This window comes from Pinus tabuliformis, chromosome 3_2 (assembly GCF_031772625.1).
Source record: "Pinus tabuliformis cultivar Carrire ecotype Pingquan chromosome 3_2, CPIR1, whole genome shotgun sequence".
In the NCBI taxonomy this organism is placed as follows: Eukaryota; Viridiplantae; Streptophyta; class Pinopsida; order Pinales; family Pinaceae; genus Pinus; species Pinus tabuliformis.
This window is the reverse complement of record NC_142302.1, coordinates 1,159,704,129-1,159,776,217: the sequence shown is the minus strand read 5'-3', so window position 1 is coordinate 1,159,776,217 and position 72,089 is coordinate 1,159,704,129.

Below are 72,089 nucleotides of genomic sequence, written 5' to 3'. Positions count from 1 at the left end.
ATAAATCCTACTCAGCTAACAGGAAATTTGTAAAGTTTTGTATAAATACTTCATCATTTGAAGTATCAATAGTGGATTTCTGAATATTTCTGTAGTTGACTGATCTATTACCTGAGGGTTATTCTACCAATTTCCAGTTGACAAACAGAACAAGTTATAAAGAGACGTTTTTACAAGACTCACGTGTTGAGCTATCCCAGTGAAGTACAAATTTCAATTGTTCATGTTTCTTTCTAAGTATTTCATAAACTTTCACATATTCTAAATTTCAATATTATAACAGGAGTTTTACTATAGAATTTACTTAAACATTACACTCTGCTTTTAACTGTTATACATTTCTATGTTTTCTTCTGATATCTTGTTTAGAGGATTCTTAATTTCCATCTGATCCCTATTGATCTTTTTCATCCTTCTTCAATATCTGGTTTGAGGAATTCTTAATTTCTCCTTGATCCCGATTAAAACATCATTTCACCATTCATCCTATGAGATCTGATATAGCTCACCTATCTTTCCCTGTAATATTTCCTTTATAGTTTTTTGATTGTTCTGTTTTCAAAGTCATATTGACTACATAGCCCAATGGAAATGGAAAAGCACCTATTCATCTAGATCATGAATTTCACCAACCAATCAAAACCAATCCAATTAAGAAGACATAACTAGTCTAAAATCCATTAAATAAACAAAGTTAAATCATATAGAGAGAGCCCTCTTTGAGTTTAGGAAGACTAGATCCTAAGCTCCAAAGTAGGTTTGTCGTTACCTCTAATATTTACTTTTAGTGCATTAGATAACCCTTGGAAATTTTGGAGTGATAACATAGTGGAAACCATACTGGGGAACTCAGTACCTAGTTAAAATCAATCTTAACGGGAAACAATTTTCCTCATTTTTCAATTTTGGAGTGATAACATAGTGGCAACCATACTGGGGAACTCAGTACCTAGTTAAAATCAATCTTAACAGGAAACAATTTTCCTCATTTTTCACATTAAGGTTTTAAAGGGTTGTTTGAAATTAGCATTATAAGTTAAAATTATGGCTTCTAAAAGAACATATTATACCAGGGCTCAACTTGATCCATAGCCTGCTACAATTGTTGATGATCCTGACAGAATTTTAAGAAAACCTAAAAATATAGAAAGTCAAGGAAGGGTTAATCAGTTAAAAAAATCAAATTCACTTCCTAAAGAGTTATCAGGCTTAGAGGATATTCAATTTGACTTATCATTTGAGCATTCTTCGTTTCGTACCAAATCTGAAAATTCAGTCTATGATACTGTAATAGATCCCAATTTTATTCAATTTATTGAATAAAAAAAGGATACTATACATCTTGATTTAGATCAACATGTTCTAGATACTTTTGAAAAACTTTACGAGTTAACCTCCACTTTGATAAAGCATATAGACGAAGCCTATTTTCAACAGTCAGTTGAATTAGCTGCCTTAACTGCTGCTACCCCTGAACACTCTATAATATCTTTAGAAACTGTAAATACAGCCTCATTCAGTACCATCTCACCTATAATATCCACTGTAGTTCATTCCATAAATCCATTCATACCTAACTTCATCTCCAACCCAATTTCTCAAGTTCATCTTCAAGAAACACTACTTCACCTCCCAGTCAAGCTAAAATTGTAGCCATGGCAGACATATATGCACCTTTAGCCTTACAAGCTCCTTTACATGATATGTCATAGGATTACCAAAGTAAATTTTGCAGTTTGATGGTACTGGTCAGTATACTACTCAACAACATGTAAATATGTTAGATTTTAAGCTTCTGTGGTAGTTTTTTGCAGTGGCATGATCAGATTATTTTAAGCTTCCGTGGTAGTTTTTTGCAGTGGCATGATCAGATTATTTTGAGTTACATGAAGTTGATGAGTCTGATGTACAAATGAGATTATTTGCACAAACACTAGTATGAGATGTTAAAAAGTGGTTTAAATCTTTACCTCCTAACCATATTACTGATCTAGCTGCTTTCCACCAATTGTTCATAAATAGGTGGGAAAGAAAGAAAAACCCTCTCCAGATATTATCTGAATATGAGAACATAAGGAGATCTCCTAGTGAATCTGTCCAGGATTATTGTACTAGGTTTAACAACATTTACAATGCAATTCCAATGAATATCAAACCCCCACCATACCTTCCCCTGATTAAATTTCTAGGTGGTTTTGATGTTGACATGTCCTATCAATTAAGAGAAAGAAACCCTACAACTTTAGAACAAATGCGGAGTGATGCAGTTAGTGTAGAAGCTAACTTATTGGCTAAAAGGGTTAGGATGAGGAATGAGAGGAGAGTTAGCATCAAAGAATAACCATCCACTTCAGATGTTAAGATAGATAGTTTACCTAAAAGTGTAGAAAGGCTAATGGATAGGTTAGAGAATATGGAAAGAAATACTCAGTTCAAAAATCAACAAGGACCCCAAATTAGGAACCCCAACTGTAGAAAAAATCCTAATAATGAAAAATCAAGAGAAGTTGTACCCGATCAACAGGTTAGACCATCTTTCTAGGAAAATTATGCTGAAAGTTCACAACAACATGAAGAAGACCAGGACACCCAAATAAACTTGATGGGAGTAAACAATGAGGATTCCATTTTTCTTACTCAGGAAGAAAAAGAATTGTACATGTTACAACAATTACAATTAGAGTCTGGGAAGTCTTTTGACTACAAACAAGGCTATCAATCTACTATCTATGAAGTTCATAAACAATATAGACTTAGAAGCAAAAAGAACACAGAAGTTCCTCCTAAGAAATCAGTGCAAACCCAAACTAAGAAAGTAGTGGAAGCTCCTGCGATCAAGATCCTACAAATTCTACCTAGAGGAGCTTAGGAGGCTTCCTACCTAAAGATTCTAGACATAACATCAACTACAACTCAAACTTAAAATGCAACTCAAACTGTTCCAAACAAGAAAATTGAAAACAAAACAAGTGGCATACAGATTGAATTACCTAGTGCTGACAGAGAAGTTAAGAATACAAAAACCAAAATTGCTAAGAATGAAATCATTCAATTAGGCCAAACTCAAATACCATTCAATATCAAAATTGAGTTAGCCAAATTGAAAATACCAGTTGCTTTAACAAAGCTGGTAAAAAATGAATCATACAAAGCACAAATCACTGAAACACTAAACATAGGTGAAGGTGAAGATGCTGTAAACCTTAATGATGATCAAATTGAGTTGTTATTTGGTCTAGAAGTAAATGGAAAACATCAACAAGGGGGTATCCCTCCATTCTATATTAGATTAAATGTTCATGATAAAATATTACATAATGCTATGTTAGATTCAGGAGCATCTCATAACCTAATGCTTAAAGCAGTCATGGAAATATTAAACTTAGACATCACCAGACCCTACAAGAACCTATCCTTTGATTCTAGTAAAGTCAAATGCCTTGGCCTGATTAAATATCTGTGTGTAAATCTAGTCCAGTGCCCAACAAAGAGTATGGTTATGGATATAGTAGTTGTTGATATCCCACCCAAGTATGGTATGTTATTATCTTGCTCATGGGGAGTAAAATTACAAGCGTCATTGCAATTAGACATGTCATATGCTACCATTTCTGTATTTGGTCAACAAAGAAAGCTTTACAGGGAGACCTTGATGAAATACATGGTAAGTAGTTCAGAAAGACCATAGAATTACCCTATTTATTCCATGCATTCTGATCTGGACTCATTTATCTTAATTCAGACAATGGCAAAGATAAAATCACAGATGTAGAAGGAAAAGACAAAGAAATTGATAGTAAAAACATAACACATGAATATCTGTGATTTAGATTTCGATGGCTTTGTAAATAGATTAGGAGCAGGAGCTAGAATATGGATCTACAATTTAAAAAATGATCATTCAGAAGGACATGCTTTTAGATTAAATTTCAAATGCACTAAAAACATGGCAGAGTATGAAGAATTAGTGCTAGGCCTTCAAATTTTAAGAAAACTAGGAGCTAAAAGAGTTTCTATCATGGGAGACTTGGAACTCATTATAAAACAAGTCAAGGGTGAGTAAATTACTAGTGACCCTAGATTTAGCTGTTACAGAGAAACCATCCTAGACTTGATAAATTATTTCCTTGAAAGTGACTTTGTTGTCATTCCAAGAAAGAAAAACATGCAAGCTCATAGCTTAGCCACTTTTGCCAACACATGCAGGTTACCCTTCCAACCAAATCATCAGTTGAGGTAAGATATAGACCAACCATACTTGATAATTTAAAGTATTGGCAAATTTTTTCACATGATAATCAAATTCACGATTTTATGATTTTTGAAGGAGAATTTCGAAATGGTAATATAGACGCTAACTGTACATTGGATTATACCATAAACAATGAAATAGATGTAAATAATGTAAATAAGCTAGAAACAACTAAATTCACCAAACTAGAAATAGAACAACTGGAGAGTTGAAATTGAGGAATTAATCAGTGATGAATCTGAAGTTTTAAACCTCAAAGAAAACTTTTTTCCTAAGGGATTAGCCCCACTAGAAGAACTCTTTGGCTCTAATGATGTCGCTAGAAAACCTAAAATGGAGGCTCTAAGGTTAGATATAGAGGAATGCAACATAGGAACAAAATAACATCCTAAGCTTATCAAGATATCCAAGACACTACCCGCAACTGAAAAGCTGAAGTACATTAGCTTGTTTAAAGAATTCCATGATGTCTTTTCTTGGAGTTATGAAGACCTCAAGTCTTATGATACCAACATTATCCAGCATAAGATACCAATTAAAGAAGATTAGAAACCCTTTAAACAAAATCTAAGGAGGATTAACCCTGTTCTTATGCCATTAATATAGAAAGAAGTTAAGAGGATGTATGATGCGTAGATCATAGAACCCATAAGATATTTTGATTGGTTCTCTAATTTAGTCCGCACTAGAAAGAAAATAGGAGAAATCATACTCTATGTTGATTTCAGAAACTTGAACAAAGTATCACTGAAGGATAACTATCCCATCCCTAAAATGGATCACATTCTCCAGAAGTTAATAGGTTCATCCATAATTTCATTACTTGATGAGTTTTCTAAATACAATCAGATCCTAGTCCAACCTGAAGATCAAGCAAAGATTGTGTTCACCACTCCCCGGGGAACTTTCATGTATTTGGAAATGCCCTTTGGATTAATGAATGCTGGAGAAACATTCCAAAGAGCCATGGAAATAGCCTTTGCAAAGTAAATCCATGAATTTTTAGTCATCTACCTAGATGATATCATAGTGTTTTCCAAGTCAGATAATGAACATCTAGATCATCTAAGAAGAGTATTCATAAAATGCAGAAAGTTTGGGATATCCTTAAATCCTAAAAAATCACTTTTTGGATTAGAAGAAGGAAAACTCTTGGGACACATAATCTCAAAAGAGGGCGTTAGAATTGATCCATCTAGAACAGAAGCAATCCTAAATATCAATCATCCTAGGAACATTAAATAATTACAAGCATTCTTAGGAAAAATAATTTTTCTTAGAAGATTCAATTCTAACTTAGCAGAACTAGTTAGAGATTTGAATAACATGTTAAAAAAGGGTTCAACACTTAAATGGACAGTAGAGGCTAAGTAGTCTTTTGAAGCAACCAAGGAAACCCTTACTAAAACACCTGTCCTTATAAGTCCTAATTTTAACAGAGATTTCATAATTTTTTTCATTTGCTTCAGAGCACACTATTGTAGCAATCTTGTTGAAAAAGAATGATGATGGTTATGAACAACCCATCGCTTTCTTCAGTAAAACTTTGAGATATGCTACACTAAAGTATAATATAATGGAAAGACAAGTTCTTGCTTTAGTGAAAGCCATAAAAGATTTCAGAGTATATATCTTATACTCTCACATAATAGCATATGTTACAAATGCAATGGTAAAGGACATTCTAACTCAAAATGGGCCTGATGGAAAAAGAGGCAATTAGATTGCCACCATACTAGAATATGGCATTGAGATCAAGCCTACAAAATTGATTAAAGGCCAAGGTTTAGCCAAACTCATGGCTAAATCGAAGTGTCGAGCCTTAGATATAAATTTTATTTCTGCCATAGATGATCAGGAAGAGATGGCGACTCCACAATTCAGTGAAGCCTTTATAGATTCACCCTGGTATGCAGACATTATATTCATTTTACTCAACCTACAAGCTCCTCCTGGTTTATCTAGAACTAAAATTAGATTCTTAAAAATGAAAGCAACAAAATAATGTATCTTAGACAGTGTTTTATTTTGGAACGATCATGGTGGCATCCTGTTAAATTGTTTGTTAATGTAGGAATTTCATGTAGGAGATTGTGGGGGATACCTATACTGGAAAACAACTACTGATAAGATTTTGAGGGAAGGTTTTTACTGGCCCACCCTTTTTTTGGATGTTAGAAGATATGTGACCTCCTATCACAAATGCCAAATATTTGAAGGAAAGAAGAAACTCTTACCATTACCCCTCAAACTTATCTCAGTAGAAATGCCTTTTCAACAATGGGGTTTAGACCTTATTAGGGAAATTAACCCACCATCCTCTGCCCAACATAAATGGATTTTGACAACCACTGACTACTTCACCAAGTGGATAGAAGTCATCCCTTCTAGACAAGCCACAGATTCTGTCATTATTTCATTTCTTGAGAACAACATCCTTTCTAGATTTGGGTGCCCACAAAAGCTCATCAATGATAATGCTGCTGCCTTCAAATCTAAGAAAATGGTAGATTTTTGTAACCGATACCATATCACCCTAGGACATTCCACTACCTATTACCCTCAAGGTAATGGACTTGCAGAATCTTCAAATAAAAGCCTAGTCAACATCATCAAGAAGCTGTTAGAAGATAACAAGAAAACCTGGAATAAAAGGTTGGTGAATGCCCTATGGGTAGACAGACTTACTACTAAGAAATCTATTGGTACATTTCCTTATCAATTGGTATATGGGATGGATGTTGTTTTTCCATCCTCATTAGGAGTGCTAGTAATGAAAATTATTCAAGAGCTGCAAGTAGAACCAAATGACATCCAAAGGAGGATAAACCAAACAATTCATTTGCAGCAAATAAGGGAAGAAGTTTATACCAAATCCCAAGTAATTCAAGTCAAAATCAAGAAGATTTTTGATAACAAAACTAAAGCGAAGGATTTCTTGATAGGTGATCAAGTACTAAAATGGGATTCTAGAAGGGAAGACAAAGGAAAACATGGGAAATTTAACTTTCTCTGGAAAGGCCCATATATTATTTATGGTTACAAAGGAAACAATGCATTTTTCTTAAAAGAATTAGATGGGACAGACTTACAAAGTGGACTAGTCAATGGTCGGATGCTGAAGAACTATTTTTCACCGAAATAATTAGTAATTGATTTTTTCTATTCACTATAAATACCATAGCAAAGTTTGGATTGGAGTGGATGATATTCTTGTAAAGTTCAAGCCTGAAAATGAAATCTTCAACTTTAAAAGATATAACATCATATGTTTGAATAAAGGAGATCACAAAAATTAGTTCTGGGTAAAGTAAAGTCAAGGTTCCAAGGCCACTGATAAAAAATTTCTTGACATCTCACATGAAGATGTCATCCCCAAGTGGAGCCACTATTAGGTTCCTATAATAATATGAGTCATAATTTTGAATTGACTATGCTAAGTCTTGTAATATTATACATACCTTTGCTTTGTTTGCAAATGTTTTCCATATTAAAAAATGAAAAGAGGGTATCTCCTAAAAGAATAACCAAAGGACCAAAATAAAGAAAGGTAAAAAAAGATATAAAATATGAACCCCATAAAAAGAAACAAAAAGAAATTCTGAAAGTGTTGCACGTTCAAATGCCACTACTCTTTGTTTATTGTTCCTCAGCAAATAAAATTGTGTGCAACTTGTTCAAAATGCCACAATTCGTGATGATCATATAGTTTAATCTTGATTATTCATGCTTTTGAATTTCATGTCATGATAGTTAGTGAATAAAGATCTGACCAAACCATTTAATCTTGGCAGATAATTAGTTAGGTAGAGAATTAAAATGAGCTCATAAGTTTAATCTGAGCCATTGGAAGACATAAGGTTAGAAATAAGTTAGTTTTCTTATCAAAATAAAATAAAGGGGTTAGCAAGCTCAAATACACTCAATAAAGGAAAGAACAATGGTAGGATAAATTGGAGGGTAGGTAGGATACTTTCCAAAAATTATAAGCATTGGTATGTTTATCAAAAAATATCATTTTAACCTTTGCCATGTGAAAATTCCCTTCCTTTGTTTAAAATTCCTTTCCTATGTGAGAACTATTTCCCCTTGCTAAAATCCATTCCCCTTTGAAAAAATCCCTTTCCCCTTATCCTAACCCAATTCCCCACTTTAAAAACCCATGTCCATCCTTAAAAGTCCCTTTCCCTTTACTATCTCTATGTGATTCAAATAAAACATGAAAAACCCACTTTTGCACGGTTAGAAGAAATATATCGGGCCCTAATACCCTTTTTCCCTCCACTTAATACATTTATTCACGATTATAGTGTTAAACCCCCATTGTATCAGTACCGGCACCACACCTTTGAAAACCCTCGTACACCGCCAGATCGATAATCACATCTAATGGTCCTCATGCATTATCACATCCTCCCTACGACTGGAGTTTAATGCTGAATAAGGTTGCGAAATTGGTGGTTTCACCCATCCCCTCTCTTGCCACGCGGCGCCACCAAGTCTTATTGCATTCCCCAGTCCCCAAACCACCATACCACCCTTCACCATGTGATAAACCACCACACCACATCATTAACCATCATGCTATGTTCAATCCCACCACTTCCCAAAGGATGTAAAATAACAAAAACCCCAAGAATTTGTTATTTCGCCATTGCTGTTGAAATTACGAGAAAAGACCAAAAGCCATCACCAACCCAAAATAGAGTTCCTGCTATTGCTTGGACCCCTCTGCAATCAATATTTATTGTTTTCCAAGTAATTCTAGTACTTTTCTTTGTCAATTGAATACAGAAATTGATAAACTGACCAAAGTAATGGCTTCTCAGATTTTTCTAATTGTAAACCCTCTTCAACCCCCTGTAGCAGATGTCGAACACCTACCCTTGGCTGATAAAGATTTCAAAATCATGGACAGTGTGACAAAGTCCAACCTCTTGGAGCTCCACTTCTAGAGCCATGACAAATTTATTGACCAAGCAGATGATATTCATCTCTTGGAGTCTAACTTGCCCAAGTATGCCTTTCCACAGACCTACCAATGCCCTAAACTCATCAAACTGTGCCAAATCAATTATTTGCTAAATGAAAGAGCCATAGTCACCCATGCCCAATAAATCCTATTCACTATCAATGCTCAATCCATTAATCAAATGTTACAGATTAAATCACAACTAGAGGGAGTACCTCCTTCCCTTGAAACCCTTATTGAGCTTTACCTAAAGCTATATTTTCCTAAAAGGTCTCAAATCTTTCAGACCTTCCTCCCTGAAACAACTCAAATTCCCAATAAATGTTGGAAATAATACTGAGAGGGGGGGGGGGGGGGGGGGGGGGTGAATCAGTATTATCACATTAATAAAACCTTTTCATTTCCATAATCAGATTCATACATGCTACTTCCACAACTTCTTATGATTAAGTTAATTGATCTTCAATGAGTGCATTAGAACATTATCAACCATATTATCAGTTAACAGATGCAGTAACATAGAGTAGATCATCACACATAAGGCACACACATGAACACCATGATATAAGGTGGAAACCCAATGCGGGAGAAAACCACCTGCTGCAAGTCATCTCAATCTTCTTCTTAATAAGAAAATCCTTTTACAATATTTTGTACTGGTGCAGTCTTATACCAGTATGGGAGCTACAACCCCCTTTGCTCTTGTACTAGCCAATCCATTTACTAGTACGCAGGCTACTACCTGCTGCAATGCTCCAAAGATTTCCTTTAGCTCTTGTACTAGCTTAGATACTAGTACGTAGGTGCTGACCTACAATCTTCTCTCCTCCAGGATACACTGAAGCACAACACATAATCTGAAAGGCCACATTTCATCCAATTTTCATACTGGGCCCAACAACATTGAAGCTCATAATCAAACAACCTTCTGAATTACCCAAGCACTAGAACAATACATATACAAGAGAGTCATCAATTAGATCTAGTCCATCAGATCACATAAAATGAGTCAATAAGAACCTGATCCATTCATCCATCAATGTATAAACATTTAATCAATCACTGTTGTTATCAGAACTTAATATCAGAAACCAGACATCACTTCAAAACCCAGAACACAACAATTAACAGGGGCAGCTAAATAGGTTTCATGAGAAGTACGCAGCTTCACCCATATAACACCTGCGTATAAGTACGCACTGTTTCCAACTGCATTCCTGCGTACCCACGCACTGTGCCTCACAGACTTCCTGCGTACCTGTGCTCTGTGTCCAATGAACTGCCTGTGCCCCTCCGCATCTTCAGCGCTTCTAGGCCTGCGTATCTATGCACCTGCAGCGCTTCTGCGCCTGCGTATCTCCGCACTTTTCTTTCACTGTACTTGCGTACCTGCGGGTATAGATAAATTCAAGACTTCAAGAATAACCCAGACTATCAGTTCTACAGATCTGATCATGTGCCGAAGGGATCTCAACCCATTAGTAGATCCGACTTGTAACCCTCGTGTTTCTCCTTGATTTAGATTCAGCTATCTCTCACAAACCCATCACTAGAATTTCAGATCTAGCTTCTCTTGAGATCTCCTTCTTTCACAAGTGTCTAGCCAAATGATCTCCTTTGCTTTATATAGGCAAGCTCTTCCTAAAATCATGGATCAATAGGGGCTCAATAATAATAATATAAAACAATACCATGGGTCAAAACCATAGAATCAAGAACGGCGGGCTAAATACCACGGGCCAAACATAAGAAACCCCACGTGAGCGCGCTTCTCTGCCTTGAAGTGAGTGAACTGGGAGTACGCACCTCATGAACGGGATAACTGTGGGTATGTACGCACTTTATGTAAGACAGGCCTGCGTGTACGCACCTTCTGTACGGTGTACCTGCGTACCCCTTATTTTCTTCAATATTTGAGAGTTGATCATCAATTTCTGCTACTGACCTGAAGTACTGTGATCTATCACCTGTATGGGTTGCCATCAAGGACAATACTTTAGCCATAATGCCAACAATCTCCCCCTTTGGACTTGATGGCAAAGCTTACTTGTGAACTGTCATCTGATCCCTTTGAACTGCCCTACATCCATCTCTTCTGTGGATTCATCTGAATGTATACAAGTGAGATGATCTTCTATGAGAGGGTTGCCATCAAGTACAACACATGCATCATAATGCCAACAATCTCCCCCTTTGGACTTGATGGCAACAACACCAAATCACTCTCCCCCTTTGACATCAAGGGCAAAGGGTTATGCCCCCCCTAAGAACATGCTCCCCTTGACTATAAACCAGATCTGCTGAAGTCTCTGAATGAGCTCCCCCTTTAAATATGCCATGGTGCACCAATCTGATAATGCTCTTTCTGAGAACAAGCTGAAATATCTGCTCTGCTATATAGTGCTGTTCATGCTCAAGCTCCCCTTGACTGTAAGCAAGATCTGCAAAAAGATGTTCTACAAGAAGAACATGACTCTATATATCATAAAAGACTTTCCTATCACCAAAGACTCATACATACATCTATCTCCCATCAAAAATGATGATATACCAAAAGTTTACATATGATAACATAAAAGAATAACATCATTCATCCCAGGCATAGTGGGCAAACCAACATAGGCCGTTACATGACCTGAAGAGATGACTATAATAGATAGAGGCATAATATTACATCATGAGTCGTGATATGAAATTCATAACAGAGACCAATCACCTAAGATAAACATCAGCAGCAACACTGTATGATCTGCTCCATAGTACCTGTCAACAACAACTAGATCAGCAACTTGCATTAGTGCATGAATCATCAAGGTATGTCCGCATCAACAGAATTTCACATTCTATGTGAGAAACACCATAGCCATCATGATCATCATTTGGGAATATCTGCATCAATCAACATATGTATGAAACAACCTATCATCATATAGGTAAGAGCTCATCATCATCATGTCTTCAACAATGCAACTTTGAATAATCATCCCTGTATCCAGCCAACAATCCTCATCCATTTGTGCGAAGAATGAAAGGAATCATGCATCATAACTGTAATATATGATCTTTGTGCATATGTCAACAGCAGCATATGAGTGACTCATCATCAGGAAGATGTGAATTTAAGCTAAGTACTTCTCCTTATCCTCATGAAAGTTACCATGTAAGCACCATTAGAGAATCAACCACAAATATGATCCAAGAACTATGTGAACAACTCATAGCAAGATGAATCATAAGCATCGTCACCAAGGACCATAATGCCAACAATGTATTAAGAACATATGCTCCCCCTAAACTGGTGCCATCTGTCAGATCTTATCAACAAGAAAAGTCAGCCAATAAATGCCTTAAGACAGATACGTAGTTTTTCTTTCTCTGACCTGCATGGCTACGCACTTCACCTTCTGCTCCCCTGCGTATACCCGCAGACAGCCTTCTGCTGCACCGCGTACCCACGCACCATTTCTTCAATCACACTGCGTACTGTTACTGTAGGCATGCACCCACAGATACTATCGCGCCGCGTACTGCTACTGTAGCCACGCACCCACAGATGCTATCGCGCCGCGTACCTACGCACCTGCGGCTTCCGAAGCGCCGCGTACTTTCCCTGTACCTACGCACCTGAACCTCTATCGCGTTGCGTACCCACACACTGCTCCTTCTTCTGCTCTGCATACCCACGCACTTGCATCGTTAATCACCTGCGTACCTCTGATTAGGGCCGAATTAAATAGTCCTCCTCTGTGCCACTGACAGTCAAATTCTCAGATCTGATCTTGTGAGAGATCATAGCTTCACTTCCAACTTCACTTTCCCTACTGCCTTTCTTCAAACAATCATATACGCGATTGTGCAGTATCCAACTCGCGTATATACGCGACTTCCCTTTATGGAGTTTGCATATGAGATTCAGGGCACTGAAGTTTTGTACTTTCAGCTCCCTCTGATTCTGGTATGTCTGTATGTTGTGCTGTGCCGCCACTTTTTGATTGAACTTCCTTTTTCTTCCATATCTTCAAGCGTGATGATGTTTTCTCCTTTTGGTGTGATGTCCGTACTTTGTTCCTGCATTCCTTTGCTATATGTCCAAGCTTGTTACATGCATAACATCTTACATGTTTCATATTCCTTTTGTAGCAATCAGCAGCTTTGTGACCATACATATTGCAAGCAAAGCAATATCCATTAAAGTACCTTGAATGTGATGATCTTTCTGCATAATGGTCTTGAACCCTTCTTCTTCTACATCTGGCTGCAACATGTCCAAGATTATGACATACATAACATTCAACATTATTCATAGGAGGAGTAAAGGATTTTCTTTGAGGAATCTCTTTCCTTGGTTGATGATGAGATTGATCTTTCATTTCTTCGTTGATCACTTTAGATTTCTCTTTAGAGTTCCTTGCCTCACCTTGTGAACTAGATTCACCTTCAACAGATTCATGGAAACCAAGACCAGTCTTTATAGCAGGAGACCTTTGACTACTAAGAATATCATCCAAGACTTTAGAACTATCTTGAAATCATAAAAGCTTATCCTTTTCTTCTAATTTACCTTTCAAGATATTCACCTCAACCTGAAGCTGTTCTTCCTTTTCAAGAGATTGCTTTTTCAAATCTTCTTCAGCTTTCCTTCCTTCTTCCATTTGTTCCCTTAGTTTGAGAACCTCCTTTTCTTGTTCTTCATTCAGATCCTGCTGTATTTGACGAACTCTGAAGGCACATTCCAGCTGGGATTTTAAGCTGATGACTTCGTTGTCTTGTTTTTCAATTGCTTGGTGTAGATCTTCATTTTGCTTCTTTGATTCTTCAAGTTCTTCCTTTAGTGAGAGGATTGTGGCTTCAAGACTTTCATAATAACTGGATCGATCTCTGAGCTCCTTGATTGTTGTGTTCTTTTCAATGACTTCATTTCTTAGAGAGGTTGCTTCATCCTGCAACTTTTGATACTTTTCCTTGCATAACTTTTGATGAGCTTTTTGTCTAGTAACAGCTTCTTTGAGGGAACCACTCTTTATGTTCAGAAGTTTTTCTTGTTCACTAATTTTGTTTGTCAGCCTGTTAAATTCTGCCTCTATTTGATATCTTTCTTGCTCACCCATAAGAGCAAATTCAGTAGTTTCGCTATCACTTTCATCTCTTCCAAAAGGAAAGATAGCTGGAACATCAGAGGATAATATATTCATACCTGATAATGATTATGAATCTGATTCTGAATCTGAAGAGCTTCTTATACCTAATCCCCAATCGATTCTCCCATTGTCATAGTTCTTCTGAGATGACTTCTTCTTCTTAGGTGCTTTCTTCTTAAGCTTCTTTCCCATTGTTCCACGGATCTCCTTCAAGCGATCAAGCTTCTACCAAAGGACCTGCTCTGATACCAATTGTTGGAAATAATACTGAGAGGGGGGGGGGGGTGAATCAGTATTATCACATTAATAAAACCTTTTCATTTCCATAATCAGATTCATACATGCTACTTCCACAACTTCTTATGATTAAGTTAATTGATCTTCAATGAGTGCATTAGAACATTATCAACCATATTATCAGTTAACAGATGCAGTAACATAGAGTAGATCATCACACATAAGGCACACACATGAACACCATGATATAAGGTGGAAACCCAATGCGGGAGAAAACCACCTGCTGCAAGTCATCTCAATCTTCTTCTTAATAAGAAAATCCTTTTACAATATTTTGTACTGGTGTAGTCTTATACCAGTACGGGAGCTACAACCCCCTTTGCTCTTGTACTAGCCGATCCATTTACTAGTACGCAGGCTACTACCTGCTGCAATGCTCCAAAGATTTCCTTTAGCTCTTGTACTAGCTTAGATACTAGTACGTAGGTGCTGACCTACAATCTTCTCTCCTCCAGGATACACTGAAGCACAACACATAATCTGAAAGGCCACATTTCATCCAATTTTCATACTGGGCCCAACAACATTGAAGCTCATAATCAAACAACCTTCTGAATTACCCAAGCACTAGATCAATACATATACAAGAGAGTCATCAATCAGATCTAGTCCATCAGATCACATAAAATGAGTCAATAAGAACCTGATCCATTCATCCATCAATGTATAAACATTTAATCAATCACTGCTGTTATCAGAACTTAATATCAGAAACCAGACATCACTTCAAAACCCAGAACACAACAATTAACAGGGGCAGCTAAATAGGTTTCATGAGAAGTACGCAGCTTCACCCATATAACACCTGCGTATAAGTACACACTGTTTCCAACTGCATTCCTGCGTACCCACGCACTGTGCCTCACAGACTTCCTGCGTACCTGCGCTCTGTGTCCAATGAATTGCCTGCGCCCCTCCGCATCTTCAGCACTTCTGGGCCTGCGTATCTACGCACCTGCAGCGATTCTGCGCCTGCGTATCTCCGCACTTTTCTTTCACTGTACTTGCGTACCTGCGGGTATAGATAAATTCAAGACTTCAAGAATAACCCAGACTATCAGTTCTACAGATCTGATCATGCGCCGAAGGGATCTCAACCCATTAGTAGATCCGACTTGTAACCCTCATGTTTCTCCTTGATTTAGATTCAGCTATCTCTCACAAACCCATCACTAGAATTTCAGATCTAGCTTCTCTTGAGATCTCCTTCTTTCACAAGTGTCTAGCCAAATGATCTCCTTTGCTTTATATAGGCAAGCTCTTCCTAAAATCATGGATCAATAGGGACTCAATAATAATAATATAAAACAATACCACGGGCCAAAACCATAGAATCAAGAACGACGGGCTAAATACCACGGGCCAAACATAAGAAACCCCACGTGAGCACACTTCTCTGCCTTGAAGTGAGTGAACTGGGAGTACGCACCTCATGAACGGGATAACTGCGGGTATGTACGCACTTTATGTAAGACAGGCCTGCGTGTACGCACCTTCTGTACGGTGTACCTGCATACCCCTTATTTTCTTCAATATTTGAGAGCTGATCATCAATTTCTGCTACTGACCTGAAGTACTGTGATCTATCACCTGTATGGGTTGCCATCAAGGACAATACTTTAGCCATAATGCCAACAATCTACCCCTTTGGACTTGATGGAAAAGCTTACTTGTGAACTGTCATCTGATCCCTTTGAACTACGCTACATCCATCTCTTCTGTGGATTCATCTGAATGTATACAAGTGAGATGATCTTCTATGAGAGGGTTGCCATCAATTACAACACATGCATCATAATGCCAACAATAAAAACCCACCATACTCTGCTACCATGTTCCCAAAACAAACCAAGCAAATTGTAACCATGTTATCTTGTATTTTAGGATATTTTACTGATGAGTATGTAGATGAATCCATCCTGGGTTTCCTCTCTATCTTTTGCCCAGGCCAACCTTCAACTATAACTTTCAACTTTGCCCAATTCCTAGCGGATGCAATCCATGATCAACTAGTCAAGCTACCTGAAGAAGGAGTATTCAAATACTCCTCAGTTTTGTTCCATATGTTTTTGTATTTCCAATTAGAAAAGTTTGCAGTCAGCCTCCAAAAAATGTACATAGAAGGTAATCCCCAATCTATTGTCTTTTGGACATCCTTGATGAGAAAGCATCCTATATAATCTAGCTATAAAGACTTCATTGACTCATTTGTTTATCCAATTTTCAATATTCTAAGTAGTAGCATTCAACCTAGAATCAGTGAAGAGATTAAGAAGGTGTTATAGTTGTCTGATCAAAGTAAAACAGGAGACCGGTATTTATACTAAGATCATGCAAAGATCAGAGTGTATGGAAGCCAGTTAGTTCCATATAAGCTTCCCAAAAACCTCCCAATGAGGTTATTTTCTTTGGAATACATCACACAAATCTCGAATTCTGATGAAACCCATTTCCTCTAAGCTAAAAGGAAGACCCAGTTCAAGATTAAGAACCAAATGGGTCCTTTTATATGTAATAATAGAAATGTTGGAAAGGAGGCATATAGATATTTACAAGAGTTCAAGTTCAATAGTAGTTTCAAATGGAATTATGATCCTTTAGGTGTCATATGTAAATTAAGAGTCAAATTCAAATTGACCCCCTTCATCCGTGAGTCAAAACTGGAAATTGAAAAGTATTCCAACCAGTCAGAGTGGTTGGAAAACAATCTTCAGGAGATGGATAAGCAGGTTGATACTAGTTCCATCCTGCATACTCTAGACCCACAGGACAAAAATTCAAAAAGGGCTAGAGAAGAAGGATCCTACTCAGCTGAAACTACTTTTGATACTAAATTTAAGCTTGTGAGCAGAAAGAAAGCCAAGCTAAATCCAGTAGTAGAGCATGAAAATATAGTTGAAGCAGAAACAAAGATTATCATCTTGGGTGATGAACCCTCAACACATGTAGAAGAAACACCTCTGCCCTCATCTTCTAGTGCATAGATCATTCAAAATTAGAATAAAACATAAATTTCATCATCTAGAAAAGCATTGGACAAAGAGAAAGATATCATGGAAAGGTACAAAGAGATTAAAATAAAAAATGAAGCATTAAAAGTTGCCATATGTACACAATATTGGAAACAAACGCCCAATGATCAGAGTAGGTTGCTTTCAGCTTTTGACCTCAAAACAAGGAAAATGCAGATGACTTTCCTACAGCAAGAGGTAAAGACCCCAAGAACTTTAGAAGATTGTAAGAAAACAACCTTTGAAATTCATGCTGAGGATGTGCATCCAATTGACCAGATTGAATTTCATAAATAGGCAGGAGAAATGATATATTCAACCATGACACAAAATGCTCTAAGTGTCTAGAAATTGAAGAATTATCTTGAAAATGTACAGTCACAGTTAAAGATGGAAAGGGCCTCATCATAAGCAAAGGAAAATAGGATTAAGTGGCTAGAAGAGTTGGTAATTGAAATTGGCTATAATCCAACTGATATCAAGGAAACATAAGAACTCATTAAAAAGAAAAATGTAGACATAGTTGCACTCAAGAAACAACTAAAGCTACTAACTACTGAACATCCACACACTAAGGAGGTGTTGGAGACACTTAATCAAAAGGATGATATGATGAACTTAATCATCCAGTTGACAACTCAACCAAGAAAAATGGAGACAGAAATGGATAAACTGGTAAAGGAGAAACAAGCTAGCAGAGAAGCAATTCCCATTACTTCTATTCCACTAGGAGCTACAGCAGCAACAACATCAACATCAGTTCCAGCAGCTACATCATCTACATCAACAAAACCAATAACCCATCCCACTGATGAGGCCAACAAATTGATTCAAACTATGGAAGATATGTCCATTCAAACAACACATATTAATAAGCACAAGGAGCAAGTGAAGAGCTTAGAATATGAAAAGAAATTAGTAGAAGTAATGCATCAAGCCAAGAAACAAAAAGCCAATAGATTGAATGACAGGATCCACCAGCTATAAAAAGAATTGTCACTAAAGGAGCCTTTGGCCCAAGCAAAGCAACATTTATAAGACAATATCATTAACTCAGTTAATGATATTTGGCCATCTATACAAGTAATGTTTGAACATAATGATTAGTGAAGTAAGCCAGTGAGGCAATTCAAAAGGTAAAAGCAGATCTTTGGGAGAATCCAGAGGAAGCCTCTAAAATAATAAAATTTCTAAATTCTAAAAACATGTATGAATTAGAGGAGCTTAGGATAACTAACAGAACAGAGACTATTCTAGAAGTGAAGAAAGTTATTTCCAAGAGAAATCTGATTATACAACTTGAGGAGAAATGTCAAAACATGAAACTTGCAGTAAACCGGTTTTTTGAGAAGTTTGAAGTATTGAGATAGAAGGGTTTGCCTAGTCCTTTGGTAATCAATGAAAAACTAATGAAAGATGAGGACTATGATAAGAAGATGAGAGAAGCAGTGAAAGAAACTTCCAACAGCTCATCCATGAAAGGTGTGCCTATAGGAAAAGTGCTCTTCCAGAATTTGGAAAACCTCTTTTACCTCCAGCATGAGGTAAATCACCTTTTTGTGAACAAGCCTACATTTCCCAAATGTATAGAAGCAAATGAGATTTACTGGAGGATGATGAAAATAAAACTCCTAGATGAAGAAACATGGGAAAAATTGTCTGACTTACTATAAAGGATAAAAAAAAAAAGAATTAGGTGAAAGACAACTCAAGTGAAAGGAACAAATAGTGTGAAAAAGTAGACAACGTGAAAGAGAATCAAATGAAAGAAGCAGTCTAGTAACAACAAGAAAATTAAAAGGGACAGATTTCAATCAATTAAACAGGTGTCACTATATTTTTTCATAAATATATTTATTTTCCTTAAATAAATCCTAATCTGTTGACAAGATATTTTGTAAAGTTTTGTATAAATACTTCATCATTTGAAGTATCAGGGGTGGATTTCTGAATATTTCTGTAGCTGACTGATCTATGACTTGAGGGTTATTGTACCAATTTCCAATTGACAGACAGGACAAGTTATAAAGAGACTTTTTTACAGGATTCATTTGTTGAGCTATCTCAGTGAAGTACAAATTTTAATTGTTCATGTTTCTTTCTAAGTATTTCATAAACTTTCATGTATTCTAAATTTCAATGTTATAACTGGTGTTTTACTACAGAATGTCCTTAAACATTACACTCTTCTTTTAAATGTTATACATTTCTATGTTTTCTTTCGATATATGGTTTAGAGGATTCTTAATTGCTCTCTGATCCTGATTGATCCTTTTCATCCTTCTTCAGTATCTGGTTTGAGGAGTTCTTAATTGCTCCTTGATCTCGATTAAAACATCATTTCACCATTCAGCCTATGAGATCTGATATAGCTCATCTATCTTGCCCTATAATACTTCCTTTATAGTTTGTTGATTTTTCTGTTTTCAAAGTCATATTGAATCCATAGCCCAATGGAAATGGAAAATCACCTATTCATCTAGATCATGAATTCCACCAACCAATCAAAACCAATCCAATTAAGCAGATAAAACTAGTCTAAAATCCATTAAATAAACAAAGTTAAATCATATAGAGAGAGCCCTCTCTAAGTTTAGGAAGGCTAGATCCTAAGCTCCAAAGTAGGTTTGTAGTTACCTATGATATTTACATTTAGCGCATTAGACAACCCTTGGAAATTTTGGAGTGATAACATAGTGGTGACCATACTGGGGAACTTAGTCCCTAGTTAAAATCAATCTTAAAGGGAAACAATTTTCCTCATTTTTCACATTAAGGTTTTAAAGGGTTGCTTGAAATCAGCATTATAAGTCAAAATTCTGGCTTCTAAAAGAACATATTATACCAGAGCTCATCCTAATCCATAGCCTACTACAATTGTTGATGATCTTGACAGAATTTTAAGAAAACCTAAAAATCTAGAACTCAAGGAAGGGTTAATCAGTTAAACAAATCAAATTCACTTCCTAAAGAGTTATCAAGCTTAGAGGATATTCAATTTGACTTATCATTTGAGCATTCTTTGTTTCGTACCAAATCTGAAAATTCAGTCTATGATACTGTAATAGATCCCAATTTTATTCAATTTATTGAATAAAAAAATGATACTATACATCCTGATTTAGATCAACATGTTCTAGATACTTTTGACAAACTTAACGAGTTAACCTCCACTTTGATAAGGCACATATACAAATCCTATTTTCAACAGTCAAATGAATTAGCTGCCCTAACTGCTGCTACCCCTGAACACTCTACAGTATCTTCAGAACCGTAGATACAGCCTCATTCAGTACCATCTCACCTATAATATCCACCACAGTTCATTCCACAAAGCCATTCATACCTAAACATCCTCTCCAACCTAATTCCTCAATTTCATCTTCAAGAAACACTACTTCACCTTCCAGTGAAGCTAAAATTGTAGCCATGGCAAACAGATATGCACCTTTGGCCTTACAAGTTCCTTTACATGGTATGCCATAGGATTACCAAAGTAAAATTTTGCTGTTTGATGGTACTGGTCAGTATACTACTCAACAACATGTAAATAAAATGACAGATTATTTTGAGTTACATGAAGTTGATGAGTCTGATGTACAAATGAGATTATTTTCACAAACACTAGCAGGAGATGTTAAAAGGTGGTTTAAATATTTACCTCCTAACCATATTACTCATCTAGCTACTTTCCACCAATTGTTCATAAATAAGTGGGAAAGAAAGAAAAACCCTCTCCAGATATTCTCTGAATATGAGAACATAAGGAGATCTCCTAGTGAATCTATCCAGGATTACTGTACTATGTTTAACAACATTTAAAATTAAATTCTAGTGAATATCAGACCCCCACTAGACCTTGCCCTGATTAAATTTCCAGATGGTTTTGATGCTAACATGTCCTATCAATTAAGAGAAAGAAACCCTACAACTTTAGAACAAATGCAGAGTGATGCAGTTAGTGTAGAAGCTAACTTATTAGCTAAAAGAGTCAGGATGAGGAATGAGAGGAGAGTTAGCATCAAAGAATAACCATCCACTTTAGATGTTAAGATAGATAGTTTAGCTAAAAGTATAAAAAGGCTAATTGATAGGTTAGAGAATATGGAAAGAAAGCAGCAGTGGGAAAATCAGCAAGGACCCCGAATTAGGAACCCCAAATTTAGAAAAAATCCTAATAATGGAAAATCAAAAGAATTTGTACCAAATCAACAGGTTAGACCACCTTTCTAGGAAAATTATGGTGAAAGTTCACAACAACATGAAGAAGACCAGAACACCCAGATAAACTTGATGGGAGTAAAAAATGAGGATTCCATTTTTATTACTCAGGAAGAGCAGGAATTGTACATGTTACAACAATTACAATTAGAGTCTGGGGAGTCCTTTGACTACAAACAAGGCTATGAATCTTCTATCTACGAAGTTCATAAACAATATAGCCTTAGAAGCAAAAAGAACACAGAAGTTCCTCCTAAGAAATTAGTCCAAACCCAAACTAAGAAAGCATTGGAAGCTCTTGTGACCAAGATCCTACAAATTCTAGCTAGAGGAGCTCAAGGGCTTCCAACCCAAAGACTGTGGACATAACATAAACTACAACTCAAACTTAAAATGCAACTCAAATTGTTCTAAGCAAGAAAATTGAAAACAAAACAGTTGGCATACAAATTGAATTACCTAGTGTTGACAAAGAAGGCAAGAATACAAAAACCACAATTGCTAAGAACGAAATCATTCAATTCGGAAAAACTCAAATACCATTCAATATCAAAATTGAGTTAGCCAAATTGAAAATACTAGTTCCTTTAACAGAGTTGGTAAAAAACGAATCATACAAAGCAAAAATCACTGAAACATTAAACATAGGTGAAGGTGAAGATGCTATAAACCTTAATGATGATCAACGTGAGTTGTTATTTGGTCCAGAAGTAAATGGAAAACATCAACAAGTTGGGGGTATCCCTCCATTCTATATTAGCTTAAATGTTCATGATAAAATCTTACATAATTCTATGTTAGATTCAGGAGCATCTCATAACCTAATACCTAAAGCAGTAATGGAAAGATTAAAATTAGACATCACCAAACCCTATAAGGACCTATTTTCCTTTGAGACTAGTCAAGTCAAATGTATTGGCCTGATTAAAGATCTGTGTGTAAATCTAGTCCAGTGCCCAGCAAAGAGTATTGTTATGAATATAGTAGTTGCTGATATCCCACCCAAGTATGGTATGTTGTTATCTCACTAATGGGGAGCAAAATTACAAGGGTCATTGCAATTAGACATGTCATATGCTAACATTTCTGTATTTTCTCAGTAAAGAAAGCTTTATAGGGAGACCTTGATGAAATACATGGTAAGTAGTTTAGAAAGACCACAGAATTACCCTATTTATTCCATGCATTCTAATCTTGACTCATTTATCTGATATAATTAAGACAATGGAAAAGATAAAATCACAGATGTAGAAGGAAAACACAAAGAAATTGATAGTGAAAACATATGACATGAATCTCTGTGGCATTTATATTTTGATGGCTTTGTAAATAGATTAGGAGCAGGACCTGGAGTATGGATCTACAATTTAAAAAATGATCATTTAGAAGGACATGCTTTCAGATTAAATTTCAAATTCACTAACAACATGGCAGAGTACGAAGCATTAGTGTTAGGCCTTCAAATTGTAACAAAACTGGGAGCTAAAAGAGTTTCTATCATGGAAGACTCAGATGTCATTATAAAACAAGTCAAGGGTGAGGACATTACTAGTAACCCTAGGCTTAGCTATTACAGAGAAACCATCCTAGACTTGATAAATTATTTCCTTGAAACTGACTTTGTTGTCATTCCAAGAATGCAAAACATGCAAGCTCATAGCTTAGCCACTTTTTCCAGCACATGCAAGTTACACTTCTAGCCAAATCACGAGTACACAGCTGAGGTAAGACATAGACCAACCATACCTGATAATTTAAAGTATTGGCAAATTTTTTCACATGACAATCAAATTCGTGATTTTATGATTTCTGAAGGAGAATTTCAAAATGGTAATATAGACACTGACTGTACATTAGATTATACCATAAACAATGAAATAGATGTAAATAATGTAAATAAGCTAGAACCAACTAAATTCACCAAACTAGAAATAGAACAACTGGAGACAGTTGAAATTGAGGAATTAATCAGTGATGAATCAGAAGTTTTGAACCTCAAATACAACTTTTTTGCCTAATAGATTAGCCCCACTAGAAGACCTCTTTGGCTCCAATGATTTCGATTGAAAACCTAAAATGAAGCCTCTAAGGTCAAATATAGAAGAATGCAGCATAGGAACAAAAGAAAATCCTAAGCTTATCAAGATATCCAAGACACTACCCCCAGCTGAAAATTTGAAGTACATTAGCTTATTTAAAGAATTCCAAGATGGCTTTTCTCGAAGTTATGAAGACCTCAAGTCTTATGATACCAACATTATCTAGCATAAGATACCAATTAAATAAGATCAGAAACCCTTTAAAAAAAAATCTAAGGAGAATTACCCCTGTTCTTATGCCATTAATAGAGAATGAAGTTAAAAGGATGTATGATGCTCAAATCATAGCACCCATTAGATATTTTGATTGGGTTTCTAATTTAGTCCCCACTAGAAAGAAAATAGGAGAAATCAGAGTCTGCGTTGATTTCTGAAACTTGAACAAAGTATCACTGAAGGATAACTATCCCATCCCTAAAATGGATCACATTCTCTAGAGGGTAGTAGGGTTATCCATAATTTCATTACTTGACGGGTTTTCTAGATACAATCAAATCCCAGTCCAACCTGAAGATCAACCAAAGACTATGTTCACCACTCCCTGGGGAACTTTCATGTATTTGAAAATGCCCTTTGGATTAATGAATGCTAGAGCAACATTCCAAAGAGCCATGGACATAGCCTTTGCAAAGGAAATCCATGAATTTTTAGTCATTTACCTAGATGATATCACAGTGTTTTCCAATTCATATAATGAACATCTAGATCATCTGAGAAGAGTATTCATAAAATGCAAAAAGTTTGGCATATCCTTAAATCCTAAAAAATCACTTTTTGGATTAGAAGAAGGAAAACTCTTGGGACACATAATATCAAAAGAGGGCATTAGAATTGATCCAGCTAGAATAGAAGCAATCCTAAATATCAGTCATCCTAGGAACATTAAAGAATTACAGGAATTCTTAGGAAAAATATTTTTTCATAGAAGATTCATTTCTAACTTAGCAGAACTAAATAGAGATTTGAATAACATGTTAAAAAAGGGTTCAACACTTAAATGGATAGTAGAGGTTAAGCAGTATTTTGAAGCAATCAAGCAAGCCCTTACTAAAACACCTGTCCTTATAAGTCCTAATTTTAAAGGAGATTTCATAATTTTTTCATTTTCTTCAAAGCACACTATTGCAGCAGTCTTCTTGCAAAAGAATGATGAGGGTTATGAACAAGCCATCGCTTTCTTTAGTAGAACTTTGAGAGATGCTACACTAAAGTATAATATAATGGAAAAGCAAGCTCTTTCTTTAGTGAAAGCCATAAAATATTTTAGAGTATATATATTATACTCTCACATAATAGCATATGTTCCAAATGCAGTGGTAAAGGACATTCTAAATCAAAATGGGCTTGATGGAAAAAGAAGCAAATGTATTGCCACCATACTAGAATATGACATTAAGATCAAGCCTACAAAATTGATTAAAGGCCAAGGTTTAGCCAAACTCATGGCTGAATCAAACTGTCGAGCCATAGGTATAAATTTCATTGTTGCCATAGATGATCAGGAAGAGATGGTGACTCCACAAATGAATGAAGCTTTTATAGGTTCACCCTGGTATGCAAACATTATATTCATTTTACTCAACCTACAATCTCCTATTTGTTTATCTAGAACTAAAAGTAGATTCCTAAAAATGAAAACAAAAAAATGTTGTATCTTAGACAATGTTTTATTTTGGAAAGATCATGGTGGCATCCTGTTAAATTGTTTGTTAAAAGATGAAGCTGGCAAAGTCATGCAATAATTTCATGCAGGAGATTGTGGGGGACACCTATACTGGAAAACAATTGCTGATAAGATTTTGAGGGCAAGCTTTTACTGGCCCACCCTTTTTCCGAATGTCATAAGATATGGGACCTCCTGTCACAAATGCCAATTATTTGAAGGAAAGAAGAAACTCTTACGATTACCCCTCAAACCTGTCTTAGTAGAAATGCCTTTTCAACAATGGGGTTAAGAATTTATTGGGGAAATTCACCCACCCTCCTCTGCCCAACATAAATGGATTTTGAAAGCGACTGACTACTTCACCAAGTGGATAAAATCCATCCCTTCTAGACAAGCCACATATTGTGTCATTATTTCATTTCCTAAGAACAACATCCTTTCTAGATTTGGGTGCCCACAAAAGCGCATCACTGATGATGTTGTTACCTTCAAACCTAAGAAAATGGTAGACTTTTGTAACTGATACCATATCACCCTAGGACATTCAATTACGTATTACCCTAAAGGTAATGGACTTGCAGAATCTTCAAATAAAAGCCTAGTCAACATCATCAAGAAGTTGTTAGAAGATAACAAGAAAACCATGAATAAAAGGTTGGTGAATGCCCTATGGACAGAAATACTTACTACTAAGAAATATATTGGTACATCTCCTTATCAATTGGTATATGGGATGGATTCTATTTTTCCATCCTCATTAGGAGTGCCAATAATCAAAATTAGTTAAGAGCTGCAATTAGAACCAAATGACATCCAAAGGAGGATACGCCAAACAATTCATTTGTAGCAAACCAGGGAAGAAGTTTATATCAAAACCCAAGTAATTCAAGACAAAATCAAGAAGATTTTTGATAAGAAAACTAAAGTAGAGGATTTCTTCATAGGTGATCAAGTACTAAAATAGGATTCCAGAAGGGAAGACAAAGGAAAACATGGGAAATTTGACCTTCTCTGGAAATGACCATATATTATTTATGGTTATAGAGGTAAAAATGCATTTTTCTTCAAAGAATTAGATGGGACAGACTTACAAAGTGGACTAGTCAGTGGTCGGATGCTGAAGCACTATTTTTCACTAGAATAATCAGTAATTCATTTGTTCTATTCACTGTAAATACCATAACAAATTTTGGATTCAAGTGGATGATATTCTTGTAAAGTTCAAGCCTGAAAAGTAAATATTAAGCTTTAAAAGATATAACATCATATGTTTTAATAAAGGATATCACAGAAATTAGTTTCGGGTAAAGCACAGTCAAGGTTCCAGGGCCACTAATTAGAAAGTTCTTGACATCTCACATGAAGATGCCATCCCCAAGTGGAGCCACTGTTAGGTTCCTATAATAATACGAGTCATAATTTTGAATTGACTATGCTAAGTCTTGTAATATTGTACATACCTTTTCTTTGTTTGCAAATGTTTTCCATATTAAAAAATGAAAAGAGGGTATCTCCTAAAAGAATAACTAAAGGACCAAAAGAAAGAAAGATAAAAAAAGATATAAAATATGAACCCCATAAAAAGAAACAAAAAGAAATTATGAAAGTGTTGCACGTTCAAATGCCACTAATCTTTGTTTACTGTTCCTCGGCAAATAAAATTGTGTGCAGCTTGTTCAAAATGCCACAATTCATGATGATCATACAGTTTAATCTCGATTATTCATGCTTTTGAATTTCATGTCATGATAGTTAGTGAATAAAGATATGACCGAACCATTTAATCTTGGCAGATCATAGTTAGGCAGAGAATTAAAATGAGCTCATAATTTTAATCTGATCCATTGGAATACATAAGGTTAGAAATAAGTTAGTTTGCTTATCAAAAGAAAATAAAGGGGTTAGAAAGCTCAAATTCCCCCAATAAAGCAAAGAAAAATGTTAGGATAAATTGAAGGATAGGTAGGATACTTTCCAAAAATTATAAGCATCAGCATGTTCATCAAAAAATATCATTTTAACCCTTGCCATGTGAAAATTCCCTTCCTTTGTTTAAAATCCCTTTCCTATGTAAGAACTATTTCCCCTTGCTAAAATACATTCCCCTTTGAAAAAACCCTTTCCCCTTATCCTAACCCAATTCGCCCCTTTAAAAACCCATGTCCATCCTTAAAAGTCCCCTTCCCTTTACTATCTCCGTGTGATTCAACTAAAACATGCAAAACCCACTTTTGCAGTCCCAACCCCACACCTTTGAAAACCCCTGTACAACACCTGATCGATAATCACATCTAACGATCCTCATGCATTATCGCATCCTCCCTATGACTGAAGTTTAAAGCTGGATAAGGTTGTGAAATGGGTGGTTTCATCCATCCCCTCTCCTGCCACGTGGTGCCACCAGGTCTTATCGCATTCCCTAGTCCGCAAACCACCATACCGACCTTCGTTATGTGATAAACCACCACCCCATGTGATAAACCACCACACCACGTCATTAATTGCCACACTATGTTAAATCCCGCCATTTACCAAAGGATGTAAAATAACAAAAATCCTGAGAATTCGTTATTTCGCCATTGCTTTTGAAATTGTGTGAAAATACCAAAAGCCATCACCAACCTGAAATAGAGTCCCTACTACTGCCTAGACCCCTCTACAGCTAAAATTAACTATTTTCCATTTAATTCTAGTACTCTTCTCCATCAATTGAATACAGAAATTGATAAATTGACCAAAGTAATGGCTTCTCAGAGCATTCTAATTGTAAACCCTCTTCAACCCCCAGTAGCAGATGTCAAACACCTACCCTTGGCCAATAAAGACTTCAAAATCATTGACACTGTGACAGAGTCCAACCTCTTGGAGCTCCACTACTAGATCCATGACAAATTTATTGACCAGGCAGATGATATTCATCTCTAGGAGTCTAACCTACCCAAGTATGCCTTTCCATATACCTACCAATGCCATGAGCTCGTTAGACTATGCCAAATCAATTATTTTCCAAATGAAAGAGCCATATTCACCCCCGCCCAAGAAATCCTATTCACTATCAATGCTCAATCCATTAATCAAATGTTACAGATTCAATCACAACCAGAGGGAGTGCCTCTTTCCATTGAAACCCTTACTGAGCTTTACCTAAAGATAGATTTTCCTAAAAGGTCTCAAATCTTTCAGATCTTCCTCCTTGAAATAGCTCAAATTCCCAAGAAAAACCCACCATACCCTGCTGCCATGTTCCTAGAACAAACTAGGCCAATTGTTACCATGTTATCTTGTATTTTAGGATATTTTACTAATGAGCATGTAGATGTCCATCCTGGGTTTCCTCTCTATCTTTTTCCTAGGCCATCCTCCAGCTACAACTTTCAACATTTCCCAATTCCTAGCATATGCAATCCATGATCAGCTATTCAAGCTCCCTGAAGAAGGAGTGTTCAAATACTCCTCAGTTTTGTTCCATATGTTTTTGTATTTCCAATTAGAAAGGTTTGCAGTCAGCCTCCAAAAATTGGACCCAGAGCGTAATCCCCAATTTGTTGTCTTTTGGACATCCATGATCAGAAAGGATCCTACATAATCCAACTATAAAGATTTCATTGACTCATTTGTTTATCCAATTCGAAATATGCTAAGCAGTAGCATTCAGCCTAGAATCAGTGAAGAGATTAAGAAGGTGTTACAGTTGTCCGATCAAAGGAAAACATGAGACTGGTATTTATACCAAGGTCATATAGAGATCAGAGTGTATGGAAGCCAACTAGTTCCATACAAGCTTCCCAAATACCCCCAAATGAGGCTATTTTCTTTGGAATACATCAGACAAATCTCGAATTCTGATGGAATCCATTTCCTTTCAGCTAAAAAGAAGACCCAATTCAAGATTAAAAACCGAATAGGGCCTTTTATATGTAACAATAGAAATTCTAGAAAGGAGGGAGATAGATATTTACAAGAGTTCAAGTTTAGTAGCAATTTCAAATGGAATTATGATCCTTTAGGTGTCATAAGTAAATTAAGAGTCAAATTAAAATTGACCCCCTTCATCCATGAGTCAAAATCAGAAATTGAAAAGTATTCCAACTAGTCAGAGTGGTAGGAAAACACTCTTTAGGAGATGAATACGCAAGTTGATACTAGTTCCATCCTACATACTCTAGACCCACAGGATAGAAATTCAAAAAGGGCTAGAGAAGAAGGATCCTACTCAGATGAAACTACTTTTGATACTAAATTTAAGCTTGTGAGCAGAAAGAAACCCAAGCTAAATCCAGTAATATAGAATGAAAAGACAGTTGAAGTAGAAACAAAGATTATCATCAGGGGTGATGCACCCTCAACACATGTAGAAGAAACACCTCTGCCCTCATCTTATAGTGCACAGATCATTCAAAATCAGATTAATGCAAAAGTTTCATCATCTAGAAAAACATTGGACAAATAGAAAGATATCATGGAAAGGTACAAAGAGATTAAAATAAAAAATGAAGCATTAAAAGATGCCATATGTACACAATATTGGAAACAAAATCCAAGTGATCAGAGTAGGTTGCATTCATATTTTGACCTCAAAACAAGGAAAATGCAACTGACTTTCCTACAACCAGAGGTAAATGCCCCAAGAAATTCAGAAGATTATAAGAAAACAACCTTTGAAATTCATGCCAAGGACATCCAATTGACCAGATTGAATTTCATAAATAGGAAGGAGAAATGATATATTCAACCATGACACATAAAGCTCTAATTGTCCAGAAATTGAATAATTCTCTTGAAAATGTACAGTCACAGTTAAAGCTGGAAAGGGCCTCATCACAAGCAAAGGACAATAGGTTGAGTCACTAGAAGAGTTGGTAATTGAAATTGGCTATACTCCAACTGATATCAAGGCAGTAAAATAACTCATTAAAAAGAAAAATGCAGACATAGCTGCACTCAAGAAACAGCTAAATCTACCAACTACTAAACATCCACAAACCAAGGAGGTGTTGGAGACACTTAATCAAAAGTATGAGATGATGAACTTAATCATCCATTTGACAACTCAAATAACAGAAATCGAGATAGAAATGGATAAACTGGTACAGGAGAAACATGTTAGAAGAGAAGCAATTCCCATTATTGTTATTCCCATAGGAGCTACAACAGCAACAACATCAACATTAGTTCCAGCAACTACATCATCTACAGTGGTAATAACATTAGCAAAACCAACAACCCATCCCACTTATGAGGCTAGCAAATTGATTCAAGCTATGGAAGATATGTCCATTCAAACAGCACATATTAATAAGCTTAAGGAGCAAGTGAAGAGATTAGAAGATGAAAAGAAATTAGCAAAAGTAATGCATAAAGCTGAGAAACAAAAATCCAATAGATTGAATGATAGGATCCACCAGTTAGAAAAGGAATTGTCACTAAAGGAGCCTTTGGCCCAAGAAAAGCAACATTTATGGGCCAATATCATTAACTTAGTTAATGATATTGGTCATCTATATAGGTAATGTTTTAAAATAATGATTTAGTGAAGGAAGCCAGTGAGGCAATTCAAAAGGTAAAAGTAGATCTTTGGGAGAAACTAGAGGAAGCCTCTAAAATAATCAAATTTATAAATTCTAAAAAAAGTATGAATTAGAGGAGCTTGGGATAACTGACAAAATAGAGACTATTCTAGAAGTGAAGAAATTTATTTCCAAGAGAAATCTGATGATACAGCTTGAGGAGAAATGTCAAAACATGAAACTTGCAATAAACAGGTTTTTTGACAAGTTTGAAGTATTGAGATGGAAGGGTCTACCTAATCCTTTGGTAATCAATGATAAACTGATAAAACATTAGGACTATGATAAGAAGATGAGAGAAGTATCCATAGAAACTTCCAACATTTTATCCATGAAAGATGTGCCCACAAGAAAAGTGCTCCTCCAGACTTTGGAAAACTTCTTTTACCTCCAGCATGAGGTAAATCACCTTTTTGTGAACAAGCCTACATTTTCCAAATATACAAAAGCAAATGAGATTTACTAGAGGATGATGAACATAAAACTCCTAGATGAAGAAACATGGGAGAAATGGTGTGACTTAATATAAAGGATTAAAAAAGAGAATCAAGTGAAAGACAAGTAGGTGAAAGGAACAGACAACGTGAAAGAGAATCATATGAAAGAAGCAGTCTAGTAACAACAAGAAAATAAAAAGGGATAGATTTCAGTCAGTTAAACAGGTGTCACTATCTTTTTGCATAAAGATATTTATTTTCCTTAAATAAATCCCAGCCAGTTGATAGGATATTTTGTAAAGTTTTGTATAAATACTTCATCATTTGAAGTATTAGTGGTGGATTTATGAATATTTCTATAGCTGACTGATCTATTACCGAGGGTTATTGTACCAATTTCCAGTTGACAGACAGAACAAGTCATAAATAGACTTTTTTATAGGATTCATGTGTTGAGCTATCTCAGTGAAGTACAAATTTGAATTGTTCATGTTTCTTTCTAAGTATTTCATAAACTTTCATGTATTCTAAATTTCAATGTTATAACAGGAGTTTTACTATAGAATTTGCTTAAACATTACACTCTACTTTTAACTGTTATACATTTCTATGTTTTCTTATGATATCTGGTTTAGAGGATTCTTAATTTCCCTCTGATCCTGACTGATGTTTTTCATCCTTCTTTAGTGTCTGGTTTGAGGAATTCTTAATTGCTCCTTCATCCCGATTAAAACATCATTTCACCATTCAGCTTTTGAGATCTAATATAGCTCACCAATCTTGCGTTGTAATACTTCCTTTATAGTTTTTTGATTGTTATGTTTTCAAAGTCATATTGACTCCATAACCCAATGGAAATGGAAAAGCACCTATTCATCTAGATCATGAATTCCACTAACCAATCAAAACCAATACAATTAAGCAGACATAACTAGCCTAAAATGGATTAAATAAACAAAGTTAAATCATATAGAGAGAGCCCTCTCTGAATTTAGGAAGGCTAGATCCTAAGCTCCAAAGTAGGTTTGTAGGTACCTCTGATATTTCCTTTTAGCGCATTAGAAAATCCTTGGAAATTTTGGAGTGATAATAGCCTATAGACCGCTAAATTTTGTCTTCAATGCTTGAATATATGTTGCTCCCTATGAAACGACCTGATGAACCTCTTCAACCAGTTTCTTTGTAGTTGTACCTTCAACTGGAAGCCCCATGGTTCTATATGTCTGTTGCAAAGCCTTCAACTTGCTTTGCAATGTCTGTGTCATCTGGGTTGCCTCATCAGCCCAGGGCTGCGTCCTTGATGATATGATGGATGCCTTTTGATGCAGCTCATCAATCTGGATCTAGATGAATGTTCCTTCCTATAGTCTGGTGAACCTTTGCACTAGTGTTAAGGTCTACACTGTATCTATAATCTCGTCGAACTGCACCTGTTTTTCTCGGATATCTGCTTATATTTTCTACAAGTGTCGATCCTCCTGTAGCGAGGTCCACATCTCCATGGTATGTTCAAATAACTGGCTGCAATCCTTGACTGAAGCTTCCTAAGTAGTCATATCTTCTTTAATAGTGGCCTTGTGCTGCTCTTTGACTTCCGGACGAGTATTTGGTTGTAGCTTAAGTTGAAGCTCAGATATCTGCAGCTACAACTTAAAGTGAACCTTACCAATTTCCTCCTTTGAATCCTTCACCATGGTAGCTAACTTCTAGATTTCCTCTACAAAGTTCGCTTTTGCTGGAATATGTAGCTCAACAAACTCACCATTGACCTATTCAATCGTTACTTCCAACTGTTAATTATGCGCAACAACCTCTTCCCATTCTTTGAGTGCCTTTCCTTCTCCTCGAAGATTTGCTGGTTATTGGTTTTGACTTTAATGATAGCTAGTAATGCTCGTTGTTCCTAGACTCTGAGCTCATCTGAGATGCCTTGATGTAGCTCATGCAATGTCTAAACGGGGAGCATCGTGAGGTTCAGGCTCAAATTCTTCAGATGCAATAGGCGCTCCCTGTCCTCTGAAGTCTCAATGTGCAAAGATCCTCTGGTAACTACAATGCACAGAGTTCTGTGGTGTTCTCTGATGTTGAAGCTATCAAGCTTGCTTGAGTTATGCTTGCTTGTCCTATGCTCACTTGAATTACCCATGACTGGACTTGCAATTCCCTCAGGCCCTACTGTACCTTGTCCAATGCCTGATGGTATTGGTCCTCAGTGTGGCCCCAATACTCTCCATTGCATTGTGGACCACACCACCGATCTCGTCCAGGTCCCCCTCTATGAGGAGCAATGGTGTCGAACTCGCTGACTTGTCAGACTTCTACTTCTTGAGTGGTATCATGGAGCTTCGCTTCTACCTCCTCTTGAGTATGAAGGGGGACTCTAATTTTACACCCCCTTCCTCTTCATCCTGAGTCTCAACCTCCACATCTTTGCTTTTTGGTTCTTTGAGGTTAATAGTGGCTTGCAAAGTTTATGCTTTTTCCTTTGGCGCATCCATCTCTTTTGAAGAGACCTTTTCTTTCGGTATTTCTCTCTCCTTCGTAGTGTGAAAATTCTATCATTGCAACAACTGATTTACTTTACTTTCTTATTTATGAAATTCCTTCAATAAACATTAAAATAAATTGTACTGCAGATATCACACCATAATACAGAAACAAACACATGCACAAGAATCAATACATCGACACAGATATTTTGGACAACAATTCTCGAAATAACCCAATGTGGGAAAATCGATGAAGCAAGGGAGGATTTTATTATTTAGAAATTATTCAGTACAACAAGGTGCCAAACTGGCTTACCCAACAAAGAAAAAAGTCCCCAGCACTTCTCCTAGTCTCAGTGTCAGCCTGGTTGACCTCTGCATAGCTCCCAAACACTATACATCAACCCCTGCCTCTCTGCGTCAGCACTAGGCCTCTTTGCATCACCCACGCAGGCCCTCCAATGACTGCACAATCTGCTACTACCTCTGCATCTGCCTCTCCAACATCTGCACTGGTTTTCTAGTGCTAACCTTGACTCTCTATTCCATACGCTACCTCCTACTTCTCTCCTGACCAGTAGTTTGAATTTCTCAACTAACCCTACTCCAAAAATCAAACTGATTGGTCTCCCTTATTATGTCCTCCAACTGACCCTCAAGCCTCTTCTTATACTCTTCTCATTGGTCCATCAATGACTGAGATTAAATCTCTAATCAACAGTTAAGATTAGATTTGGCTTGATCCATGACCTTTGGACCCTTCTAACCCAGTTTTATATTAATACCCATTGATATTTTATTTTTCCTAAGTTTAGACTTAGGAATTCCATTAAAAATATTAATTATCTTAATATCACTCAAACCGGTTAGAATCTCTCCAAACCATTTCTGGATCTTGGAGATCTCATGCGCTTTAGCCTCTCCACCAATTTTTATGGCTAGAGCACATATAAAGCTACCCCAAATCAACACTCACTCTTAGCGAGGATTGTGCTATAGTAATACTCCTCACTGAGTATCACCTTGATCATCTAGCATCAGTCCCTATGTTGATGCTAGGCCTCTAAGCCCAACATACTCTACATTGCTGCATCCTATATTACTTCCCATTTTCCTGCTACTACCACTGCTACATCTGTATGACAATTCCCTCTGCATCTATGCTACTATTGGACCTTTCTTCCAACATTGCATCGGCACTGCAACTCACTCTACCACATTGCACTGTGCTACTACTGACTGCTATCTCATTGCAACATCTTACCCATTTATATTACTGAAATGGATTCTTTATCATTCCCATCTTTTCCCTAAAATAATCAAACTTTGTTCTTCCAAGGGCCTTGGTGAGGATGTTTGCCACCTGTTCTCCTGTAGGAGTGTAGCTCAACTGTACAACTCCTCGTTGAACACAGTCTCTGAAAAAGTGACACCAAATATCAATATGATTTGACTGATCATGAAACACTGGATTCTCAGAGAGCTTCATGCAACTATGATTATTGCACATGATCCTAGTCGGCTCCATTTCTCTTTGGAATAGGTTCACAAGCAGTTTTCTGAGCCATATGGTCTCACACAAAGTTTTTCTCGTTGTCATATATTCTTCCTCAGATGAGCTCAGAGCCATGGAATTCTGTTTCCTACTGCACCAGGAGGTCATTCCTGATCCAATGTTGAAATACCCAAAGGTACTTTTCAATCCACTAAACTTCCTGCCCATTATGCATCAGTAAATCCACTCAATCTGATATCCTTACTCTTGGTGTACAAGAGTCCATATATTCCCTATAAATACCTGAGAACATGTTTGGCTACTGCCCAATGCACCCTCTTCGGTTCAACCATGAACTAACTGAGGGTGTTGATAGCGTAGCAAATGTCTGGCATGGTATTGACCAGATACATCAGGGACCCTATGAGCTGCCTGTATAAGGTGGGATCAACATCCTTGTCTTATGATGCATCAATATTCTTCCAGTTGGTGATCATTGGAGTAGCCATGGGTCTATAGTCCTCCATCCTAAATCTCTTCAAGATTTTTGTAGCATATCTCCCTTTCCCAAGGAATATCTCTCCCTTTTGTTGCCAAATTTCCAACCATAGGAAATAATGCATTCATCCCAAATCCTTCATATCGAATTTCGTGGCTAGATTCTTCTTATAGTCCTCGATGATCCTAGATGATCCTATTATAAAGAGATAATCCACATACAATACTAAGATTAGTGGCTCATTCTTGACAAATCCCATCTTCTGCAAGTAGCCATTGATTTGACCATACCATGCTGTAGGTGCCTGTTTCATCCCATACAAGGCTTTCTTCAACTTGCATACATGAGAATTCTTATCATGTGTCTCAAAGCCCTCTGGTTGTTCAATGTATACCTCTTCTTCCATCACCCCATTCAGAAACGTCATTTTGACATCCATCTGATGAATCTCCCACCCTATTTGTGCTGCAAGAGATATCATGGTTCTAATAGATGTATACCTAGCTACCAGGGTGAAGGTCTCTTCGTAGTCAATTCTTTCCTTCTGAGCATATCCCTTAGCCACAAACCTGGCTTTATATTTCTCTACATTGTCATCTGTAGCGTATTTGATCTTATAGATCCATCTCGAACCTACCACTGATATGTGTTGAGGCCTTGGAACTACCTCCCAGACATCGTTCACTATTGGCTTAGTGCGGCCTAACCCAGGTTGAGAAGCGATTTAGCCAAGAAAATCCCAGTACTACTAGCCCTTTCGGCAACAGTCCGCGGAGTGCAGACTGAGGTCTCACCCGAAGTAGTGTGGCAGGGTACTAGAACTAGGTTTCTGCACCCTGGGGATGTCTGATATGAGGTGATCGGTATGTGGTCCAACCTTCGCACTTACTGCACTACGTGCACCTGTGGGCACCCCATGCCCTGTGATACTGTCTTCGTGTAGTTCTAGCCATAGCGCGACCCATGTTATTTACCCAAGTCTTACTTAGTTAGGCTCTATTTAGCTAATTACTTAGATTATTTCCATATCTACACATTCATACAAGTATGAATCAAGTGCACGCAGTAAATAAATAGAATAAAAGTAATGCATAACATCAAAACACAGATTTAAGAACAGATGCATAGAGTAAACTTCTCTTTATTAACTTCTAATTCAAAGTACAGACCCAACTCTGCCCTGCGCACTCAGCTGCAGAGCCTCCTCCTACTGCGGCCTAGTACACTTCATATTCCACTCTAGCCTTGAACCATGCCTTCGCTATTCTATCTATCATCGACTAAGCTATCTTTACACTTAGAGCCTCACTCTGTTTATACAATCCCATGGTCCGCAGACCATGGGTAGGCCGACACAACTTTACATTAAATTACAATACAATGCTTAGGGTGGACAACCCTATTACTCGATTGTACACTTTGCGCTCCGCACCCACACTTCGCAAAGTTCTACACCATCTTTGATCAAAACTTGGTCTTTGGGCCCCAAAACCTAATGCAGGGGATCCCATGCCCAACAAGCTTTCAACACAATCATCATGACTCATCCCGAGTCACTCTACTGGTGCGGCAATCTTAGCATGGAGCCCCTCCAACTATGCCTGTGTTGCACGAAGGTCTATAGCGCACTATTTTGTCGTTTGCTGGATCTGCTCTACTTTTTCTGTCGAATGCTCACTGTTAGGGGCAAATCCCTGACTTACTGCATGCATCACCTTCATCTTTGCAAGCTTTCCTTTGATATTAGTAGTGATGAAGAAGGCCTCATCAATCCACGGCTAGACACGTGCTTTAAGTACAACCTCTTTCTGTCGTGCGACATCCACTTGTTCCTTCAATGCCTTCGCCTGTTGTAGCTTCACCAGCTGCTGGGTCACGACAATTGTCTGTGCAATCTTGCGCACACTGTCATATTGTACTTGAAGCTCCCGTGCCTCTATTTCTAGGCACTGTATGGTGGGGTCCTCTTGTAAGGAAGTGAGGACTGCTAAGGATTTTTCCAACATCATAGTACAGTTCTGCACTACATGTCCTATTTCCTCCAGTCCTTTTTGGATAGCACCAGCACACTATTCCCTAACTTCCGGGGGCGTGGATGACTATGCCTTTAATCGTAGTTCGGCAATCTAAAGGTTGAGGTCCAGTTGTATCCTTGTTGCTTCCTCCTTTGCCTCATGGAATCCACTAGCCAATCTGTGAATTCGCACTCCAACTGGTAGGTCTGTCGCAATTTCTAACTTTGGAGCGTGGTGACATGCTTCCTCTACTATTTGCTCCAGCTGTTGATTCTGTGCCAGTGCTTCATCGTGTTGTAGACTAAGCTGCTAAATGTTGATTCGCTATTCGTTGAGCATTTGTACCGTGGGTCCTTCCCTAGCGCAGAGTTCTGCTGTCACTCCGTCTTGTAGCTGGTATAATGTATCGTGTGGAAGGGCAGCCAAGTTTAGGCCAAGTTCGTTGATTCAGCCCACCGCGGCTTTGTCCTCCGTGTTGTCTGCTGTCAATGCTCCTTCTGGCAGTGTGATAGTGTTAGCCATTTTGGCCTATAGCAACTGCTCCGTTGCCGATGTACCTGTGGCACCATAGGCGGCTACCATTCCCTCTTATGGGGCCCACACCTGAAGTTGCTACAGCTACACCCTGAGGGCCCCCAACACATTCTGCTGCTCTGTCATCGCTTCCTAGAGTGCTTCCCTAGTGACCTCGCGAACTGTGTCGCCAATGTCATAGATTTCACCCTTTGTTAGTGTAATAGGTTCATTGTCTAGTTTGGAAGCCTTGGTCTTCTTCTGTGGGCCTGCTCGTTCCGTACCGCGTGGCTATTTTAGTTGTGCAGATGTCGTGCTTGGGTCCGCACCTTCTGCTGTGTCCTCTATTCCCTGTCCCGTGGTCAAGTCCAGGCCTCCTTCTTCCTGCATCGTGGTGGCCCCAGTTGCCTATACTGTTGCTGCTTGTTCAGTGCCCTTGGTCTGCTCTATGGCGGCCTTCACTGCCTTGCAGAAAGCCCTTACCTCCTTGGCCAACTGCTCGTTGTGCTTTTGTTGAGCTAGCAGCTTGGTGGCATCCTTCTGTTTTTGTACCGCTGTCTTACCGCGCACTGCCAAATCTGGGGCGCGCCACTCGCGTGGCCATGAGTCGAGCACAGCGAAGATGGCATCATCAATCATGATGAAAGGAAGTTTGGTCCAGTTCTGCGCCAGATATTTGCGCACCTTAATATACACATTGTGCAAATCCGCCCTTAAGTCTACAAAGCACCGCAGACTGTCATACACTGTGGGGGATGGGAGCATCCATCTGTTAATCAACATCTGGATGCTCACCTCCATGAGCACCCAGAAGATCTTGGTCTTGGGGATCCATGTGGCATACTTTGTAGCCCAAAGTGACGCATATTTTGCGGCCTTTAGCAAGTCCTATTCAAGAGGAGGGAATTGACTGTCCTTAGGTAGTTCCCCTAACACCAATACAATGGACAAGAGCAACAATGCGTAGTGGAAGTTCTTGCCCTACTCCTAGACTTCCTTGTAGTTAGTGAGGAATTCTTCACAGAGGAAGGTGACCCAGTTGAATTAGACCCCCTCCGCACATTGTTCGACTAGTGCAACAACTGTCACTGGTACCTCGTTGCTGTGGCATTTTCTCATCACAATCCCAGCTAGCAACTGGGTGGCTATGCGCACCGCTTTTTCTAGAAAGCTACTAATTACGTAGCCTCTCTGCTTATTTTCCAACTTATATTTCTTCTCCATGGCCTCTGCGAGCTCCAAATCTTCGCTTTTGCCAGTTATTTTTGTGGGATCCCTTCCCTCATAGGGAAGCCGAGAAATCCTATGAATAAGCTCCACCATGATGGGAATGGGCTCCTCCAGCCATAGGTACCCATCATGTACCAGGCAAAGAAGCTACCCGATGACAAAGATTGTAATCGGTGCGCGGTGAAAATTCAAAATCCATAGTAGGTGGCGTAGCTCGGCCTTCTCCACACTGCGCAGCCATTTCTACGATTTTAGTGTTGTAACAGACCCCTCCTTGCTTTGTTTCATGAGTTTGCTAGTCTCCAAATGGGGGAACATTTCGCTATCTGTGAGGTCCCAATCTTCAAATTTCATCATGGGCATGCAGCCTAGAACTAAACCTTCAAATAGAATTCCATCTGGAAGGAGCGGTGTTTGGAGTGTGCTCTTAGTGGCATCCAAATCCTTGTGTACTTTTTCTTTCCCTTTCCACGGAGGGACATACTCAGGCAGTTTTGTTGCAGCGCGCACTGGCTGGATGTCTTATTCCATTTCTTCATCCACCTCTATCTCCTCTATGAAAGCCTAGAGGTCCTCTTCCACATCATTTGTCTCAAGATTAACAATCTTTCCCTTGTCTTCCATAGAAATTTTACCAAACCGCGGATTTCATGGGGACATGCGGATTGGTCCCGCTGCCTGTGGATCTGTCTTGGGCCTTGGCGTCCAGGGCAATTTTGGAATTTCTAGTGCATCCCCCACCTACAGCGTAGGGCTCTGCACGGCTTCCTCGACGAAACATTTGACAAAACCCACACCTCTCCTGGTAGTTGTCATCTTGTTCGAGCTATCTGTAGTTGTTCGCAACTTTGGAGGCTTAAACACCGCTTGGTGCTTAACACTATGGGCTCTCTGTAACAACTCAAATCTCAAACAAACAAGTGTTGTCTCGTGGCCAGCCTTGGTAGTTTTATAGCATCTTTCGAATTTGAATTTGACCGTTCCCCCCATTTTTGAGTCATTAATTCATTCTTGGCGATAGATCGTCCCAAATCTAGTTCTGACTTCATGTCTTAATTACCCACTGCCTGCTCCTCTTTATCTTAAATTGGATATCTTGTCATGAACAGTGACACCAACGGTCACTTCCCAGCCTACCTACATGGTATCACAACCCCCTCCACGCAAGCACGACCCTTGTGATATGTTGATCCTATGCACAACCTCTCTTTCGCGTAGCTCCCCCACAAACTCTTTTATAGTCTCGCTCTTTCTTTCAACTGCTTGGAGCGCTGAGACTGGGCTCCCTACAGCTAGTTAGGTGGTCACACCACCTATGCAAGACTTCAATTCACCTTCTAGCATAGTTCGCAGGCATTCCTCAATTACCCTCATGATAGTCAGCACCGCGCGTTCTTCCTTATGCGGTGTACTCCACTGGTTACTTTGTCTGGTAAGGTGTGGTCGTAGCCATGGTAGCAGAGTCACAAATGCTCAGCGACAATCTTCTAATGCAGTAGTATGGCTACCCATATCTTGTCTTGTTATTCTTAGTTTATCGATGTGACATGCTTGCGTGATTTCGTTTTCTAGTTTTTTGATCTCCGTGTCCATTAACATGCTTTTCTTCCTTAGTCGTACCTGAACTTCTTCGGGTTCGCGAAGTTTAAGGTTCCCTCGCCGAACGGCTTCTTGAATCTACATATGTTCACCCTCATGTAGCTACATAATTCCTTTGTCCTGGTCCTCGTGTATTGTCCCAACTGTGGGAGCTATTGCATGAGGATTCCCTTCCTCGAAAACTATGGTCCCGACTCTACTCCTTAGCTTCGGAATCATCTCCGCGCTCAGGTTTTTGCACATGGCCCTATAGGCCCATCAAATTGTTGGCACGCACAAGTCCCAATTAGTTCTTTTCACCTGGTGAACCCTGTTAGGGACTTTGCATACCTTATTGAATGCTTCCATGTGGACTGTTTGTGGTGCATGTCGTCTTTCCTGCTGTTGCGTCCTGTTCTGATTTTCGATCCTGAGGTTAGGGTGTGCTTGTGTAGGCTGCACAGCGCATGTCTGTACCCATTGAGATAGGTGGGTGTGCAAGTTTCTTTGTCCTTGTTGATCGACTCCTGGTCGAAGCTAGGGGCTTCCAAACCGTAGGTGCATCATCCATCTACATCCGTGCTAGTCCTCAAAGTTTCCTTGATGTGTACCCCACCATTGTGTGGGTGTTGTGCACAGTGCCCACTTCAACGCATTGAACCGCTATTGTTTCGGTACTGCGCTTTCAAATTTTCTTAGGAATTCATCCACCACCATCACTCCATAGGTCGGTAGCTCTCTTGCCTCTGTTGTCACGCAACATAGTGATCTAATCGTCATGTTGCAATTCAGCGTCATCACTTTGTGCAACAGATTTTGCCATCGCTCTACTTCTTCGTTTGAATCCGAAATGCAGGAGCTTTCACACTCCCACGAGATCCTCCTGTCTGTAGTTGGATTCACCCAATCTTGGTCTCATGTAGTTATCTTATAAATACAATCAAGATCATTGTTGCTATCATCACCGTGCACTAGTTCAGTGTAGCGCGCTCCTTCAGCTGGGTCCAGTGGGACTACTATGCATAGTGACTTTTTCTCAAAGATCATTTTGTGCTTCTTCAAGTTGATGACTCCGTTCATATCGATGGCCTAGTATATTCCTAATAGTGCGGGATAGAGATTTCTATCATCGACAATCTCTATTACTTCAAAATCCGCCTGCGCGCTCGTGCCTTCAATATCAATTGTTACTCCTTGCAACCTCCCCATGGGCAAAATATTCTTTTGGTTCGCCATTCATAATTGAATAGGGGACCATTGCAATGCGGGCCTGCCCATACATTCTTGTGTTTGCTTTGGTAATACATTCGCGTCAGAACCCAAATCTAGGATTACCTGATCCATTTCATACTCACCAAACTGTGCAATCAACCTCATTTCTCTTCTAGTGCGCAATGCATGCTTCCCAAATTTCCGGACTACCCGCGGTTCTTCTGACCCCGCGCACTTGGTGATTAGCTCCTATAGTCCTTTAACTGCCTTGTTGTCATGCAGCAGTTTCATGCATGTCTCCAGAAAGGTAGTGAGCATTGAAGGATCCATTCTTGGCTCTGGTTGATCCTTACTACCTGAAGTGGAGGCCTTCGTGAAGCTCTTCTTAGCTTCCATGAATGTCTCCTTTGCGTGTTCTAAGTCAAACTTAGGTTCCTTCATAGGAGCCTTGCGAACCCACGTACTTTCGTCTAGCTACTTCCTCGTATCCTCTCCCGTGGCCGTACCACTTCTGAGCATCATGTTTACATTCGAGTCCTCTTCGCGCGGCTCAGACCTCATCATTTGTATATTCTAAGTCAGGGGAGGTTGGAATACCCCTTTTTCATGCATCTTTGTGATCAATGTAGGATAGTCTATTGTTTCATGATCAAACTTAGCACAATACGAATAGGATATCCTCATCAGGTTGGTATAATCGCAGGCATAGTGCCCTGGTCCTCCATAATTGTAGCAGATTAATTGTCCGTGGCCCCTTCCTGGTCCCATTCCTCCTCGTCCTCGACCTCACCCCTGAAATCCAGTGTGCGCCATCCCCGCATCTGGGTCGAGGGCTCACGTTTTGGTCTGCATCCTATAGGTAGGGGTTCGATCCATCATTAGCTCATAATTGCAGCAAGTGCGCTCATCGTGGCCTACCGACTTGCAGAAGTTACAAAACAATTGTTGGGGTGTCTATGGATACTTCTACAACAAATGACAATTATCCGTCATGTGTTTCCCTCTTATCTAAAAAATTGCACACCATAAAGCAGGTGTCGCACTCAGCCCTACCTATGCCTTTGGTCTCAATGGCATTGGCCCTCCTCCTGCCAAGTAGTTCGCGAAAACTGGATAGTGATCCTTGTCATGGCCCTGGCCTTTGCATTTTATGCACCATACTTCGTCGCCTACCTCTGGCTACGGTGCCCTATCCTGCTTCAAACTTTTCATTTCCAAACATAGATTCTGTAGTTACGCCTGGATCTGTTGAAATCCCAACCCAAGGTCTTGTATTGGGGTCTCATGTAATCTCATTGCCATTTCCAACGCTTTAGCCTGGGTAGAAAGTTTCTGTTGTGACAACGCCATCCTCAAGTGCGACACCAGAGATGATACAAACCATGCACGATGTTGTCCATCTGTCAATGTCATATTCGCTTCGTGGAATGTACTCTTCAACCATTGATCCAGATCCTAGGGAGTCTCGCTCGGGAGCATTGTGATTTCTTTAAACTCGATGATTGACTGTGTTTCTAACTTTGGTTTGCTAAATTCCCTGCTCAGTGCATTCTGGATCTCTGCTATCCCTGTGTTTGGGTGGTTGTTAGTGATCCAAATCGGATCCATAAACGACTATCATAGAACCATGACTATATCAGGACGAAACAAATCCTTGAAGAATCCAAAACAGCAATCAAAAACACCCTGAACCAGTGGCCATGGTAGCTTCCCATGGAGACTGCACAGGAGGTCAAAATAGCCCTTGGGAGCCTCGGATCGGGAAAAGGAGTTGATTTTTGATGCGCATTAGCGCTTAGTGCTAACGCGCATCGCTGGGCAAACAGGGCCAAAAAGAAGGAGCCTTAAGCACTCGGTCACATTGGGAGCTAGAGGACCGTGGGCAGAGAAACAAAAAAGCGCCATCATACGAAGGTGGGACCCACAACCTGGAAACTGATGGTTTGATCGGGACACCCTTAAACGGTAAGAGGTTTTGGAGAAAACGAAGCAATCACACTCAGCGATCAATGTGTGACAGTGGAGGTGAGAGAAAAACCGCCATGATTGCGCATTATCGGTTGAGAAAGTCAACCGCACTCGACGTGTGAATGACGTTGGATCTGGAGGAGCCCAGATCGGATGGCTGAGATTGTGCTCGATAGACAGAAGTGGAATCGACAAGGGATTAAGCTGTGATTTAAGGGGATTTGGAATCTGTTGATCGCCACGGTGGAGAAAGAAATGAATCGACGAACAGGCTGGCGCTGTTCCGATGGAGACATGTGGCTACTTCTCAAGCGTTCATGTTGATGCCGAACAAGGAACTCCCAGCACGCAGGCGACAAGCGAATTGACACAGTCGGGAGAGGAACCGAACATGCATGGAGGTCGAATGGCTAAAGCCATGAATAGAGATTTAGAGAGAGAGAACGAAGAGTCCAAGTGACCAAGAGAGACAGTGAATAGTGAACCCTGAGCGGAGGACTGAGCATAGAGAGCAGTAAAGCCAAGCAAAGGAGACAGAGGGCTGAGCTGACCATAGGTAGCATCGAGCACGAGAGAGCTTGAAGAATCAAGCCTTCCCATAGAGGAATCTGTCTAGATTGAGCATCACAGTTGGCTCTTTCCACTGTAGACTGAGGGTCACAGAGATGGTAGGAAGAACAAGAGTCTGCGTACTCCAAGTGGCTTGGGGAATCCAAGAACCACCCTACCAAGAAAAATCTGCTTCAGGAGAACTCATATTGAGTCCCTGCATTGTAATTTCTCTGCTGAAAGACACAATAAAACAAGGCCACCACTGAAGCTGGACCGAAGACATAGCCCTGGAGAATATGGTGAACTCCTTATTAAAAACTGTTTGTGTCTTTGTGTTGCTTATTGTATTTCTCTACTGTCTTTCCATTTATTTTCTATGTATTGGCAATCTGATCGATCCGTTGTTTCAATAACACAGAACGCACACACCAGCACATGGGTCTGTAATACCTTTTGTTTAATAAATCTTCAACTAAGGTCACTCATAGGGTGATTTTCAGATCAAGTGGTATCAGAGCGCTAGGTTGTAAGGTTAGACAAGATTTTGTTGGTTTAGCTGTGAATGCTCACTAGATCAAAGCTCAAATTAGGAGAAGGGGATTTGGTGGAAACTAATCCTGAAATTGGGAGAGTCTATTCTCGGAAGACAATGTCAGAAGAAGGTTCTATAGGGCCAGACTCTCAATTCATAGAAAGTTTCCTAGCTATAAAGTCCATGGTGGAAGAAATGTATAGGGACTTTAGAAAGCATAAGGGTGAAGATTCATCAGGCTCTAAGCAAGATAAAGAAGAAGATGAATCTCATTCCCATGACCACTCTGTTAGCACTCGAATCTGCTTCAGGCTGACGAAGGCAAAACTCAAGGCAACATCAAACCAAGCTCAGCCTCGTAGCTAGCCCTACGAGGACAGGAGAGGGCTCTCTCCAGTCAATCTCGATAAAATGAGCAATAGGGTGCGAGATGACTTAAAATGGGAACTGATTTTAGGCTAGTAAAGAGATAGGAAAGTTTGATTTAGATTTTTTGCGTTTTTTATTGGAGAAACGGGAAAACAATTTTGGGTCCGGGGATAAGGCCAGATCTTTGCAGAATTCGAGTTGGGGCGAGGTAGGCAGTAGTCTTGATGCCTTTGATCAGGTGTATGGATGGATCAGAATGACAAGGAGCTAAAGAGGGCAAGGGAGAACATGGATCCTCTCCAAACTGGCGAAAACATGTAAAAACTAAACAAATTTAAAGGCAGAGCACTGTAAACAATGGATTCAACCTCATTTACTCATTTATTTAGTTTCAGAAGCATAAGAAGGGAATGGCATACATTAAACATGAATAAAATAACAATAAACTGAGAGATAACACCATCAAGAACTGAAAGCCACAAGAATCCCAACAGGTGCTGCAAAACCTTTGATCTTTCCTTAGCCAAAATATGAAAAATATGTACAATAGTGTGCCAAAATCTTCCCAAGAGTTCAACCCTTGCTACTGACTGAAAATTTACATATATAGATCAAGACAACCCATTCCCTAACCTCTAGGGGTCTAGCTCCTCCTTCTAGGAGCAGTTTGAACAAATTCTAAACATGGAGCAAGAATCTAGGTGACCAAAACAACCTGCCTCTAAAAAGAAGGAAACTGATTCATTACATTAAATTTTTGCTATTTTGTGAATGAATCATCTAGAATATGGTAAATAAGTGCCAAGTTACCTCATACACATCAAGCTGGGTCAAAAATCACATCAAGAAGTGAAACTGGTGAAAACTGGCTGAATTCCTGAGCTGGAGGATGAAAATTTGACCAAAAACCTCTATGCGTAGCACCCTGATCTCTATGCATAGCGCACCTTTCAGCCTATTTTTGGGGCACTTTCCGACATCAAAATCAAGCTCACAATAGCTAGTTGGAAAGCCCTGGATGTCTTCTATCCAGCCCAAGTGGAATTTCTCAATTTGGAGCTCATTTTCCCCCTCAAAATTGCATTCTCCCAAAAGTACTTCTTGCTGTTGCAAAAGGTGGCAGCAAGGTGGTTTTCATGGTGTTTTTGGGCCTTTTGATCATCCAGAACTTGATGAAATGCTTCGGAAATAACTGAGCATGCATAACTTACCATGAAAAACCCAAAAATACAAATTTTCGCTCCATCAAGTGTCCCAATCAAAAGCGAGCGCGTCGACGCGCTACTCGTATAGCTGAAAAATCTGTTTTTGGGACCAAAAATTTCAAAATGACAAAAATTTCTCCGAATTTGCTCAAATTTGGAGTGAAGACCCTCCATCATGTATCATTCCCAGCCAGCGAAGCCTCAGCAAAAATCCGGAGTGGATCAGGTATTTCACGGTGCTTCAGTGTCCTCCTGGTGTATGCAGTTCAGTGGTGCAATCTCTGTCTTGGTTGTATGATGTGTTGTTGTCAGTCATGGTGTTGCAATGTGTATGTTCAGCTTGTTGAAAATGAGAAATGAGGCCTTGGTGTCTTTGTCTCCAATCGCCAAATGCGTGCCAAAGGGGAATGAGGGATTGAGAACACCTAAAAGTGAGATAGGAATGGGATATAGGGAAATAGGAGAGGGACGAAGTGATATGAGTGATTTTAAAGGGAATAGGGAAAAGGGAGGCATTGTATGATGATATGACAGTAGTGGGGAAAGGAAAATACAAGTGAGATATGGAATGTTTTGGCACCAAAGTCAAATTCTAAAACTTCAAATTCAAACCCTAAAGAGGCATTTCTTTACAAGAGAGTAGGGTTTGTGTTTTTCAACATTCATACTCTTACAACCGATCTTCAAACAACTCCAAACACTGACCAAAGATAATAGCAAGATGATTTAAACTTACAGGAGGCAAAGGAGACTGAGAGAATTTGAATTTTGAAGAGCAGTGGCAAAAATTTTGTGTTCTGGCCCAATGCGTAGCGCTCCTTATATGCGTAGCGCCAGTGTTATTTTGCAAAGGCAGGGGAAGCTATATGCGTAGCGCCCCTTATATGGGTAGCGCCATTTTGAAGGAGGATTTTGGAGGCCTTCCCAGTGTCCAAATTGGGCACAGGATAGCTCATTGGAAAGGTATTTGAGTCTACTTTCCAAAACAATTAGACTTTGTCAATTGGGAGTTCATTTTCCTTGTCAAAAATCAAATCTCCCAAGACTGGTCAAAATGTGCCAAATGAGGCTGCCTCAAGGCAGACTGCTGTTGCAGTCAACTTTTGAATGCATTCCTCAACTCCAAACTGAGATCATGATAGCTCATTGGAAATATATTTTTGTCTAGTTATCCTTTGACTCATCAAGAAAGTTATTTGGCCAACCAAGCTAGGAGAAAAATTTATTTTCCCAAGGTCACTTCAGAGGTGCATCAATTCTCCCGAGGCGATTGTATTTTTGACATTTATCTAAAACCATGACACCTGTGTAAAGAGTGAAGGAGGTTTTTCTTCCTTGGACTGTTGTGGACAAAAAAATCTCTCATTTTTCCTAAATTCATCTTTGATTGCTCAGAAACATCATTTGAGTGAAACCTATCCCGATGTGTGAAACAAGGGATTTTGTCGAAATGAAGCGAAATGAAGGGGATAAGGGGCTTCTAAATTATTGGGGAAATTTTTGGAAGTAGGGAGGGATGTTATGAAGCAGGGGAAAGTGGAATCTTAGAGATCGAGTGAGGGGAAGGGGTCCAAAAGGGCAAAACACAGGCCCAACCTAGAAAATTGCCAGGTTGTAGCAAGAAACTAGGGTTTGTGCGAAAATGAGGAATTTGGGGGATCTCAGTGATGGGAAGTGTTTAATAAGGTAAATTAATGATAGGGGAAGGTGTATGAACATCAGGATACAAATTTTTTCGATGATTTGACCATCCAAGAGAAATTACCTCCAAAACCCTAGGAGAGGGAAATGGACCTTACCAAGGCACAACTGAAGCATGAATAAGCTGTAAAATGACCCAATGGAACTTGACATGATGATGAAAACCCTCTGAATGATGATACACTCAGCTAAATGATGACATGGACTGCCATTTGGACAACTTTGAAAAGAGTGGAAACAAACCCTAGACCTAATGCCTAGTGACCAAATTTTGCTTGAAGACTCTTTGAAATGACAAAATTGACCTTGACACCTTAAAATCACTTTGTAAGAGCATATTTGATCACTGGAGGAAGGCTACAAAGGCTGACACTAACATTGGCTCCAATGGGGATGGTAGCTCCTTGGAGGTGCCAAGAATGGCAGATCTTTGGGAGAGCAGACTAGTGCCTTCATCCATTGGGCAATGGAGTCAAAAACTCAAGCTGAAATGCATGACTGAAAACCGAGACAAACTAACTTAACAACAAGACTGAAAATTGATTCACAAATGACTCATGACTCAACTAAAAACTGACGCGATACTTAAACACAACCGACAAACTGAAAATGATGCTCAAAGGGGAGCTTATTCATCACAACCTACTCTAACAGTTTCATTCATCACCTGATCAAGTGAAATGAAACAACCAGTGCAACCAAGTAAGTATTCCATCTGCTGTTCGAATTTTCCACAAGTGCTCACTTATGAACAACAAGAGAGAACTACTGAAAGGCAACTCCCATGATAACTTAGAAACAGATCCGTTGAATGATATGAATTCTCTATCCGCCTCCAAAAACACTGCATAAGGATCTTGAAATTCAAGCACACTGGAACTTAGCTCATCCAATGGATTACTTCTCTTTTCCTCATACCATGAATGCAAACTTTGATTTGAGCCTTGTGACGAGACCTCTGCTGAAAATGACAAAGAAACCGGCTGCCGGATCAAGTTTGTATCAATACACGTTTCAAGCTCACATATAGTAAATGGAGAGTGACTTTGACTGTAGAACTCATCCAAAACATCAGCTATTGGATCATGAAAAACTTGAAAAGACTGATGCAAACCATTTTCTATTGGTTCCAATGTGATTACATGATTGCCTACCTGCTGCTCATTCTTCACTGAAGATGTACTATGCAAATTTCCCTTCAAAAGCTGAAATGATTCAAAACAAAATGGTATGAAATCTTCTCGTATCATTTGATCATATGTGCCAGCTTCCATGTCTTCATCTGCAACTTGACAATCAATGGCATTCGGGGGCTGCAAAGCTGAATATGAGAAGTCTTGAACAAGGTTTTCATTGCTCTCAAGATGGTCCAAATCAAAACTTGTTGACAACTAATTTCTAATTGCATGGAAGTTGTCTCTGATGAACTGACATGAATCAAAACAAAAAGGCAAAGATCCTTCACTTACTTCAAAATTTGCGGCACTTTCCTCGTCATTGTCATAGCTGATATGTGACGGCTGAACATTGTGTTCGAGCTGCTGAAAGTGAACTTCCTCCTTCCACAAACTAGCTGCTGATTTGTCTATAAGATTAGCTTCTATTTGGAGAACATAATCATCATCATACTGATCAAACTAAGGCAATTCATCGGTATAAAACATATCATCAAGCATGCAGGTCATATCAACGGATATCTCTTCGCCAAGGTGATCTACAAAACAATCATTATCAGATCTATAACAATTGGGATGAGAAACAAAATGTTTTGGAGCAGCAACTTGTTCTTCTTCAATCAGCGAGCCATGAGCTTGAACATCATAATCATTCCTTGTGGTGATCCTGTCCATCATCTTTTCCACTACACTTACCAAAATGTCAAGCTTTACCTCTAGAGATGTCGATTCCTCCAGATCTATGTTTTTCGTCTCTTCTTCCTTCATCCTTGCCCGTCGGATCAACAGATGCGCCTCTACATTTACTGCACTGTTTTGCATCTCATGAAGTGTTGCAATATTCCTTTCTCTCAGCTGAAACTCCATCTCCGGATCAAAGGCACCCGGATAGTGCAAGAGAGCATATCTAGGAGTAGGCCTTATCTCAACTAGCATTGAATAATAAACTTGATTAAATCTGGCCGAAAATTGTTGTACTGTCTCCCCTGGTAGTCTTTTCAGCTGGTTATACTCTTCTACAATCAAGAAAAGGTTCTGCCCAATCATCCACCTGTCGAGAAAAACTTTGACAAACTGCTGGAAATCTGAGATGCTCGTATCAGGCAGGGCTTTGAACCAACTCTTCACTTTAGCTTGCAAAGAAAGAGCAAAAAGCCTTATACTGACATCTTCTGCATCAACTTCAAAAAGATCTAGAAAAGACTCAAAATTCTGCACATGTTGTTCAGCATTGACATTCTTACTTTCACCATCGAACCTCGGCAAGTATAGATCATAGTTTTTGGGGAAAGCATGAAGAAAAGAAGGTAAAACAAGAGGTTTATACCGATCTAGAATTTTACAAGGTGTAAGGGTATGTACAGCAGGTATAGAATCAGTCTTGGTCTCTTGAGGTTCATCAGTTTTAAGAGGGTCATCACAAAATTTAGAAGAAAGGTCTTGATCAAGCTCAAAGGTATGCAAATCTTTGGTATTCACAATCTTCAAAGGGAAAGAATCAAATGCAGGCCTGGGATCTTTTCTCAAATACAATATACTTTACAAAGCCTTCTAGGCATTCTTGGGAAAAGAGAAGAAATAATTTATGACAAAGAACAAAATGTCTTGGATGAAATTGCAACTTGAATACCTGATTTGTCGATGTTGTCCTTTCATGTTTCTGCTGGTCAGGATCATCCTCCAGTGGAGTCTTTGGATCTGATCTCAAAATTAATTTAGAGTCGCCAGGTGAATGATTTCAGCCTTGCAAGTGTCTGATCGTTGTCCACCATCAACAATCAGATCTGAACTTGATACATGTACTGGGGTAATTAACAAGTTAGATGTCACGTTTACAAGCTAGACCGGAGATTGACTGAAGCAACGTTTATCTACTTGCGCTAATGCAAAGAAAAAGCATTTCGAAGGCTACCTGGCATAACTTCAGGCTCCGTCTGTAACTTATAAAACAAATGACATCAACAAGCAAACCATTTTCTTCCCCAGTATGGTTGCCACTATGTTAGCGCTCGAATCTGCCTCAGGCTGAGGAAGGCAAAACTCAAGGCAACATCAAACCAAGCTCAGCCACATAGCTAGTCCTACAAGGACATGAGAGGGCTCTCTCCAGTCAATCTCGATAAAATGAGCAATAGGGTGCGAGATGACTTAAAATGGGAACTAATTTTAGGCTAGTAAAGAGATAGGAAAGTTTGATTTAGATTTTTTGGGTTTTTTGTTGGAGAAACGGGAAAAACAATTGTGGGTCTGGGGATAAGGCCAGATCTTTGCAGAATTCGAGTTGGGGCAAGGTAGGCAGTAGTCTTGATGCCTTTGATTAGGTGTATAGATGGATCAGAACGACAAGGAGCTAAAGAGGGAAAGGGAGAACATGGATCCTCTCCAAACTGGCGAAAACATGTAAAAAACTAAACAAATTTAAAGGTAGAGCACTGTAAACAATGGATTCAACCTCATTTACTCATTCATTTAGTTTCAGAAGCATAAGAAGGGAATGGCATACATTAAACATGAATAAACTTACAATAAACTGAGAGATAACACCATCAAGAACTGAAAGCCACAAGAATCCCAACAGGTGCTGCAAAACCTCTGATCCTTCCTTAGCCAAAATATGTACAATAGTGTGCCAAAATCTTCCCAAGAGTCCAACCCTTGCTAATGACTGAAAATTTACATATATAGATCAAGCCAACCCATTCCCTAACCTCTAGGGGTCGAGCTCCTCCTTCTAGGAGCAGTTTGAACAAATTCTAAACATGGAGCAAGAATCTAGGTGACCAAAACAACCTGCCTCTAAAAAGAAGGAAACTGATTCATTACATTAAATTTTTGCTATGTTGTGAATGAATCATCTAGAATATGGTAAATAAGTGCCAAGTTACCTCATACACATCAAATTACATCAAGCTGGGTCAAAAATCATATCAAGAAGTGAAACTGGTGAAAACTGGCCGAATTCCTGAGCTGGAGGATGAAAATTTGACCAAAAACCTCTATGCGTAGCGCCCTGATCTCTATGCGTAGCGCACCTTTCAGCCTATTTTTGGGGAAATTCTTGACATCGAAATCAAGCTCACAATAGCTGGTTGGAAAGCCCTGGATGTCTGCTATCCAACCCAAGTGGAATTTCTCAATTTGGAGATCATTTTCTCCCTCAAAATTGCATTCTCCCAAAAGTACTTCCTGCTGTTACAAAAGGTGGCAGCAAGGTGGTTTTCATGGTGTTTTTGGGCCTTTTGATCATCCAGAACTTGATGAAATTCTTCGGAAATAACTGAGCATGCATAAATTACCATGAAAAACCCAAAAATACAAAGTTTCCCTCCAGCAAGTGTCCCAATCAAAAGCGAGCGCGTCGACACGCTACTTGTATCGCTGAAAAATCTGTTTTTGGGACCAAAAATTTCAAAATGACAAAAATTTCTCCGAATTTGCTCAAATTTGGAGCGAAGACCCTCCATCATGTATCATACCCAGCCAGTGAAGCCTTGACCAAAATCTGGAGTGGATCAGGTGTTTCACGGTGCTTCAGTGTCCTCCTGGTGTATGCAGTTCAGTGGTGCAATCTCTGTCTTGGTTGTATGATGTGTTGTTGTCAGTCATGGTGTTTCAATGTGTATGTTCAGCTTGTTGAAAATGAGAAATGAGGCCTTGGTGTCTTTGTCTCCAATCGCCAAATGCGTGCCAAAGGGGAATGAGGGATTGAGAACACCTAAAAGTGAGATAGGAATGGGATATAGGGAAATAGGAGAGGGACGAAGTGATATGAGTGATTCTAAAGGGAATAGGGAAAAGGGAGGCATTGTATGATGATATGACAGTAGTGGGGAAAGGAAAATACAAGTGAGATATGGAATGTTTTGGCACCAAAGTCAAATTCTAAAACTTCAAATTCAAACCCTAAAGAGGCATTTCTTTACAAGAGAGTAGGGTTTGTGTTTTTCAACATTCATACTCTTACAACCGATCTTCAAACAACTCCAAACACTGACCAAAGATAATAGCAAGATGATTTAAAATTACAGGAGGCAAAGGAGACTGAGAGAATTTGAATTTTGAAGAGAAGTGGCAAAAATTTTGTGTTCTGGCCCAATGCGTAGCGCCAGTGTTATTTTGCAAAGGCAGGGGAAGCTATATGCGTAGCGCCCCTTATATGGGTAGCGCCATTTTGTAGGAGGCTTTTGGAGGCCTTCCTGGTGTCCAAATCAGGTGTAGGATAGCTTGTTGGAAATGTATTTGAGTCTACTTTCCAAAAAAATTGGAATTTTTCAATTTGGAGTTCATTTGCCTTGTCAAAAATCAAATCTCCCAAGACTAGTCAAAATGTGCCAAATGAGGTTGCCTCAACGCAGAGTGCTGTTGCAGTAAACTTTTGAATGCCTTCCTCAACTCCAAATTGAGTTCATGATAGCTCATTGGAAAGATAGTTTTGTCTAGTTCGTCTTTGACTCATCAAGAAAGTTATTTGGCCAACCAAGCTAGGAGAAAAATTGATTTTCCCAAGGTCACTTCAGAGGTGCATCAATTCTCCCGAGGCGATTGTATTTTTGACATTTATCTAAAACCATGACACCTGTGTAAAAAGTGAAGGAGATTTTTCTTCCTTGGCCTGTTTTGGACAAAAACCTCTCTCAGTTTTCCCAAATTCATCTTTGATTGCTCAGAAACATCATTTGAGTGAAACCTATCCCGATGTGTGAAACAAGGGATTTTGTCGAAATGAAGCGAAATGAAGGGGATAAGGGGCTTCTAAATTCTTGGGGAAATTTTTGGAAGTAGGGAGGGATGTTAGGAAGTAGGGGAAAGTGGAATCTCAGAGATCGAGTGAGAGGAAAGGGTCCAAAAGGGCAAAACACAGTCCCAACCTAGAAAATTGCCAGGTTGTAGCAAGAAACTAGGGTTTGTGTGAAAATGAGGAATTTGGGGGATCTCAGTGATGGGAAGTGTTTAATAAGGTACATTAATGATAGGGGAAGGTGTCTAAACATCATGATACAAATTTTTTCGATGATTTGACCATCCAAGAGAAATTACCTCCAAAACCCTAGGAGAGGGAAATGGACCTTACCAAGGCACAACTGAAGCATGAATAAGCTGTAAAATGACCCAATGGAACTTGACGTGATGATGACAACCCTCTGAATGATGATACACTCAGCTGAATGATGACATGGACTGCCATTTGGACAACTTTGAAAAGAGTGGAAACAAACCCTAGACCTAATGCCTAGTGACCAAATTTTGCTTGAAGACTCTTTGAAATGACAAAATTGACCTTGACACCTTAAAATCACTTTGTAAGAGCATATTTGATCACTGGAGGAAGGCTACAAAGGCTGACACTAACACACTCCAAAGGAAAGGGGAAAGAAGAAAGCTTCCCTACACCTCCTAGTAGCCCTGTGCATAATAAGAAAGCATCTTTGATTAAGTTAGATGTTAAATTTGATTTGCCTATATATGATGGAGAGCTAAATGCTGAAAATTTGGACAATTGGATAAGACAAATTGATGTGTATTGCAGAGTACAAAATATAGACTCAGACAAGAGAAAGATTCAGCTGGCAAGCCTTCGCTTAGGAGGCACTGCCTTGGTATGGTGGGAAGGCAGAACCCAAGCTGATATGAGGAAGCATGGTAAGACCATCTCTGTCTGGAGTGAATTTGTTACTACAATCAAAAAGCAGTTCTATCCATTGGCCTACATGCAACAAGCCATGATGAGTTGGCAAACTCTTCGGCAGTTGAGAGGGCAAAGTGTACAAGGGTATACTCAAGAGTTCATAAAGAGAGCATTGATGTTGGGTATTTCATTAGACTCACCAGAAACTCTTTTGAAGTACATTGGTGGTCTACATAGCTACATGAGGCACACCATCCTCATGTTTAATCCCACTAGTATAGATGAGGTATCTATACAAGTTACTCATCTAGAAGCTAGAGGAAAGAATGGAAATCTAGAAGTTGGGGGACCATCCCAACCCACTGTAAGCAAGAGCAAGGAGAAAAGAAAGCAGAAGTGGAAAGCAAGGAAGGCTAACACTGCACAGAAAGGAAAAGCCTCATGCACCCACTATAAAAAGGAGGGGCATGATGATGAGCACTGTTGGATTTTGCATCCAGAGCTGAGACCTAAGAATACTGAGGGCAAGAAGAAGAAGACTGATGTAGCTATTCAGAAGGATTTGGGGTCATACTTGGGAGATGAAACAATCATTGCAGCCATAGATATAAAAGGTAAGAATTTTGAAGCATCTACTAGTAATTCTGTTCAATCTGTTATTGATGAAGAACATGAGAGAAAAAGGCATGACCTTTTTCATATTCAAGTTGTTTCCAAAAATCAGAAGATTGATACTTTGTTTGATAGTGGCTCACAAGTAAATTTGATTTCTGAAGCAATTGTAAAGAAATTGGGATTAGCAACTACACCTCATAAGAAGCCATACCCATTAGGATGGTTGAACGATAAAGCACAACTACAAGTGACTAGACAGTGCAAACTCAAGTTTTCTTTTGGGTCAACATTTGTAGATGAGGTTGAGTTAGATATAATTCCTTTGGATATATGTGGAATTGTTTTAGGAAGTCCTTACTTGTATGATAGAAAGGCTATTTTCTATAGAGCTGAGAAAAAGTATCTACTTGTTAAAGATGGAATGGAATACTTTGTAAGAGCTCATAAGCTCAAGAATAATTATACTCTCATAAACTCAGGACAGATGAAAAGAATGATAAATTCATGCAAATAGTTCTTACTAATGGTTGTAAAGGAAAAGAAAACTGATAAAACCAATGTATTTGAGGGCTGTAATTCTGATCAGCAAGCTGATATAGAAAAGATTGTTTCAGAGTATGATGTCTTGTTTCAAGAACCTCAAGGTCTGCCACCCAAAAAGGGAATAATACATGATATTATTTTGCAGCAAGATGTTCCTTTGCCTAACATTGGGATGTACAGGTTATCTGCTTTAGAGAATGCTAAAATCAAGAAGCAGGTGCAGGAGTTGCTCGAGAAAGGGTTCATAAAGCCTAGCACATCACCGTGTGGGTCACCAATCATTTTGGTGAGAAAGAAAGATGGCTCGTGGAGAATGTGCATTGACTATCGAGCACTGAATAAAATAATAATAAAAAATTGTTATCCCCTTCCTTGCATAGATGATCTTTTAGATCAATTGAAAGAAGCTGTTTATTTCACCAAGATGGATTTGCACAGTGGATACCATTAGGTGAGAGTTGCAGAGCAAGATGCATGGAAGACTGCTTTCAAAACAAAGCAGGGATTGTATGAATGGCTGGTTATGCCTTTTGGCTTGACCAATGCCCCTGCTACTTTCATGAGATTAATGAATGATGTACTCAGACCTTTTCTTGATGATTTTGTTATTGTGTATCTGGATGACATTCTGATTTTTAGTAAAATGTGGGAAGAACATTTAAAGCATGTTAAGCAGACATTAGATGTTTTGAAAAGAGAGAAACTTTATGTTAAACTCTCCAAATGTGAATTTGGCAAAACCTCTCTAAATTATTTGGGTCATATAGTAGGGGGAGGTGAATTGAAAATAGATCCCTCTAAAGTGGCAGTGACAGTAAACTAGCCTAAACCAAAGTCTGCTATAGAAGTGAGAAGCTTCTTAGGAGCATCACAATATTGGAGGAAGTTCATTTCAAATTTTTCCTCAATTGCAGCTCCCTTACATGCTTTGACAGGATTGAACAAGGTGTTTCAGTGGGGAGGCAAACAGTAGAAAGCCTTCGACACCTTGAAAGAAAAAATTAGTACAACACCTGTACTAGCACTGCCAGATCTACAAAGACCATTTGAGATCCAAACTAATGCCAATGACTATGCCATGGGAGCAGTGTTTACACAGCACGGTAAACCCATATGTTATCATTCCGAGACTTTTAATCCTACAGTAGTCAACTATCCCACCTATGATAAAGAATTGTATGCATTAGTTTAGAGTGTGAAAAAGTGGAAACATTACTTAATGGGCAAAGAAACAGTAATACATACTGATCATCAGCCACTTCAATACCTACACTCCCAAACTAAGTTGCAACAATCAAGACATTACAGATGGATGGGTTTTCTACAACAATTTCATTTAGTCATCAGATATAAAAAGGGCATACATAACAAGGTTGCAGACATGTTATCTAGACCCATTATAAATGCATCTACCATACTTAAGCATAATTCTATGCTGCATGAAAGCTACATAGAACAATATGCTCAGGATATGGACTTTAAAGATGTATATGCAACTTTGAGTCAAGGCAAAAGAGTAGAATAATTGGACTATCATGTGAAGGACCGACTCTTATATCATTGTGGGAAACTCTGCATTCCACAAACTGAGAGAGCAAAGATAATTAGGGAAGCACACACTTCTCTGATATCAGGTCACTTTGGGGTAAGTAAAACAGTTGCACAGCTGCAAAGGTTTTGCTATTGGCCAAGAATGACTGAGACAGTTTCTAGATATGTAAAGGGGTGTGTTATGTGTGCTAAAAGCAAGCACAGCAATAGAAAACTAGGCTTGTACACTCCATTGCCAGTTCCTTCTCACCCTTGGGAAAGCATTTCCATGGATTTTGTTGGAGGACTGCCTAAATCTAGGAAAGGTCATGATTATCTATATGTTGTTGTGGATAGGTTCAGCAAAATGTGTATTTTGATACCCTGTAGTAAACAGATTACAGCTGAACAAACTGCAAAATTATTCTTTGAACATGTATGGGTTCATTTTGGATTACCCACTTCTATTATATCTGATCGAGACACCCGATTTGTGGGAAAGTTTTGGTCCAGTCTGTGGGAACTAATGGACACCAAATTAATAACGAAAAGCACAACTTTTCATCCACAAACAGATGGCCAGACAGAAGTAGTTAACAGGACAGTGATCCAGTTGCTGAGAGGATATTGCAGCAAACACCCTAAGCTTTGGGATGAACACTTGTGTTATGTGTAGCATGCTTACAATAGAGCCAAACACTCTTCTACCCAAAGATCTCCTTTTGAGACCTACTTTGGTTTCATACCAAGGTCTCCCTTGGATTTTGTCTTTGGTAAAGATACCATGGTTGGTGGACACAGTGATGTGACAGGGCAACTAGGTTCATTGAACAGATCCAGGAGATCCACCAAGCAGTACAGGAATCACTGGAAAAGATCCAGGACAAGTACAAGGCTAGGCATGATAAGCATCGGATGGACCATAGTTTTCAAGCTGGAGACCAAGTCTAGCTGTATATCAGCAAGGACAGGATGCAAGGTGAAGGCAAGAAGCTAAAACCTATCAGGTATGGACCCTTCAGGATACTTGAGAAGATTGGTGAGAATGCTTTTTGCCTTGACCTACCAGCTTACATGCACATCTACTCAGTCGTGAAAGCAGATTTCTTGAGGTTGGTTTAACCTTCAATGATTGAGGACCCTGAAGAATAGAGTCAATTGCCTTCTATTGATGACCTGCTACCTAAATATCTTAATGAATTGCAGGAAAACACAGTGCTGGATAGGAAGGTAAGGACGACATACAGTGGACAGGTGGAATACCTCATAATTTGGCTTAAAGGTTCAAAGTCGAGAAGTGCGAAGTGGATTGAGATTGGACAAGTGAGACATCAGTTTCCTCACTTAGTTGATGCTTGAAGAAAAAAAAACCAACTTTTGGTGGTCCAAAAGCTTTTCAGTTGGGAGGCCATGATCCAAATTGGATCCATAAACGACTGTCATAGAACCATGACTATATCGGGATGAAACAAATCCTTGAAGAATCCAAAACAATAATCGAAAACACCCTGAACCAGTGGCCATGGCAGCCGGCGTGGAACGACGAGGACCTCGGTCAAAGCGCACTGACCGAGGCCCATGGAGATTGTGTAGGAGGTCAAAATAGTGCCTGGGAGCCCCAGATCGGGAAAAGGAGCTGATTTTCGATGCCCGTTAGCGCTAACGCACATCGCTGGGTAAACAGGGCCAAAAAGGAGGAGCCTTAAGCACTCGGTCATGTTGGGAGCCAGAGGACCATGGGCAGAGAAACAAAAAAGTGCCATCGTACGAAGGTGGGACCCACAACCTGGAAAATGGCAGTTTAATCGGGACGCCCTTGAACGGTAAGAGGTTTTGGAGAAAACAGAGCGATCCCACTCAGCGATCGATGCATGGTAGTGGAGGTGAGAGAAAAACCGCCGTGATCGCATGTTATTGGTCGAGCAAGTCAACCACGCTCAACGTGCGAATGACATTGGATCTGGAGGAGCCCAGATCGAACGACTAAGATTGCGCTTGATAGACAGAAGTAGAATCGACAGGGGATTAAGCCGCGATTTAAGGGGATTTGGAATCTGTTGACCACCACAGTGGAGAAAGAAATGAATCGACGAACAAGCTAGCATTGTTCCGATGGAGACACGTGGCTACTTCTTGAGCGTTCATGCTGACACTGAACAGGGAACTCCCAGCACGCAGGTGACAGGCGAATCGACGCAGGTGGGAGAGGAACCGAACAGGCATGGAGGTCGAATGGCTAAAGCCATGAATAGAGACAGTGAACAGAGATTCGGAGAGAGAGAACAAAGAGTCCAAGCGACCAAGAGAGACAATGAACAGTGAACCCTGAGAGGAGGACTGAGCATAGAGAGCAGTAAAGCCAAGCAGAGGAGACAGAGGGCCGAGCTGACCACAGGCAGCATTGAGCACCAGAGAGCTTGAAGAATCAAGCCTTCCCATAGAGGAATCTGTCTGGATTGAGCATCACAGTTGGCTCTTTCCACTGTAGACTGAGGATCACAGAGCTGGTAGGAAGAACAAGAGTCTGTGTACTCCAAGTGGCTTGGGGAATCCAAGAACCACCCTACCAAGCAAAATCTGCTTCAGGAGAACTCATATTGAGTCCCTGCATTGTAATTTCTCTGCTGAAAGACACAATAAAACAAGGCCACCACTGAAGCTAGGCTAGAGACGTAGCCCTGGAGAATAGGGTGAAATCCTTATTAAAAACTGTTTGTGTCTTTGTGTTTCTTACTGTATTTCACTGTTGTCTTTCCATTTATTTTCTGTGTATTGGCAATCTGATCGATCCGTTGTTTCAATAACACAAAATGCACACACCAACACATGGGTCTATAATACCTTTTGTTTAATAAATCTTCAACTGAGGTCACTCATAGGGTGATTTTTAGATCAGTTAGAGTGCTTGATGTACGAAGTTAATGTGCGATCCTGCAGCGCTCTCACCAATGTAGCCTTATAAATATTGTTGTCTGTGACACCTTGTGCTTCCCATACTACTCTTACCATGAACCAGAATTGGTCCAAATCCTCATTCCCTACTCCTCTGAATACTAGTAGTTTGATCATGCTCGCCATACTGAACCGTGGAGGTGGTGGAGGTGGAGTAGGTGGAGATGGAGGTGAGGGAAGTGAAGTCGGTGGTGGTGTGGGTGGAGGTGGTAACCACAGAATCCGCCACCTTATCAAACTGACCACGCTTCTCGGAGAAACCTTTGTGACCTTGCTCTCCTGCGAGGGTGAAATTAAGGGACTGTTTTCTAATTCTTCGCTATTTTCGCTTCTGTAGATCTCTCCGCTCCGCGTAGTCCCAAACATTAATGTATTCACATGACCCTTTTTTAACACAATAGCATCTTAATCCAAGTATTCAAAGATTTAATATACTTACCTCATGATCCTTGGAGAAAGCGTCACTCTACCTTGCTGTAGATCATGGTCGTGTCTATTGCAAACTCAGTAATAAACCCCCCTATTATCTAGTTGAGCCAATGGTCCACAGCTCGTGTGATATTATCTTCTGATGCTTCTAGTTTGCCTACTAATTCTGGAGTCCACACTATTGGTTTTTCAATCCTACACCTTCCCTGGCTATCGACTAGCTTCAAGATCCATTCATATAGTTTAGAAGGAAAGGATGAAAAGAAAATCTCGTGATTTCCATATACACGTAGCGCTCCAACCACTTTTCCTTATATACTTGTGGAGTTCTATTTTCCTGTGTTGCGAACTCATGAATCTTCTTGTCCAACCACTCTTCAATTTCCTTCTTTGTTGGGTTCCAGTGGCACAACATCAGACATCCCTGATGTAGATCCCGGTCCCGGCAACGAAACCATTTGTTGGCTTCGTGGGGCCTGACCCAAGTTCAGAAGTGACTTAGCCAAGCAAATCTCAATACTACTGGCCCTTTCGACAATATTTTGTGGAGTGCGGACTAAGATCTCACCCAAAGTAGTATGGGAGGGTGCTAGAACCAGGTTTCTGCACCCTGGGGATGTCTGATATGAGGTGATTGGTATGCGGTCCAACCTTTGCACTTACTGCGCTACGCGCACCTGTGGGCACCCCGTGTCCTATGATATTGTCTTCGTGTAGTTCTAGCCACAGCGTGACCCGTGTTATTTACCCAATTCTTACTTAGGTAGGCTTTGTTTAGTTGATTATTTAGATTATTTCCATGTATATGCATTCATACAAGTATTCATCAAGAGCATGTAGTAAATAAACAAAATAAAAGTAATGCATAACATCAAAACACAAATTTAAGAACTGATGCACACAGTAAACTTCTCTTTATTAACTTCCAATTCCAAGTACAGACCTGACTCCGCCCTACACACTCAGCTACAGGGCTCTATGCACTTAGCTACGGACTCTACTAGGCCTCTGTGCACTCAGCTGTAGAGCCTCCTCCTACTACTACAACCTAGTACACTTCAGATTCCACTCTAGCCTTGAACCATGCCTTCGTTATTCTATCTATCATTGACTAAGCTATCTTTACACTTAGAGCCTTTCTCTATTTATACAATCCCATGGTCCATGGACCATGGGTAGGTCGACACAACTTTACATTAAATTACAATTGTATGCTTAGGGCGGACAACCCTATGACTCGATTGTACACTTCGCGCCTGCACTTCGCGGAGTTCTACACCGTCTTTGAGCGAAACTTGGGCTTTGGGTCCCAAAACTTGCTGTAGGGGATCCCATGCCCAACATTCACCATTATGGAGTTGTAATCCTCTACCATTGCATCTAGCCAAACCTGATGTTGAGTTGCCTCCTGGAAATTAGAAGGCTCCCCATCCTGAGCTACTAATGGCTGATATCTATCTGGCTTTTTTCGCTCCCTCTTATTGTTTCTTGGTGCATCAATGAAGTCCTTTGCATCTCGCAGAATATGATGAAGTTCCCTGCCAGTTATTCCTATGCCAGAAGGTGCTTCTATTAGCTCCTCCTCATCCTATGAATCTTCCTGACCCAAGGAAGAATTCTTTACTTCTGTTGGTGGAAGAGGTTTAACCAATGGCTCCTCTTTTAACTACTCCTTGGAAGGCATTTCACGAGATTTTATGAAAGCCCTGTCCTCCATGAACTTCACATCTCGTCGAACCACTACCTTCCTACTCCTTGGAATATAGATTTTGTATGCCTTAGCGTTCTCACTATATCCCACTAGATACCCTGTTTCCGTAGTTTTATCCAGCTTTTTCCTCTTTTCTTAGGTACGCAATAATATGTTAAACTCCCAAATATCCTAAAATGACCCACTTTATGCATTTTCCCTGTGAAAAATTTCTCTGGAGTAATCTTGCCCAGTGCCCAATGAGGAGTCCTATTCTGAACATATATTGTTGTGTTGCATGCTTCTGCCCACAGGAATTTTGGCATATCCTGATCATACATCATGGCCATCCTTAGTGAAAAAATCAGTGAATTCCTTATCGACCTACTCTCCATCATTATCTGAGCGCAAAACTTTTATTTTCTTCCCAGTCAGATTCTCCACCAGAGCCTTGAACTCTTTGAATCGACAAAAAAACTCGTCCTTAGTTTTCAGAAAATAAATCCAAGTTTTCCTTGAGTGGTCATCAATGAAGGTAAGAAAGTACTCAGCACCACTAAGATCTTTAGTGGACATAGGTCAATAGATATCTGAGTGTATCAATCCTAGTACACTCTTGGCCCTATTTTTGCTTCTATGAAATGCTATTTTCACATACTTTCCTAGAGCACATCCTCTGCATACATCATCTTGTTCTGTACTAATATCCAGAATTTCTGGTACAATGCTCCTGAGAATTCTCAGAGCCCCATGGTGCAAATATCCCATTCTTATGTGCCATATTTCGTTCAAATCTTTGTCTCCATTACTGCCTATTAGTGCCATTGATGATTATAGTTGTAGTCTATAAAACCTATTACTTTTGATCCCGATCAACACTTTTCTTTTCCAGCTTGGGTGTTTGGTGTATACTTACTCCTTGATGAAGAAGACATCATGGCATTTTCCTTGAAGTTGTGACAAGGAAAGTAAGTTCATCCCCAATCTTGGTACATGCATCACATTGGTAACATGGAACCACTCTCTCGATTCTGTTTGAAAAACTATGGAACCCCTCCCTACTAGAGTACACTTTGGCTTGTTCCCCATGGTGATCTAAAAGTTCATCTTCTCCTCCTGATAATCTAAGAAACATTCTTGGATTCCCATCATATGCCAAGAGGCTCCACTCTCTATATACCATACCTCTAATGATGCAGAATTAGTCATACAAGCCACTTCTTCTTCCAACCTGGAAGCCAACATAAAGAAATTGAAATCACTTTCTCTTGTGAAATTTTATGAAAATATGTTCGAGTCTCCTGACATAGATGCCTTTGCATCATGGTCTCAACCCATAATTTATTTTCCCTTATTGTCTTTGATTACTTCCTCTGATACCATGTGAAAATTCTATTACCGCGACAATTGATTTACTTTACCTACTTATTTATGAAATTCCTTTAGTAAACATTAAAATAAATTATACTACAGATACCACACCATAATACAGAAACAAACATATGCACAAGAATTAATACATTGACATGGATATTTTGGACAATAATCCCTGGAAAAACCCAATGTGAGAAAATTGTTGAAGCAAGGGAGGATTTTATTATTCAACAATTCTTTAGTACAACAGGGTGCCAAATTGGCATACCCAACAGAGAAAAAATTCTCCAGCACTTCTCCCAGTCTTAGCATCAGCCTGGCTAACCTCTGCATAGCCCCCAGACACGTTGTGTCAACCCCTATCTCTTTGTGTCCGCACTGGGCATATCTGCATCACCCACACAGGCCTTCCAGTGAGTGTGCAGTCTGTTGGTTCCTCTGCATCTGCCTGAGAGCTCTGTGTCTACCTCTGCAACCTATGCATTGGTATTTTGGTGCTACTCTCGACTCTCTATTCCGTACTTGATGCCTCCTACTGCTCTCCAAACCACTAGTTCAAATTTCTCAGCTAACCCCTCTCCAGAAATCGAATTGACTGGTCTCCCTTAGTATGTCCTCCAACTAACCCTCAAACCTCTTCTTATACTTTTCTTGTTGGTCTATCAACGACCTAGATTAATCTATAATCAATGGGTAAGATTATATTTGGCTTGATCGATGACATTTGGACCCTTCTAACCACATTTTATATTAATACCCATTAATATTTTATTTTTCCTAAGTTTAGACTTAGGAACTCCATTAAAAATATTAATTATTTTAATATCTCCCAAACCGGTTAGAATCTGCCCAAACCATCTCTGGGGCTTGTATATCTCATGTTCTTTAGCCTCTCCACCAATTTTACTGGCTAGAACACATCCGATGCTATCCCAAATCAACATGTAGAGTCATCTTTTTGTTGCACGGCCTTTTCTTTCCCAGAAGCCTTCTCTACTTCTTTCTTCTTATCTTTCTTTGTTTCTATCGTAAGTGCGACTTCGGCAACCTTACTAGTTCCTGCGCCTATGTCATATGGGGTGAGCCAGTTTCTTATCCATTTACTGATGACCCCCTTAATATCATCTTCGACGACTAAGTATGGCAACTTATGCCATGTTCCTGTGGCATCTTTCTTCACACAGATAGATAGATTATGAAGATCTGCCTTGAAATCAATAATGTTAGCATACTGTGCATGCAAGCTTGGTGATAATCGTGGTCGTTGGTTGATCACCATCCTCAACTCAGACTCGAACATGACCCATAATATCTTTGTCTCCATGATGTGCTCTAAATCCTTCGTTGCCCATAGTGAGGCGAATTTTATAGCCTCGCATAAGTCTCGATCATGTTGTGGGAACTAAATTTCCTCGGGTGTCCTCCATGCCACTGGCGTAGTAAACATAAGTAGCCACACGTAATGGAGCACCTTGTCGTTGTCCTAGGCTTCGCGGTAATGCTCCAAGAACTCATGACATAGATACTGAGCCAAATTATATTGGACTTCTTTAGTGTACTACACAGCCAAAAATACGACTGGCGTCAGTCCTTCATCAATGTGACACTTCCTCATTATCTTTCCAGCCAATATTTGTGCAACAAACTACACAGTACCATTTGATATGGAGCTAATCGCATAGCCACACGGCTTCTTCACCAGCCCAAAGTTTCTCTTTCTCTGGTTTTCCAACTTCTTCTCCTCTAATTTCCCCACAAAAGCATCTGCAGGGTCTACTCCTTGATAAGGCAACAATCTTGTCTAGTGAATCAGTGTATCAACAATTCGAATGGGCCCTCCCAACCAAAGGCACCCATTGTGAACCAACGTCAATAATTAACACATGCAGATGGTATTAATGGTGTTGTGGCTAAAATGTGGCACCCATAACATGCTCAAAACCCGATGGGCTCAACTGTGGTTTCCAACTTCATCGATTCGAGCCATGTAACATCTGACTCATCATAGTAAACTCTCTTGAGGTGTTTGCTTAGTTCCAACTACGGGAACTTTGTGTGATCACCCAAATCCTTGTCCTCCATCTTAAAAAATGGTATTCAGGCTAGGAGATTTCCCTCAAAAGGTATGTTCTCCAGTAGTAATGGTGTGGAGACCTGGAACTTCACAAAATATAGGTCTTTAGTAACTTTGGTCATGGATTTCCTAACGGGTACATAAGGGGGTAGCCAAGTATTTAGCATGGCTTCATCTACAACAATGTCTTCAATCCCCATAGTTAAATCTTCCTCATCTAAGTCCAAGGGTGCCGTCAGCTACTTGGTTCTATGCATTTTACCCTTTTTTATATCTTCATTGGATTCTTGTGCAACGTTTTCCAAACTTGCACTTGTTGGGGTTTCCTTTGTTTCTTTTCTCTTGCCGCAGAGGTAGTGGGTTTAGGCATGAATGACCTAGGCACTGCGGTAGATACCGATTCGATTGTAGTTATTCTCTCCCAGAATATTTCACACTACCACTTAGGTAAATTCCCTTCCCACCCAAACCCTTGCTGCGAAAAATTCTCTCGAATTTCTTTCCAATCTGCTCGAGACATGCAATAATTATCTTAGTGCAAACTAAAGTGAAAAAGCTCAAGGTAATTTCTCAGGAAGAAAAGTGTTCGAATGTGGAGATGGATGTTGTATTTGTAGCACATTTTGAATTCAAATCCATCTATTCCCTCCAAATCTCCCTCATTAATATGATTTTGGCAGCATATTTCCAAATATATGCTCCTTAAATTCTCTCCCCCCACTCCCTTTAACAGAAAAATCGCCATCCAATTATCTACAGTGCTTCCAATGATCATGTTTTGGCCAATATTTGTGGTACCCACCATGCGAGTGTAGCTCCTTTGTTGTAGCTCTACTCTGTACCTTTCTTTCAATCGTCATGTAGCGCCTTTTCTTCCCCAAATTGTCCCTTTGGCAGCATAGTTTATAGTCCTATAAATTCCTTGCAACTTCCTAGAGTACTAAGACTATGCTACTTCCATATAGTCATTACGCAGGCCTGGGATCACCCCTATACAACTTCAGTCGACTCCCATTGATTTTCCCTGGAAATAGGTAACTGTCCAGCTTCGTGAGTTGAACTGCACCTCCATCCATAATCTCCTTAACGATGTATGGCCCTAGCCAATGCATCTTAAATTTTCTGGGAAACTTCGTAAACTTACTATCATATAGCAATACTAAATATTGACTTTTAAAGGTGTGCTGCATAATGTGGCAATCATGCCATGCATTGTCGCAAGCCTTTTGCACCTGTTGATGAAAACCTTCTAGGAAGTGATACTCTTCTAACTCAATTATCTGCACGAGGCGTTCTTCCATAGTATCTTGATCTACTCACTATGTGACTACAAAAATCCACAAACTAGGAACAATATACTCCATCGTCATTGCTGCCTCTTGTCCATAAACCAGTCTAAATGATGTCTTTCCAGTCAAATTCTTACAGGTAGTTCTATATGCCCAAAGAACAACTGGTATGCGCACATCCCAATCATTCCTATTTGCATTGCAAATCTTAGTCAAAGCACATTCTGGGATTTTATTAAAGGCTTCCACTGTACCATTCACTTGAAGATTATACAACATACTTTTTTGATGATACATATGGAATTCTACAAGTAGAGCAGAAATTGTTTCATTTAGGAAGTGTGAACCCTTATAGCTCTTCAAAATATTAGGAAATCCAAACCGAGACAAAATATATTCAAATATGAACTTCGTAGCTGTAGGCACGCTGCAATCCTCCACTAGCTACTCCTCAACCCATCTGGTCAAGTATTCGACTGCTGTGATGATGTATCACGCCCCTGTCTTATTTCTTGATGGTTGAATCGGTCCCAAAAGGTCTATTGCCCACCTGTCAAATTCCTGTAACAAAAATTTTGGGAACAGATGCAATTCATCCCTTCACGATGGCCTCCCTGTCCTATGACAGACATCACATGCCCTACAATATTCCTTGGAATCCTTATGCATAGTTGGCCACCATAGCCCCTCTTATAGGATATTCTACACAGTTTCTCTTCTAGAATAATGCCCCCCAGCAACTCCTCCATGTGCTTTAGTGAGGATACTTTGTCATTCATTATCCAAGACATATCTACACATAAATTCATCCCATCAGATTTTATATAAATGCCCTGCAATAAAAGAAAAATCCGCAGCCCTGACCACCAATACTTTCTTCTGTTGCGTCGTATGCCCTTCAAGAGATGTACCCATAGACAATAATTAGAATATATTTGTAAGGTGTTCATATGCAACGCATACACCTCAGTAAATCCTTCATTAATACTGGTGGGTTCTTCACCATTCTCAATTCGTGAAAGGTGGTCTGATCCAACATTTAATCTCCCTGGCTTCACAACTACTTCAAAGTCATATTCTTGAAAGAGAAGCAACCATCTGCAAATCACCCCCCCCAACACAGGCTTGTTGAGTAAGTACTTCCAAGAGGAATGATATGTGTACATTTTGAAGTGCGCACCCAATAAATAATGCCTGAAATTTTGGATCGCATACACCATCGCCAATCCTTCGTGCTTCATGGTAGAATAATTCTTCTCTAACCTTAGACAACATCCTGCTCATGAATGAAATTGGATGGTCAATATCACCTCCACATGGTTTGGTTAACACTATGCAAGACACATCTACATGTACATGGAACTCTTTCTTCCAATCAGGGAACACCAGAATAGGTGATGTGACCATATTTTCCTTCAATACATCCAAGCTTTTCTAGCAATCATTATCCCAACAAAATGTTGCATCCTTCTTCAATAATTTCTCCATGGGTGCAGCGATCTATGCATATTCCTTGATGAATTTCCTATAGTAGCCAATATGGCCCAACATTGCGCGCAACTGTTTTACATTTCTTAAAGGATCGACATCAATAATCACTACAATTTTGGAAGGGTCCACCATTAGCCCTTTCTTACAAAAAACATGGCCCAAGAGTATCCCATATGGTACGCAAAAAATGAATTCTTCAAATTAAGGGATATATGATACTTCCTACAAGTATCTAGAATTAGACGAAGACTAGAAACATGCTTCTTTACTAATCCAAATACCGTCTAGTCATCAAAATAAACCTCCAAAAACTTATGAATAAATTCTTTAAAAGTTGTGACTATCACACTAGAAAATATCTCAAGAGGATTCTTAAGTCTAAAGGGCATAACTGTATACTGAAAACATCCCCATTCTGTGGCGAAGGTAGTCTTACTTCGATCTTCTGGCATGATCTTGATTTGGTGATACCCTAAGAATCCATCTGTAAATGAGTAGGCTTCTTGACCACCAACGTTCTCTAGTACTTCATCTGTGAACAGTGTAGGAAATGGATCATGTACACAAGGATCATTCAATTTCCTTAGATCTACATAGATCCAGATTTCTCCTTCTGTCTTTGTTGGTACCATTTCATTGCCATCCTTTTCTTCTAGAAATCCATCATTTTTCTATCTTTTTCTCCCATAAACCCCTCATAGTCCATTGAAATTGATTAATCAAAGCATTATAGTTGTGATTTTACATTAAATTTAATTTGTGAATTTTTATGTTAAAAATTAGAATTTTTCAACAAAATTACAGGGTGTCATGACTTCCTGTAAATGGTTTATGATGTGACACGTGGCATGGCAGGAAAATCAAAACAAAGGATAGAAACATGATGTCGAATGTACATACATGGTGAAAGATCTATTCAACAGCGAATCTAAAGCTCCTGGATACATGGTCAATGCTGGTCAAACCCAGCCTTTTTGGTCACAAAAGCAGCGAAAAGCCAGAGTTGCCTAAACTGATTTCGTTTTGCTTTGGAAATCAATTAAGATTAGAAAAGACAAAAATCACCTTTCTTGTAAAAGAAGAAACATCTGCATGATAATGTATGTACATCCGATTATAGACTAGAAGGGAAAGTTAGTGAACGAGGATGGAGACAAGCAGATAAAAGGTCTGCGTATTGTATTGTCCAGAACATTGTTGTTCTTGTGTATTGTTTCCAGAACATTGCTCTTGCATGTGATTTGATTTCCAGAACTTAATTACAGGCATCGTTTTACCATTATAGTGCTTATGCGTTAACATTTTCATCACTTGAAGTTTCCTAATTGTGCCATTGAAGCATGGACGGGCCCTACATGGAGATTGGTATACTTTTATTTTCATTTCCATAGCATTTTCGAATCTGAATAGTGTTGAATAGCGTTTAATGTTATTTTCTTTCCTGTGAGTTTATTGATTCGATTAGAAGTTCTTGCAAGTATTATTCATGGTGATAGTTTGAGAATTCGATTGCTAGATTATTGAACGATATCTTGTAAAAGATTTGATCAACCATTGAATTTCGAAGTATCTCTATGGACTCTATTTTCATGCATTTGAGTTTTAATGTGCTTAAAAGAGTTTTTGGTTTTCATGAATGCTTAGTGTGTTAGCTGGAAAGAGCTTTTGTGAATGATATCCTTGTAAGAGGGTTGAAAACTCAGACTAGTAACACACTGTTTCTTTAGAATAGTTAATTAAATTAGATGATCTGAGTGCTAAAGTGTGAGAGGAAACATATTTCAATCTCTTGTAAAGGAGTGTTGTAGCCTGTCACAGTAAACACTTAGTTAGGTAGATGAGATCCTTTTAGGTCTATAGACTTTAGACACATGCCTCTAAGTTTACCTACCTTGGTTGATATTAAATCTAGTCTAATCTAGCACCCTAGATTGGCCACTACATTTTGGCACCGTTTCCGGGGAGGCGCAACTAGAGGATTTCTAAAAAAAAAACAAAAAAACAAACAAACAAACAAAAACAAGCAAAAACATAGATTTAATTTTAATTCATCATTTTAGAAGTCATGTTTACTTATGTCTAGATCTAGAGATGATAAAGGTAGATTCATAAAAACCCCCCATCCAAAAACTAATTTACCACTAGGAGTAGACCCTTTAGGAAAAGTTGAACACACAACACCAGCTGGGAAAGTTACCATACAAACATTAGAGGATAAACAGAAATCAGGGCAAAGACTCACACTCATTGAGAGGAAAATTCTATTAGCACACGAATCACAGA